Source organism: Lolium perenne, chromosome 7 (assembly GCF_019359855.2).
Source record: "Lolium perenne isolate Kyuss_39 chromosome 7, Kyuss_2.0, whole genome shotgun sequence".
Lineage (NCBI taxonomy): Eukaryota > Viridiplantae > Streptophyta > Magnoliopsida > Poales > Poaceae > Lolium > Lolium perenne.
The window spans coordinates 323,615,312-323,687,400 of NC_067250.2; positions in this window are offsets into that span (position 1 = coordinate 323,615,312).

The following is a 72,089-nucleotide window of genomic DNA, read 5'->3' on the forward strand; positions in this document are numbered from 1 at the left end:
TCTCTTATGGATGTTGAACTTTGAATTAGATGGGTTCCTGACAACGCGTTCTTTTTCGTGTCCTTGATGTTGCACTCTGGATCAGGTCGGTTACTATCAGGAAATGAACAAATTGATCAGCAAAAGTCATATGTAAATGAATGCAAAGGTTACATATGAATGACTAACCCGGTCTAACTGAGTAGGGATGTAAAGTGCACCAACGTCTAGCAGAATTGTACTTTCTCCATTGCCAGTTGCTCATATCTAATTGGAATACTCCCTCCTTTTGCCCGTACAACCAGCTCATTTTTGTCCTCAAATACGCAGAGTAACCTTACTGCATGTTTCCAATTGTATGGAAATGATGTGTCAAGGCCAAAAAAAGTATCCAATTCAAAATTTATATGACATGTCCATGACTCGTGATCGCCTGTTGATGATCTTGTACTGGCCCATGTTTGTAGGGTGAAGTCTCTTATAACAGCAAGGGCAACATCTCCATTATGTCCCTTGAAGATGTGAATGTTAAGCATGAATATATCATGCATCTCATGAGGGCACTGAATATATTTCAGAGCCTTCTTTGCATGGTCAAGCTCAATGATATATCTAGACTTCGTTGGCCAGTACAAAATACCCCCTATGAGAGTTGCCGGTCTACGGTCAATCTCTCGATGACATCGGAGTTGATCGAGCTAGAAACTCCCATTCTTTTGAATCTGGTGAGTAGATATGAGTCTGTGCATCGTAACGTTTAGTTGTTATCCAAACAACCGAGAACTTGCCACAATGTGTAAACGGTTCAGAGTTGTTTCTCGAACAGAGAATTGAGCAGCTGCTTTCAATTGTGTGATTGCGCCACAATGGTGGTTCTGGTATCGCTGTGAGAACTTGCCTAATTGGATCCCAGACTGATATATACCCACTGGATACATTAGAATGGAGTAGCACCATACCATCGCGGCATCCCAGGACATAGATTTTGGAACCGTTCACTTGAGACGGGATTGCCAGCATCTTCAAGATGGCCGGGTGAAGATCATGCTCTGTGATGAATCGATTGTCCTCGGAGTTGTTGGTGAAAAACCCTAGCAACGGGTTTCCTCCGTTGTGTGACACAGTTAGCTTTCTAAAATAATTGCTTCCCATACATTGCCTCCATGCTTTCTTGGTGCCTGATGCAGCTAGTAAGCAGGTTGGATGGGGAGGAAGCCTGACAAGAATCTGAGAGACTACATCTCCAGGTAGATCGTTGATTGTTGTGGGTGTCCTTCGACTGAAGCTGGTAGGATTATGCAAATCGCACGATGCATCGTCAAAATTATGTAAACAGCACACTGCATCATCTATTTTAAAACAAAATGCAACAACTAATTGGACTAAGCAGCAAAATGCATCATCTAATTCATCATCAAAGTTTCCTAAACTGCACGGTGCATCAGCAAAATAAAAATAGTGTAAACAGCACAATGCATCAGCAAAATCAAAATAATGTAAACAGGACAATGCATCAGCAAAATCAAAATAATGTGAACAGCACAATGCATCAGCAAAATCAAAATATTGTAAACAGGACAATGCAATTGTAATCCTGTTGCATAATCAATGAAGCCCTTAATTTACAAAAAAAAAAACACCACAAAAATAGGACGCACCAACGGAAGGCAATCTCGCATATACAATAATAATTGCTAACGTGTCAACACGATTGGAGGAAAAAGAGACCTCTACAGGACCCAAAACGCTGTGGTAACATCAGATGGGGTTAGCTTTGATATAGGTAATAAAATGTAAACAGCACAATACATCATCTAAGTTGACAGCAAAATTCTTCATCGAAATTTCCCACACTGTTCAAGGAATCAGAAAAATTACCTAAAAGACTAAAAGAGCAAAATGCATCATCAGAGTAAAATATATGTAAACAGTACAATGCATCATCCAACTTTTGGCTAAACAGCAGAGAGCATTAGCTAGGTTGACGGAAAAAAAAACAAAAAAAAAACCATGAAAAATTCCTGAAGAGGTGAGTGCATCAGAAAAATTACTAGTACCTAAAAATCATAATGAATCACCCAAATTACAAAAGAAGCAGAATGCATCATCAAAAATACAAAAACATCTCAATGCATCATCACGTCTGGTTTGGGCAAAAAACCCAATCCACCAGATCTAACCTCATTGCAGTTGGGGAAGGTAGAACTTACAAAGGGGTTGACGAGTCACGATCATATGCAACAAGCGCCGCCTTAGATGAAGTCACCATCCAAGCTCTCGACGCGTTCAAAGCAGCCAGCTTCGAAGCCTCCGACGGTTCTCCCGGCTGCGCCGCCAAAACTCTCGAAGCACGCGCCAAGACTTTCCAACAAAATGCAGCTTCGATTCGAGCATTTGCCAGCGCCACAGTGCCCGGGCCCGTCCTAGCCACCGCCTTCGCCTTTGCCTCCGCATCCGCATCCGCATCCGCTTTACATGTCTCCGCCGATGCATGCAGAGCATCCGTCTCCGCTTTCCATGTATCCGCCGACGCAGTGTAGGCATCGAGCGACGCCGTTTTCATTTCCTAGAAAACCCAGTAAGTTACTGACATTGCAATCCCCAAATTAAGGTTATATCGAACACAATGACCGATGAACCTCTGTACTCGCCGGAGGTTGGAGATGTACATACCTGCGAAGATCAGTCCGGTGGTGCTTGACGGTGGTGCGTCGGGGACGGGGGAGAACTCGGCGGGGAGAATGGTGGTGCGGCCCAAGACGGCGGCGCGGAGAGGGGCGACGGTGCGGTCATCGAACCTCGGCAGACAGTATTTTGTATATATATATGAGAAGAAGAATAAAGTCTGGTCGAATGAGGCAGCGCGGCCGTGATACAACCGAAGGCTACTAGTGCTACCTTGGAGTATTGTAGTAATATAACATAATAAAAATAATGGCCTTGTTTAAACCACTCTTGTCAGTGTGGCATCGCGTCCAAATTTAATGCATTCTGTGGAAATCGGAATACTGCTGTAAAAACTCTCATACTAGTGTGGTATATAGCATGCACCGACACTTTTCAACAAAATGTCGTCTCCATTTCATAGGAGACTGCTTGCACACTGGGATACGATGCTGACATGACGAAGGGCGCAGAAGTATTTTGGAGTATTTCATTCGAGCAGATCGGGGCGACGGTGCGTCTTTGGAGGGAATACCGTGTGGTGTGTCTTTGGAGGGAATACCGTACGTACTTAGGAGTATTTCATTCGAGCAGACTGCTTGCACACTGGGATACGATGCTGACATGACGAAGGGCGCAGAAGTTTGCGAAAATGGTTGTACTACCATCCGACCATTAGTATAATCATTGCGTGATAGCTTACACGAGAAGGAAAAGAGCCGAACAGCTGTGGATAATAAAAGCATTTGGCTCTTCGAGGATCCTTCTTCTACTGCCTTCTCAAAAGGAGTACTACTATTGTAATCTTTTTTTGTTTTTCTGGGACCTTCGGGTCCCTTCCCCGTTGAAAAGTGAAGTATTTCGAATACATTCATATGCCTATGTTTCTATTTTTACAAGCAAATAAATAACAAAGGATGACTCAATGCACAAGTTGATCTCATTTTGAAATTTTTAAAACTTCTTCTATTGTATTCAAATTTGATTAGAAGGAGTCGATCGATTGTACATGCCAATCGTATAGCTTGGTGGGTGGATTGGCATTTGAAGTTTGGTCATTGTGTTCTTGTTTGTTACCACCCTCGCAAGGCACGTCCAAGTATTTCCTGTCAGAATTTATGGCATGTATGTAGTTAAATAACCTACATTATTTCAATTATGAGTTTAATTACTAGGCAAAAGCTTAAAAATCCATATATAGTTGCAGATTAAGATGAACAAATCCTTGAACCTATATCTACAAAATTGATGGCACTAACATATCCTACCAAGCGGAAAGCATGTCTACCCTACTGCTTCCAAAAGGTGGAATTATGACAATAATGTGCAACTGTTAAAATTTGGTAGCCCTCCTTCACAAATAACACACATCTAGCCATTTTTGTACAGTAATAAAAAGGGAAATCATTCTTTCATGCATGCATATAATTGTTAGAATCTCTTGTTTGTGAAGTTGCTTAAAATACGATCTCTTCCAAACTTGAGGTCATATGATAACTAAAAAGTTTTGTATGGCGGGATTTTGCATCAAAGTACATGCGCACAATACTCACTTGTGGGCAGAAAGCCAAACAAACTCATATTACTAGGTTTGTATTAATTTGTTCTAGAAATTTCACCATCACACATGATTTTGTGCTTGCGTTAATTTTACTTAAAAAACTTCTTCCAAATTCAAATTTTCTTCAAACATGCCAACGGTACATGTCTACCAATTAATAATTAAGGGTACACCACACGTACTGCCTCGTAGGGTACATAAAAAATTACTATATTTTATGGCATGTACTAATTTCACATAATCTACAACTCAATGTTGAGTTTAATGATCAGCCCAGAACTAGAAAACAAATATACATATAGTTGCAAATTAACCTAGAAAAGCTCTAGTATCCTTTAAAACCCTAGAAAATGGCCATGCATGCATGCATCCTACCCATAATAATTAATTAAGGTCTCGATCTCTATCCTGCTCACGAAGTTTGGAATTCTGGCAAATATGCAACTTGTTTCATTAATTTACCATGGCGAGATAGATGCATGCACATCGATCTCTTAAAAAATATAAGGGCTCCTTTGATTCATAGGATTGATATAGGAATTATGTAGGAATTGGATCCTATAGGAAAATTTCTATACAAGTCATTTGATTCATAGGAACATATCCTATAGGAATTATTCCTACAGGAATCTTGTAGTACAAATCCTATAGGAAAAAAGCATTAGCTCATACCTCATGGAAAAATTCCTTTGCTACAATCAAAGACACACCATATTCCTATAGGATTCAACTTGGCATGACATTCCAATCCTACACCTTTCCTATTCCTACACTCTTCATATTCCTATGAATCAAAGGAGCCCTAAGTTTGTAAAGGATTTGGCATCCATATATGCTCACCGGATATATAGATAAGGCCAAGCAAACACATCGAATATTTGTGAAGAAATGTTTTTGCTATAACCTTCAAATTTTTAGATTTACATCACACACAAAGAACACACCTTTAATTTCGCCAGGTTTGTGCACTAATAAAGTACTCCTACAGTACTAGAAATTGGATTGTTCTACTCCGGAGTGATATGCTCACCGGAGTATTTTTGGATCTTAGCTGGAGCGGCGTTTGGCGGTTGCACGAAGCCGTGCTGGATGTTAAGCCTGTCGAGGCACGCCTGGTGGAAAGCGTGCGCCACCTTAGCCTCATCGGCGCGCCGCTGCAATGCTGCGTCCCTGGGATTTGCAGCCGCCGCATTCTTAGCCTGCACGAAAGCTTGCAGAGCATCCCGGCATCTATAGAGTGTCGGGAACATCACGTTATATACGAGCTCCTTGGCGGTGTTGCTCCTGCAAAGGGCGTCGCCATGATGCGCTTCGAAAGAACGGCCTGGCTCCACGGCCGGCACCGCCCGAAGTGCGGTCGGATTAGGCGGCTGGCCACGGGAGCTCCCTGCCTCCGCATCGTTCGCGCCGGCCGGGAAGGGGATCTCACCTGCTGGCAAAGAAAACCATGCGGCATGCGCGGGCGGAAAAGCCGGCCAGGGCCGAGCGGGCGTCGCATGCGGGGTTGCGTGGGAGATCCCTGCCTCTGCATCCATCGGCCCGCACGGGAAGCGGCTGGCGAGGGGCTCCACGGCCAGCGCCGCCGCCGCGGGCTGAACAACCGGCCAGTGCAGAGCGGGCGGGTTATGCCTTGGTGCGCGATGGACGAAGCGAAGGCGGCGCTGATGCTCCGCTTCCTCGTCGGTGGTAGGACTACGCGCGCGGCGACCAGAGCCAAGTCGGAAGGCCATAGCTATGTCGATTGGTCACTTAAGCTGAAGAGGTTCTCTTACCATTTCGGAGAAGCGGAGTAAGAGGAAGTTGTTGCTTATACGGGTTCACTGCCACGTTGGGTTAAGAGGGGCAAAGTTGGTTAATGCCTAGGAAGTTGGAATCGTTTTGGCCCCAATTTTTTAATTACCTTGCGGTTCATCTCTCGGTCTCTCCCACCTCTTCACTATCCCTCCCCTTGCCTCCTTTCATGCTTCATCGTAGTGCATCTTGTTTTTCTAGCACCTTCACAAAAATCATACACATTTGGCCGATTCTGTCATTGTGTGCACTAATAAAGTAAAAAAAAATCCATTATATGTGAATAAACGTTTAATACACTAGCTCGCAAAGATGTTTCTCAAGGCGATATGCACAATGCCTGCCAAAAATGTGTCATGATAACTAAATTTCGTGTTAATTTTTGCATGACATGTACTCACTTGTGTATGAAGCCAAGCAAACTCATAATCTATACCAAAAAAATGTGAAAGAGTTCTTTTTAGTATCCTTCATACATGGGGTTCCTATTTTTACTTTCTATTTTTACTAGTTACAAGTACTCATGCATGAAAACTTTTGAAAATATGTGCATTTTGGGCTGTGTGGAGACATGGTACAATAATATATTCAAGTTGATATACAAAGTCTAGACATATTCAAACTAGACAAATAATGTATCTAACCCCCTAACCCTAAACTCTGTCTTATGAAGTCAAACATGCATGAAGAGAATTGGTTTTGGGTTTCAAACATGGAAATTTCAAAATCATCCCAAAAGCTTCATTTTAGAGCGACTAAGAAGGATCCAGGCTTACCTTTCCATTTTCATGTTTTAAACTTATTTAAATCTTGGTCAAATCTAGGATTTGACCACGATTCAAATGGGCATAAAATAAAAAAATGAAAAAATGAAAAACCAAAGCGCATATAGTCTTCTTATATGTCATATAGTAAGCATTAAAGTTGGTAAACAAGGTCTAGAATTATTCAAACTAGACAAATCATGTATCTACCCCCTAACCCCTAAACTCTGTCTTATGACGAAGTCAAGCATGAAGATTAAGTGGTTTTGGGTTTCAAACATGGAAATTTCAAAAATCTCCCAAAAACTTCATTTTAGGGTGACTAAGAAGGATACAGGCTTCCCTTTTCATTTTCATGTTCTATACTTGTTTAAATCTTGGTCAAACCTAGGATTTGACCAAGATTCAAATGTGCATCAAAATTCGAAAAAAATCAGAAAAATGAAAAACCAAAGCACATAGTTTTCTTATGTCATATAGTAAGCATTAAAGTTGATAAACAAGGGTCTAGACATATTCAAACAAGAAAAATCATGTATCTACCCCCTAACCCTAAACTTTGTCTTATGTAGTCAAGCATGAAGAGAAGTGGTTTTGGGTTTCAAATATGGAAATTTCAAAAACCTATCAAAAGCTTCATTTTAGAGTGACTAAGAAGGATCCATGCTTACCTTTTCATTTTCATATTTGAAACTTGTTTAAATCATTGTCAAACCTAGGATTTGACCAAGATTTAAATGGGCATAAAATTAAAAAAATCGGAAAAATGAAAAACAAAAGCACATAGTCTTCTTATGTCACATATATATATAGTAAGCATTCAAAAGTTGATAAACAAGGTCTAGCTAGACATATTCAAATAAGACAAATCATGTATCTACCCCTCTAACCCTAAACTCTGTCTTATGAAATCAAGCATGAAGAGAAGTGGTTTTAGGTTTCAAACATGGAAATTTCAAAAACCTCCCAAAAACTTCATTTTAGAGTGACTAAGAAGGATACATGTTTCCCTTTTCATTTTCATGTTTTAAACTTGTTTAAATCTTGGTCAAACCTAGGATTTGACCAAGATACAAATGGGCACAAAAAAATGAAAAACAAAAAGCACATAGTGTTCTTATGTCATATCGTAAGCATTCAAGTTGATAAACAAGGTCTAGATATATCCAAACCAGACAAATCATGTATGTACCCCGTGTCGATCTTATGAAGTCTAGCATGAAGAAAAGTCGTTTTGGCCGGGTTTCAAACATGGAAATTTCAAGAACATCCCAAAAGCTTCATTTTAGAGCGACTAAGAAGGATCCAGGCTTACCTTTCCATTTTCATGATTTAAACTTGTTTAAATCTTGGTCAAATCTTGCTCAAGCATGAAGATAAGTGGTTTTGGGTTTCAAACAAGGAAATTTCAAAAACCTCCCAAAAACTTCATTTTAGGGTGACTAAGAAGGATACAGGCTTCCCTTTTCATTTTCATGTTCTATATATACTTGTTTAAATCTTGGTCAAACCTAAGATTTGACCAAGATTCAAATGTGCATCAAAATTCTAAAAAAAATCAGAAAAATGAAAAACCAAAGCACATAGTCTTCTTATGTCATATAGTAAGCATTAAAGTTGATAAACATGGTCTAGACATATTCAAACCATACAAATCATGTATCTAGCCCCTAACCCCTAAACTATGTCTTATGAAGTCAAGCATGAAGAGAAGTGGTTTTGGGTTTCAAACATGGAAATTTCAAAAACCGCACAAAAACTTTATTTTAGAGTGACTAAGAAGGATACATGCTTCCCTTTTCATTTTCATGTTTTAAACTTGTTTAAATCTTGGTCAAACCTAGGATTTGATAAACATGGTCTAGACATATTCAAACCAGACAAATTATGTATCTACCCCCTATCGACCCAAAACTTCGTCTTATGAAGTCAAGCATGAAGAGAAGTGGTTTTGGGTTTCAAACATGGAAATTTCAAAAACCTCCCAAAATTAAAGCTTCATTTTAGAGTGATTAGTTAAGAAGGATCCAGGCTTACCTTTTCATTTTCATGTTTTAAACTTGTTTAAATCTGGGTCAAACCTAGGATTTGACCAATATTCAAATGGGCATAAAATAAAAAATAAATAAAATAAAAAACCAAAGCACATAGTCTTCTTATGTCATATAGTAAGCATTCAATTTCATAAACAAGGTCTAGACATATTCAAACCAGACAAATCATGTACCCCCTAACCCTAAACTTTGTCTTAATTATTTATGAAGTCAAGCATGAAGCAGAGAAGTGTGGTTTTGGGTTTCAAACATGGAAATTTCAAAAACCTCCCAAAAAGCTTCATTTTAATTAGACTGGCTGGTTAATTAAGAAGGATCCATGATTAATTACCTTTTCATTGTCATGTTTTAAACTTGTTTAAATCTTGGTCGAACCTAGGATTTGACCAAGATTCAAATGGGCATAAAATTTCAGAAAAAAATCGAAAGAATGAAAAACCAAAGCACATAGCCTTCTTATGTCATATAGTAAGCATTCAAATTGATAAACATGGTCTAGACATATTCAAACCAGAAAAATCATGTATCTACCCCTAACCCTAAACTCTGTCTTATGAAGTCAAGCATGAACAGAAGTACGGTGGTTTTGGGTTTCAAACATGGTAAATTCAAGAACCTCCCAAAAGCTTCATTTTAGAGTTACTAAGAGAAAGATCCAGACTTAATTACCTTATCATTTTCACATGTTAAACTTGTTTAAATCTTGCTCAACAAACCTAGGATTTTACCAAGATTCTCAAATGGGCATAAAAATCAAAAAATGAAATACCAATGCACATAGTCCTCTTATGTCATATAGTAAGCATTCAAGTTGATAAACAAGGTCTAGACATATTCAAACAAGACAAATCATGTATCTACCCCCTATCGACCCTAAACTTCGTCTTATGAAGTCAAGCATGAAGAGAAGTGGTTTTGGGTTTCAAACATGGAAATTTCAAAAACCTCCCAAAATTCAGCTTCATTTTAGAGCGACTAAGAAGGATCGATGCTTACCTTTTCATTTCCATGTTTTAAACTTATTTAAATCTTGGTCAAACCTAGGATTTGACCAAGATTCAAATGGGCATAAAAATTCAGACAAAAAATCTAAAGAATGAAAAACCAAAGCACATAGCCTTCTTAATTATGTCATATAGTAAACACTCAAGTTGATAAACAAGGTCTAGACATATTCAAACCAGAAAAATCATGTGTATATCTACCCCTAACCCTAAACTCTGTCTTATGAAGTCAATCATGAAGAGAATTGGTTTTGGGTTTCAAACATGGAAATTTCAAGTACGTCCCAAAAGCTTCATATATTTTAGAGTGACTAATTAAGAAGGATCTTGGCTTACGTTTTCATTTTCATGCTTGAAACTTGTTTAAATCTTGGTTGAACCTAGGATTTGACCAGAATCAAATGTGCATAAAATTCTTAAAAAAAATAGAAAAATGAAAAACAAAAGCACATGGTCTTCTTATGTCATATAGTAAGCATTCAAGTTGATAAACAAGGTTTAGACATATTCAAACCAGACAAATCATGTATCTACCCCCTAACCCTAAACTCGGTCTTATGAAGTCTAGCATGAGGAGAAGTCGTTTTGGGTTTCAAACGTTTAAGCCAAAAGCCCCATTTCAAATATTTCAAACTTATTCAAATTTGGTTCAAATTTGAAAGACACACAAGTTATAGCACACATAGTGCATACATTCTCACACATACTGCACTAGATGCTAACCCGGCCTATAGTTTGAGGCCATTGGATGAGGTCGAAAAAAATCTTGGATTAGAAATGGGGTTGTTCGAACCCCGTAGTTGGATTGTTTGAACCTTGATCCGTAGTACTTGGGCAAAACCCTAGTTTAACCTATTTAATTATAGATTCGTAGGTCGATTTTTCTACCTTTTTATTATTACTATGCAGCACATGTGTGTTTGCCCGTCGAGTGAAACTCGGAGGAAGAGGGATCACTCGGAAGGAGAGAAGAAGGGAGAGAATTATGGTGTCTCCCCTTTTTCGGGTGATGATGTTGACTTTTGTGCAGGGTTTGTCAGTGAGCAGGAGGTGCGAGCGAGCGAGCGAGCGAGTCGAGCGAGGCCGAGAATGAGAGAGATTTGTTTTTTTGTGAGAGGGACAACCGAAGGATCCAGAAGGACCCACAGACTTCCAATACGCATCTGATGCGTCTTCTCTTGACAAAGAAAATGGCTGGGAGTTTGCGTACCTATTGCACGTGACTTGTGCTCATGAAGAGTGGGACCTCACTCATGGGCACAACACGTAAGTGACAGACCTCTTTGGTGTAAAAGCTCGGTTTATTATTATAGTGAATTAGAACAAAGTTTCCTATGGATTCAAGGGTAGGAAATCCAAGTTAACTCATTTACATGACATTATTTTTTCCATGAAGCAAAGTTAACGCACCTATCAGTTGGTACATTTTGGAGTGACTAAGAAGGATCCAGGCTTACTTATTCGTTTTCACTTGTAAAACTTGTCTAAATCTTGGTCAAACAAAATTGGCAGAAAATTCAAAAAAAAAACAGAAAAATGAAAAACCAAAGCACATAGTCTTCTTATGTCATATAGTAAGCATTAAAGTTGATAAACAAGGTCTAGACATATTCAAACCATACAAATCATGTATCTACCCGCTAACCCCTAAACTATGTCTTAAGAAGTCAAGCATGAAGAGAAGTGGTTTTGGGTTTCAAACATGGAAATTTCAAAAACCTCCCAAAACTTCATTTTAGGGTGACTAAGAAGGATACAGGCTTCCCTTTTCATTTTCATGTTCTATACTTGTTTAAATCTTGGTCAAACCTAGGATTTGACCAAGATTCAAATGGGCACAAAAAAATAAAAAAATAAAAGCACATAGTGTTCTTATGTCATATCGTAAGCATTCAAGTTGATAAACAAGGTCTAGATATATCCAAACCAGACAAATCATGTATCTACCCCCTATCGACCCTAAACTTCGTCTTATGAAGTCAAGCATGAAGAGAAGTGGTTTTGGGTTTCAAACATGGAAATTTCAAAAACCTCCCAAAATTCAGCTTCATTTTAGAGCGACTAAGAAGGATCGATGCTTACCTTTTCATTTCCATGTTTTAAACTTATTTAAATCTTGGTCAAACCTAGGATTTGACCAAGATTCAAATGGGCATAAAAATTCAGACAAAAAATCTAAAGAATGAAAAACCAAAGCACATAGCCTTCTTAATTATGTCATATAGTAAACACTCAAGTTGATAAACAAGGTCTAGACATATTCAAACCAGAAAAATCATGTGTATATCTACCCCTAACCCTAAACTCTGTCTTATGAAGTCAATCTAGGATTTAACCAAGATTCAAATGGGCATAAAATAAAAAAACAAAAAAATGAAAAACCAAAGCGCACATAGTCTTCTTATATGTCATATAGTAAGCATTAAAGTTGATAAACAAGGTCTGGACATATTCAAACTAGCTAGACAAATCATGTATCTACCCCCTAACCCCTAAACTCTGTCTTATGACGAAGTCAAGCATGAAGATAAGTGGTTTTGGGTTTCAAACATGGAAATTTCAAAAACCTCCCAAAAACTTCATTTTAGGGTGACTAATTAAGAAGGATACAGGCTTCCCTTTTCATTTTCATGTTCTATACTTGTTTAAATCTTGGTCAAACCTAGGATTTGACCAAGATTCAAATGTGCATCAAAATTCCAAAAAAATCAGAAAAATGAAAAACCAAAGCACATAGTTTTCTTATGTCACATACATATATATAGTAAGCATTCAAAAGTTGATAAACAAGGTCTAGCTAGACATATTCAAATAAGACAAATCATGTATCTACCCCTCTAAAACCATAAACTCTGTCTTATGAAGTCAAGCATATGAAGAGAAGTGGTTTTTGCTTTCAAACATGGAAATTTCAAAAACCTCCCAAAATTAAAGCTTCATTTTAGAGTGACTAGTTAAGAAGGATCCAGGCTTACCTTTTGATTTTCATGTTTTAAACTTGTTTAAATCTTGGTCAAACCTAGGATTTGACCAATATTCAAATGGGCATAAAATAAAAAATAAATAAAATAAAAAACCAAAGCACATAGTCTTCTTATGTCATATAGTAAGCATTCAAGTTCATAAACAAGGTCTAGACATATTCAAACCAGACAAATCATGTACCCCCTAACCCTAAACTTTGTCTTAATTATATATGAAGTCAAGCATGAAGCAGAGAAGTGTGGTTTTGGGTTTCAAACATGGAAATTTCAAAAACCTCCCAAAAAGCTTCATTTTAATTAGACTGGCTGGTTAATTAAGAAGGATCCATGATTAATTACCTTTTCATTGTCATGTTTTAAACTTGTTTAAATCTTGGTCGAACCTAGGATTTGACCAAGATTCAAATGGGCATAAAATTTCAGAAAAAAATCGAAAGAATGAAAAACCAAAGCACATAGCCTTCTTATGTCATATAGTAAGCATTCAAATTGATAAACATGGTCTAGACATATTCAAACCAGAAAAATCATGTATCTACCCCTAACCCTAAACTCTGTCTTATGAAGTCAAGCATGAACAGAAGTACGGTGGTTTTGGGTTTCAAACATGGTAAATTCAAGAACCTCCCAAAAGCTTCATTTTAGAGTTACTAAGAGAAAGATCCAGACTTAATTACCTTATCATTTTCACATGTTAAACTTGTTTAAATCTTGCTCAACAAACCTAGGATTTTACCAAGATTCTCAAATGGGCATAAAAAACAAAAAATGAAATACCAATGCACATAGTCCTCTTATATCATATAGTAAGCATTCAAGTTGATAAACAAGGTCTAGACATATTCAAACAAGACAAATCATGTATCTACCCCCTATCGACCCTAAACTTCGTCTTATGTAGTCAAGCATGAAGAGAAGTGGTTTTGGGTTTCAAACATGGAAATTTCAAAAACCTCCCAAAATTCAGCTTCATTTTAGAGCGACTAAGAAGGATCGATGCTTACCTTTTCATTTCCATGTTTTAAACTTATTTAAATCTTGGTCAAACCTAGGATTTGACCAAGATTCAAATGGGCATAAAAATTTAGACAAAAAATCTAAAGAATGAAAAACCAAAGCACATAGCCTTCTTAATTATGTCATATAGTAAACACTCAAGTTGATAAACAAGGTCTAGACATATTCAAACCATAAAAATCATGTGTATATCTACCCCTAACCCTAAACTCTGTCTTATGAAGTCAATCATGAAGAGAATTTGTTTTGGGTTTCAAACATGGAAATTTCAAGTACGTCCCAAAAGCTTCATATATTTTAGAGTGACTAATTAAGAAGGATCTTGGCTTACGTTTTCATTTTCATGCTTGAAACTTGTTTAAATCTTGGTTGAACCTAGGATTTGACCAGAATCAAATGTGCATAAAATTCTTTAAAAAAATAGAAAAATGAAAAACAAAAGCACATGGTCTTCTTATGTCATATAGTAAGCATTCAAGTTGATAAACAAGGTTTAGACATATTCAAACCAGACAAATCATGTATCTACCCCCTAACCCTAAACTCGGTCTTATGAAGTCTAGCATGAGGAGAAGTCGTTTTGGGTTTCAAACGTTTAAGCCAAAAGCCCCATTTCAAATATTTCAAACTTATTCAAATTTGGTTCAAATTTGAAAGACACACAAGTTATAGCACACATAGTGCATACATTCTCACACATACTGCACTAGATGCTAACCCGGCCTATAGTTTGAGGCCATTGGATGAGGTCAAAAAAAATCTTGGATTAGAAATGGGGTTGTTCGAACCCCGTAGTTGGATTTTTTGAACCTTGATCTGTAGTTCTGGGCGAAACCCTAGTTTAACCTATTTAATTATAGATTCGTAGGTCGATTTTTCTACCTTTTTATTATTACTATGCAGCACATGTGTGTTTGCCCGTCGAGTGAAACTCGGAGGAAGAGGGATCACTCGGAAGGAGAGAAGAAGGGAGAGAATTATGGTGTCTCCCCTTTTTCGGGTGATGATGTTGACTTTTGTGCAGGGTTTGTCAGTGAGCAGGAGGTGCGATCGAGCGAGCGAGCGAGTCGAGCGAGGCCGAGAATGAGAGAGATTTGTTTTTTTTGTGAGAGGGACAACCGAAGGATCCAGAAGGACCCACAGACTTCCAATACGCATCCTGATGCGTCGTCTCTTGACAAAGAAAATGGCTGGGAGTTTGCGTACCTATTGCACGTGACTTGTGCTCACTGAAGTGTGGGACCTCACGCATGGGCACCACACGTAAGTGACAGACCTGCTGGTGTAAAAGCTCGGTTGATTATTATAGTGCATTAGAACAAAGTTTCCTATGGATTCAAGGGTAGGAAATCCAAGTTAACTCATTTACATGACATTATTTTTTCCATGAAGCAAAGTTAACGCACCTATCAATTGGTACATTTTGGAGTGACTAAGAAGGATCCAGGCTTACTTATTCGTTTTCACGTGTAAAACTTGTCTAAATCTTGGTCAAACAAAATTGGCGAGAAAATTCAAAAAACAGAAAAATGAAAAACCAAAGCACATAGTCTTCTTATGTCATATAGTAAGCATTAAAGTTGATAAACAAGGTCTAGACATATTCAAACCATACAAATCATGTATCTACCCGCTAACCCCTAAACTATGTCTTAAGAAGTCAAGCATGAAGAGAAGTGGTTTTGGGTTTCAAACATGGAAATTTCAAAAACCCTCCCAAAACTTCATTTTAGGGTGACTAAGAAGGATACAGGCTTCCCTTTTCATTTTCATGTTCTATACTTGTTTAAATCTTGGACAAACCTAGGATTTGACCAAGATTCAAATGGGCACAAAAAAATAAAAAAAATAAAAGCACATAGTGTTCTTATGTCATATCGTAAGCATTCAAGTTGATAAACAAGGTCTAGATATATCCAAACCAGACAAATCATGTATCTACCCCCTATCGACCCTAAACTTCGTCTTATGAAGTCAAGCATGAAGAGAAGTGGTTTTGGGTTTCAAACATGGAAATTTCAAAAACCTCCCAAAATTCAGCTTCATTTTAGAGCGACTAAGAAGGATCGATGCTTACCTTTTCATTTCCATGTTTTAAACTTATTTAAATATTGGTCAAACCTAGGATTTGACCAAGATGCAAATGGGCATAAAAATTCAGACAAAAAATCTAAAGAATGAAAAACCAAAGAACATAGCCTTCTTAATTATGTCATATAGTAAACACTCAAGTTGATAAACAAGGTCTAGACATATTCAAACCAGAAAAATCATGTGTATATCTACCCCTAACCCTAAACTCTGTCTTATGAAGTCAATCTAGGATTTAACCAAGATTCAAATGGGCATAAAATAAAAAAACAGAAAAATGAAAAACCAAAGCGCACATAGTCTTCTTATATGTCATATAGTAAGCATTAAAGTTGATAAACAAGGTCTGGACATATTCAAACTAGCTAGACAAATCATGTATCTACCCCCTAACCCCTAAACTCTGTCTTATGATGAAGTCAAGCATGAAGATAAGTGGTTTTGGGTTTCAAACATGGAAATTTCAAAAACCTCCCAAAAAGTTCATTTTAGGGTGACTAATTAAGAAGGATACAGGCTTCCCTTTTCATTTTCATGTTCTATACTTGTTTAAATCTTGGTCAAACCTAGGATTTGACCAAGATTCAAATGTGCATCAAAATTCCAAAAAAAATCAGAAAAATGAAAAACCAAAGCACATAGTTTTCTTATGTCACATACATATATATAGTAAGCATTCAAAAGTTGATAAACAAGGTCTAGCTAGACATATTCAAATAAGACAAATCATGTATCTACCCCTCTAAAACCATAAACTCTGTCTTATGAAGTCAAGCATGAAGAGAAGTGGTTTTTGGTTTCAAACATGGAAATTTCAAAAACCTCCCAAAATTAAAGCTTCATTTTAGAGTGACTAGTTAAGAAGGATCCAGGCTTACCTTTTCATTTTCATGTTTTAAACTTGTTTAAATCTTGGTCAAACCTAGGATTTGACCAATATTCAAATGGGCATAAAATAAAAAATAAATAAAATAAAAAACCAAAGCACATAGTCTTCTTATGTCATATAGTAAGCATTCAAGTTCATAAACAAGGTCTAGACATATTCAAACCAGACAAATCATGTACCCCCTAACCCTAAACTTTGTCTTAATTATATATGAAGTCAAGCATGAAGCAGAGAAGTGTGGTTTTGGGTTTCAAACATGGAAATTTCAAAAACCTCCCAAAAAGCTTCATTTTAATTAGACTGGCTGGTTAATTAAGAAGGATCCATGATTAATTACCTTTTCATTGTCATGTTTTAAACTTGTTTAAATCTTGGTCGAACCTAGGATTTGACCAAGATTCAAATGGGCATAAAATTTCAGAAAAAAATCGAAAGAATGAAAAACCAAAGCACATAGCCTTCTTATGTCATATAGTAAGCATTCAAATTGATAAACATGGTCTAGACATATTCAAACCAGAAAAATCATGTATCTACCCCTAACCCTAAACTCTGTCTTATGAAGTCAAGCATGAACGAAGTACGGTGGTTTTGGGTTTCAAACATGGTAAATTCAAGAACCTCCCAAAAGCTTCATTTTAGAGTTACTAAGAGAAAGATCTAGACTTAATTACCTTATCATTTTCACATGTTAAACTTGTTTAAATCTTGCTCAACAAACCTAGGATTTTACCAAGATTCTCAAATGGGCATAAAAATCAAAAAATGAAATACCAATGCACATAGTCCTCTTATGTCATATAGTAAGCATTCAAGTTGATAAACAAGGTCTAGACATATTCAAACAAGACAAATCATGTATCTACCCCTATCGACCCTAAACTTCGTCTTATGAAGTCAAGCATGAAGAGAAGTGGTTTTGGGTTTCAAACATGGAAATTTCAAAAACCTCCCAAAATTCAGCTTCATTTTAGAGCGACTAAGAAGGATCGATGCTTACCTTTTCATTTCCATGTTTTAAACTTATTTAAATCTTGGTCAAACCTAGGATTTGACCAAGATTCAAATGGGCATAAAAATTCAGACAAAAAATCTAAAGAATGAAAAACCAAAGCACATAGCCTTCTTAATTATGTCATATAGTAAACACTCAAGTTGATAAACAAGGTCTAGACATATTCAAACCAGGAAAATCATGTGTATATCTACCCCTAACCCTAAACTCTGTCTTATGAAGTCAATCATGAAGAGAATTGGTTTTGGGTTTCAAACATGGAAATTTCAAGTACGTCCCAAAAGCTTCATATATTTTAGAGTGACTAATTAAGAAGGATCTTGGCTTACGTTTTCATTTTCATGCTTGAAACTTGTTTAAATCTTGGTTGAACCTAGGATTTGACCAGAATCAAATGTGCATAAAATTCTTAAAAAAAATAGAAAAATGAAAAACAAAAGCACATGGTCTTCTTATGTCATATAGTAAGCATTCAAGTTGATAAACAAGGTTTAGACATATTCAAACCAGACAAATCATGTATCTACCCCCTAACCCTAAACTCGGTCTTATGAAGTCTAGCATGAGGAGAAGTCGTTTTGGGTCTCAAACGTTTAAGCCAAAAGCCCCATTTCAAATATTTCAAACTTATTCAAATTTGGTTCAAATTTGAAAGACACACAAGTTATAGCACACATAGTGCATACATTCTCACACATACTGCACTAGATGCTAACCCGGCCTATAGTTTGAGGCCATTGGATGAGGTCGAAAAATCTTGGATTAGAAATGGGGTTGTTCGAACCCCGTAGTTGGATTTTTTGAACCTTGATCTGTAGTCTTGGGCAAAACCCTAGTTTAACCTATTTAATTATAGATTCGTAGGTCGATTTTTCTACCTTTTTATTATTACTATGCAGCACATGTGTGTTTGCCCGTCGAGTGAAACTCGGAGGAAGAGGGATCACTCGGAAGGAGAGAAGAAGGGAGAGAATTATGGTGTCTCCCCTTTTTCGGGTGATGATGTTGACTTTTGTGCAGGGTTTGTCAGTGAGCAGGAGGTGCGAGTGAGCGAGCGAGTCGAGCGAGGCCTAGAATGAGAGAGATTTGTTTTTTTTTGTGAGAGGGACAACCGAAGGATCCAGAAGGACCCACAGACTTCCAATACGCATCCTGATGCGTCTTCTCTTGACAAAGAAAATGGCTGGGAGTTTGCGTACCTATTGCACGTGACTTGTGCTCACTGAAGTGTGGGACCTCACGCATGGGCACCACACGTAAGTAGCGGAACCTTCTTGGTGTAAAAGCTCAGTTGATTATTATAGTGCATTAGAACAAAGTTTCCTATGGATTCAAGGGTAGGAAATCCAAGTTAACTCATTTACATGACATTATTTTTTCCATGAAGCAAAGTTAACGCACCTATCAATTGGTACATTTTGGAGTGACTAAGAAGGATCCAGGCTTACTTATTCGTTTTCACGTGTAAAACTTGTCTAAATCTTGGTCAAACAAAATTGGCAGAAAATTCAAAAAAAAAACAGAAAAATGAAAAACCAAAGCACATAGTCTTCTTATGTCATATAGTAAGCATTAAAGTTGATAAACAAGGTCTAGACATATTCAAACCATACAAATCATGTATCTACCCGCTAACCCCTAAACTATGTCTTAAGAAGTCAAGCATGAAGAGAAGTGGTTTTGGGTTTCAAACATGGAAATTTCAAAAACCTCCCAAAAACTTCATTTTAGGGTGACTAAGAAGGATACAGGCTTCCCTTTTCATTTTCATGTTCTATACTGTACTTGTTTAAATCTTGGTCAAACCTAGGATTTGACCAAGATTCAAATGTGCATCAAAATTCCAAAAAAATCAGAAAAATGAAAAACCAAAGCACATAGTTTTCTTATGTCACATACATATATATAGTAAGCATTCAAAAGTTGATAAACAAGGTCTAGCTAGACATATTCAAATAAGACAAATCATGTATCTACCCCTCTAAAACCATAAACTCTGTCTTATGAAGTCAAGCATGAAGAGAAGTGGTTTTTGGTTTCAAACATGGAAATTTCAAAAACCTCCCAAAATTAAAGCTTCATTTTAGAGTGACTAGTTAAGAAGGATCCAGGCTTACCTTTTCATTTTCATGTTTTAAACTTGTTTAAATCTTGGTCAAACCTAGGATTTGACCAATATTCAAATGGGCATAAAATAAAAAATAAATAAAATAAAAAACCAAAGCACATAGTCTTCTTATGTCATATAGTAAGCATTCAAGTTCATAAACAAGGTCTAGACATATTCAAACCAGACAAATCATGTACCCCCTAACCCTAAACTTTGTCTTAATTATATGTGAAGTCAAGCATGAAGCAGAGAAGTGTGGTTTTGGGTTTCAAACATGGAAATTTCAAAAACCTCCCAAAAAGCTTCATTTTAATTAGACTGGCTGGTTAATTAAGAAGGATCCATGATTAATTACCTTTTCATTGTCATGTTTTAAACTTGTTTAAATCTTGGTCGAACCTAGGATTTGACCAAGATTCAAATGGGCATAAAATTTCAGAAAAAAATCGAAAGAATGAAAAACCAAAGCACATAGCCTTCTTATGTCATATAGTAAGCATTCAAATTGATAAACATGGTCTAGACATATTCAAACCAGAAAAATCATGTATCTACCCCTAACCCTAAACTCTGTCTTATGAAGTCAAGCATGAGCAGTACGGTGGTTTTGGGTTTCAAACATGGTAAATTGAAGAACCTCCCAAAAGCTTCATTTTAGAGTTACTAAGAGAAAGATCCAGACTTAATTACCTTATCATTTTCACATGTTAAACTTGTTTAAATCTTGCTCAACAAACCTAGGATTTTACCAAGATTCTCAAATGGGCATAAAAATCAAAAAATGAAATACCAATGCACATAGTCCTCTTATGTCATATAGTAAGCATTCAAGTTGATAAACAAGGTCTAGACATATTCAAACAAGACAAATCATGTATCTACCCCCTATCGACCCTAAACTTCATCTTATGAAGTCAAGCATGAAGAGAAGTGGTTTTGGATTTCAAACATGGAAATTTCAAAAACCTCCCAAAATTCAGCTTCATTTTAGAGCGACTAAGAAGGATCGATGCTTTCCTTTTCATTTCCATGTTTTAAACTTATTTAAATCTTGGTCAAACCTAGGATTTGACCAAGATTCAAATGGGCATAAAAATTCAGACAAAAAATCTAAAGAATGAAAAACCAAAGCACATAGCCTTCTTAATTATGTCATATAGTAAACACTCAAGTTGATAAACAAGGTCTAGACATATTCAAACCAGAAAAATCATGTGTATATCTACCCCTAACCCTAAACTCTGTCTTATGAAGTCAATCATGAAGAGAATTGGTTTTGGGTTTCAAACATGGAAATTTCAAGTACGTCCCAAAAGCTTCATATATTTTAGAGTGACTAATTAAGAAGGATCTTGGCTTACGTTTTCATTTTCATGCTTGAAACTTGTTTAAATCTTGGTTGAACCTAGGATTTGACCAGAATCAAATGTGCATAAAATTCTTTAAAAAAATAGAAAAATGAAAAACAAAAGCACATGGTCTTCTTATGTCATATAGTAAGCATTCAAGTTGATAAACAAGGTTTAGACATATTCAAACCAGACAAATCATGTATCTACCCCTAACCCTAAACTCGGTCTTATGAAGTCTAGCATGAGGAGAAGTCGTTTTGGGTTTCAAACGTTTAAGCCAAAAGCCCCATTTCAAATATTTCAAACTTATTCAAATTTGGTTCAAATTTGAAAGACACACAAGTTATAGCACACATAGTGCATACATTCTCACACATCTTGCACTAGATGCTAACCCGGCCTATAGTTTGAGGCCATTGGATGAGGTCGAAAAAATCTTGGATTAGAAATGGGGTTGTTCGAACCCCGTAGTTGGATTTTTTGAACCTTGATCTGTAGTACTAGGCAAAACCCTAGTTTAACCTATTTAATTATAGATTCGTAGGTCGATTTTTCTACCTTTTTATTATTACTATGCAGCACATGTGTGTTTGCCCGTCGAGTGAAACTCGGAGGAAGAGGGATCACTCGGAAGGAGAGAAGAAGGGAGAGAATTATGGTGTCTCCCCTTTTTCGGGTGATGATGTTGACTTTTGTGCAGGGTTTGTCAGTGAGCAGGAGGTGCGAGCGAGCGAGCGAGTCGAGCGAGGCCTAGAATGAGAGAGATTTGTTTTTTTTTGTGAGAGGGACAACCGAAGGATCCAGAAGGACCCACAGACTTCCAATACGCATCCTGATGCGTCTTCTCTTGACAAAGAAAATGGCTGGGAGTTTGCGTACCTATTGCACGTGACTTGTGCTCACTGAAGTGTGGGACCTCACGCATGGGCACCACACGTAAGTGACAGACCTGCTGGTGTAAAAGCTCGGTTGATTATTATAGTGCATTAGAACAAAGTTTCCTATGGATTCAAGGGTAGGAAATCCAAGTTAACTCATTTACATGACATTATTTTTTCCATGAAGCAAAGTTAACGCACCTATCAATTGGTACATTTTGGAGTGACTAAGAAGGATCCAGGCTTACTTATTCGTTTTCACGTGTAAAACTTGTCTAAATCTTGGTCAAACAAAATTGGCAGAAAATTCAAAAAAAAACAGAAAAATGAAAAACCAAAGCACATAGTCTTCTTATGTCATATAGTAAGCATTAAAGTTGATAAACAAGGTCTAGACATATTCAAACCATACAAATCATGTATCTACCCGCTAACCCCTAAACTATGTCTTAAGAAGTCAAGCATGAAGAGAAGTGGTTTTGGGTTTTAAACATGGAAATTTCAAAAACCTCCCAAAAACTTCATTTTAGGGTGACTAAGAAGGATACAGGCTTCCCTTTTCATTTTCATGTTCTATACTGTACTTGTTTAAATCTTGGTCAAACCTAGGATTTGACCAAGATTCAAATGTGCATCAAAATTCCAAAAAAAATCAGAAAAATGAAAAACCAAAGCACATAGTTTTCTTATGTCACATACATATATATAGTAAGCATTCAAAAGTTGATAAACAAGGTCTAGCTAGACATATTCAAATAAGACAAATCATGTATCTACCCCTCTAAAACCATAAACTCTGTCTTATGAAGTCAAGCATGAAGAGAAGTGGTTTTTGGTTTCAAACATGGAAATTTCAAAAACCTCCCAAAATTAAAGCTTCATTTTAGAGTGACTAGTTAAGAAGGATCCAGGCTTACCTTTTCATTTTCATGTTTTAAACTTGTTTAAATCTTGGTCAAACCTAGGATTTGACCAATATTCAAATGGGCATAAAATAAAAAATAAATAAAATAAAAAACCAAAGCACATAGTCTTCTTATGTCATATAGTAAGCATTCAAGTTCATAAACAAGGTCTAGACATATTCAAACCAGACAAATCATGTACCCCCTAACCCTAAACTTTGTCTTAATTATATGTGAAGTCAAGCATGAAGCAGAGAAGTGTGGTTTTGGGTTTCAAACATGGAAATTTCAAAAACCTCCCAAAAAGCTTCATTTTAATTAGACTGGCTGGTTAATTAAGAAGGATCCATGATTAATTACCTTTTCATTGTCATGTTTTAAACTTGTTTAAATCTTGGTCGAACCTAGGATTTGACCAAGATTCAAATGGGCATAAAATTTCAGAAAAAAATCGAAAGAATGAAAAACCAAAGCACATAGCCTTCTTATGTCATATAGTAAGCATTCAAATTGATAAACATGGTCTAGACATATTCAAACCAGAAAAATCATGTATCTACCCCTAACCCTAAACTCTGTCTTATGAAGTCAAGCATGAACAGAAGTACGGTGGTTTTGGGTTTCAAACATGGTAAATTGAAGAACCTCCCAAAAGCTTCATTTTAGAGTTACTAAGAGAAAGATCCAGACTTAATTACCTTATCATTTTCACATGTTAAACTTGTTTAAATCTTGCTCAACAAACCTAGGATTTTACCAAGATTCTCAAATGGGCATAAAAATCAAAAATGAAATACCAATGCACATAGTCCTCTTATGTCATATAGTAAGCATTCAAGTTGATAAACAAGGTCTAGACATATTCAAACAAGACAAATCATGTATCTACCCCCTATCGACCCTAAACTTCATCTTATGAAGTCAAGCATGAAGAGAAGTGGTTTTGGGTTTCAAACATGGAAATTTCAAAAACCTCCCAAAATTCAGCTTCATTTTAGAGCGACTAAGAAGGATCGATGCTTTCCTTTTCATTTCCATGTTTTAAACTTATTTAAATCTTGGTCAAACCTAGGATTTGACCAAGATTCAAATGGGCATAAAAATTCAGACAAAAAATCTAAAGAATGAAAAACCAAAGCACATAGCCTTCTTAATTATGTCATATAGTAAACACTCAAGTTGATAAACAAGGTCTAGACATATTCAAACCAGAAAAATCATGTGTATATCTACCCCTAACCCTAAACTCTGTCTTATGAAGTCAATCATGAAGAGAATTGGTTTTGGGTTTCAAACATGGAAATTTCAAGTACGTCCCAAAAGCTTCATATATTTTAGAGTGACTAATTAAGAAGGATCTTGGCTTACGTTTTCATTTTCATGCTTGAAACTTGTTTAAATCTTGGTTGAACCTAGGATTTGACCAGAATCAAATGTGCATAAAATTCTTTGAAAAAATAGAAAAATGAAAAACAAAAGCACATGGTCTTCTTATGTCATATAGTAAGCATTCAAGTTGATAAACAAGGTTTAGACATATTCAAACCAGACAAATCATGTATCTACCCCCTAACCCTAAACTCGGTCTTATGAAGTCTAGCATGAGGAGAAGTCGTTTTGGGTTTCAAACGTTTAAGCCAAAAGCCCCATTTCAAATATTTCAAACTTATTCAAATTTGGTTCAAATTTGAAAGACACACAAGTTATAGCACACATAGTGCAAACATGCTCACACCTCCTGCCCTAGATGCTACCCCGGCCTAGAGAGTGAGGCCAATGGATGAGGTCGCAAAAAAATCGTGGATTAGAAATGGGGTTGTTCGAACCCCGTAGTTGGATTTTTGAACCTTGATCTGTAATACTTGGGCAAAACCCTAGTTTAACCTATTTAATTATAGATTCGTAGGTCGATTTTTCTACCTTTTTATTATTACTATGCAGCACATGTGTGTTTGCCCGTCGAGTGAAACTCGGAGGAAGAGGGATCACTCGGAAGGAGAGAAGAAGGGAGAGAATTATGGTGTCTCCCCTTTTTCGGGTGATGATGTTGACTTTTGTGCAGGGTTTGTCAGTGAGCAGGAGGTGCGAGCGAGCGAGTGAGTCGAGCGAGGCCTAGAATGAGAGAGATTTGTTATTTTTTTGTGAGAGGGACAACCGAAGGATCCGGAAGGACCCACAGGACTTCCAATACGCATCTGATGCGTCTTCTCTTGACAAAGAAAATGGCTGGGAGTTTGCGTACCTATTGCACGTGACTTGTGCTCTAGGAAGTGTTGGAGCTCACGCATGGGCACCACACGTAAGTGACAGACCTGCTGGTGTAAAAGCTCGGTTGATTATTATAGTGCATTAGAACAAAGTTTCCTATGGATTCAAGGGTAGGAAATCCAAGTTAACTCATTTACATGACATTATTTTTTCCATGAAGCAAAGTTAACGCACCTATCAATTGGTACATTTTGGAGTGACTAAGAAGGATCCAGGCTTACTTATTCGTTTTCACGTGTAAAACTTGTCTAAATCTTGGTCAAACAAAATTGGCAGAAAATTCAAAAAAAAAACAGAAAAATGAAAAACCAAAGCACATAGTCTTCTTATGTCATATAGTAAGCATTAAAGTTGATAAACAAGGTCTAGACATATTCAAACCATACAAATCATGTATCTACCCGCTAACCCCTAAACTATGTCTTAAGAAGTCAAGCATGAAGAGAAGTGGTTTTGGGTTTCAAACATGGAAATTTCAAAAACCTCCCAAAAACTTCATTTTAGGGTGACTAAGAAGGATACAGGCTTCCCTTTTCATTTTCATGTTCTATACTGTACTTGTTTAAATCTTGGTCAAACCTAGGATTTGACCAAGATTCAAATGTGCATCAAAATTCCAAAAAAAATCAGAAAAATGAAAAACCAAAGCACATAGTTTTCTTATGTCACATACATATATATAGTAAGCATTCAAAAGTTGATAAACAAGGTCTAGCTAGACATATTCAAATAAGACAAATCATGTATCTACCCCTCTAAAACCATAAACTCTGTCTTATGAAGTCAAGCATGAAGAGAAGTGGTTTTTGGTTTCAAACATGGAAATTTCAAAAACCTCCCAAAATTAAAGCTTCATTTTAGAGTGACTAGTTAAGAAGGATCCAGGCTTACCTTTTCATTTTCATGTTTTAAACTTGTTTAAATCTTGGTCAAACCTAGGATTTGACCAATATTCAAATGGGCATAAAATAAAAAATAAATAAAATAAAAAACCAAAGCACATAGTCTTCTTATGTCATATAGTAAGCATTCAAGTTCATAAACAAGGTCTAGACATATTCAAACCAGACAAATCATGTACCCCCTAACCCTAAACTTTGTCTTAATTATATGTGAAGTCAAGCATGAAGCAGAGAAGTGTGGTTTTGGGTTTCAAACATGGAAATTTCAAAAACCTCCCAAAAAGCTTCATTTTAATTAGACTGGCTGGTTAATTAAGAAGGATCCATGATTAATTACCTTTTCATTGTCATGTTTTAAACTTGTTTAAATCTTGGTCGAACCTAGGATTTGACCAAGATTCAAATGGGCATAAAATTTCAGAAAAAATCGAAAGAATGAAAAACCAAAGCACATAGCCTTCTTATGTCATATAGTAAGAATTCAAATTGATAAACATGGTCTAGACATATTCAAACCAGAAAAATCATGTATCTACCCCTAACCCTAAACTCTGTCTTATGAAGTCAAGCATGAACAGAAGTACGGTGGTTTTGGGTTTCAAACATGGTAAATTGAAGAACCTCCCAAAAGCTTCATTTTAGAGTTACTAAGAGAAAGATCCAGACTTAATTACCTTATCATTTTCACATGTTAAACTTGTTTAAATCTTGCTCAACAAACCTAGGATTTTACCAAGATTCTCAAATGGGCATAAAAATCAAAAAATGAAATACCAATGCACATAGTCCTCTTATGTCATATAGTAAGCATTCAAGTTGATAAACAAGGTCTAGACATATTCAAACAAGACAAATCATGTATCTACCCCCTATCGACCCTAAACTTCGTCTTATGAAGTCAAGCATGAAGAGAAGTGGTTTTGGGTTTCAAACATGGAAATTTCAAAAACCTCCCAAAATTCAGCTTCATTTTAGAGCGACTAAGAAGGATCGATGCTTTCCTTTTCATTTCCATGTTTTAAACTTATTTAAATCTTGGTCAAACCTAGGATTTGACCAAGATTCAAATGGGCATAAAAATTCAGACAAAAAATCTAAAGAATGAAAAACCAAAGCACATAGCCTTCTTAATTATGTCATATAGTAAACACTCAAGTTGATAAACAAGGTCTAGACATATTCAAACCAGAAAAATCATGTGTATATCTACCCTAACCCTAAACTCTGTCTTATGAAGTCAATCATGAAGAGAATTGGTTTTGGGTTTCAAACATGGAAATTTCAAGTACGTCCCAAAAGCTTCATATATTTTAGAGTGACTAATTAAGAAGGATCTTGGCTTACGTTTTCATTTTCATGCTTGAAACTTGTTTAAATCTTGGTTGAACCTAGGATTTGACCAGAATCAAATGTGCATAAAATTCTTTAAAAAAATAGAAAAATGAAAAACAAAAGCACATGGTCTTCTTATGTCATATAGTAAGCATTCAAGTTGATAAACAAGGTTTAGACATATTCAAACCAGGACAAATCATGTATCTACCCCTAACCCTAAACTCGGTCTTATGAAGTCTAGCATGAGGAGAAGTCGTTTTGGGTCTCAAACGTTTAAGCCAAAAGCCCCATTTCAAATATTTCAAACTTATTCAAATTTGGTTCAAATTTGAAAGACACACAAGTTATAGCACACATAGTGCATACATTCTCACACATACTGCACTAGATGCTAACCCGGCCTATAGTTTGAGGCCATTGGATGAGGTCGAAAAAAATCTTGGATTAGAAATGGGGTTGTTCGAACCCCGTAGTTGGATTTTTTGAACCTTGATCTGTAGTACTGGGCAAAACCCTAGTTTAACCTATTTAATTATAGATTCGTAGGTCGATTTTTCTACCTTTTTATTATTACTATGCAGCACATGTGTGTTTGCCCGTCGAGTGAAACTCGGAGGAAGAGGGATCACTCGGAAGGAGAGAAGAAGGGAGAGAATTATGGTGTCTCCCCTTTTTCGGGTGATGATGTTGACTTTTGTGCAGGGTTTGTCAGTGAGCAGGAGGTGCGAGCGAGCGAGCGAGTCGAGCGAGGCCTAGAATGAGAGAGATTTGTTTTTTTGTGAGAGGGACAACCGAAGGATCCAGAAGGACCCACAGACTTCCAATACGCATCCTGATGCGTCTTCTCTTGACAAAGAAAATGGCTGGGAGTTTGCGTACCTATTGCACGTGACTTGTGCTCACTGAAGTGTGGGACCTCACGCATGGGCACCACACGTAAGTGACAGACCTGCTGGTGTAAAAGCTCGGTTGATTATTATAGTGCATTAGAACAAAGTTTCCTATGGATTCAAGGGTAGGAAATCCAAGTTAACTCATTTACATGACATTATTTTTTCCATGAAGCAAAGTTAACGCACCTATCAATTGGTACATTTTGGAGTGACTAAGAAGGATCCAGGCTTACTTATTCGTTTTCACGTGTAAAACTTGTCTAAATCTTGGTCAAACAAAATTGGCAGAAAATTCAAAAAAAAACAGAAAAATGAAAAACCAAAGCACATAGTCTTCTTATATCATATAGTAAGCATTAAAGTTGATAAACAAGGTCTAGACATATTCAAACCATACAAATCATGTATCTACCCGCTAACCCCTAAACTATGTCTTAAGAAGTCAAGCATGAAGAGAAGTGGTTTTGGGTTTCAAACATGGAAATTTCAAAAACCTCCCAAAAACTTCATTTTAGGGTGACTAAGAAGGATACAGGCTTCCCTTTTCATTTTCATGTTCTATACTGTACTTGTTTAAATCTTGGTCAAACCTAGGATTTGACCAAGATTCAAATGTGCATCAAAATTCCAAAAAAATCAGAAAAATGAAAAACCAAAGCACATAGTTTTCTTATGTCACATACATATATATAGTAAGCATTCAAAAGTTGATAAACAAGGTCTAGCTAGACATATTCAAATAAGACAAATCATGTATCTACCCCTCTAAAACCATAAACTCTGTCTTATGAAGTCAAGCATGAAGAGAAGTGGTTTTTGGTTTCAAACATGGAAATTTCAAAAACCTCCCAAAATTAAAGCTTCAATTTAGAGTGACTAGTTAAGAAGGATCCAGGCTTACCTTTTCATTTTCATGTTTTAAACTTGTTTAAATCTTGGTCAAACCTAGGATTTGACCAATATTCAAATGGGCATAAAATAAAAAATAAATAAAATAAAAAACCAAAGCACATAGTCTTCTTATGTCATATAGTAAGCATTCAAGTTCATAAACAAGGTCTAGACATATTCAAACCAGACAAATCATGTACCCCCTAACCCTAAACTTTGTCTTAATTATATGTGAAGTCAAGCATGAAGCAGAGAAGTGTGGTTTTGGGTTTCAAACATGGAAATTTCAAAAACCTCCCAAAAAGCTTCATTTTAATTAGACTGGCTGGTTAATTAAGAAGGATCCATGATTAATTACCTTTTCATTGTCATGTTTTAAACTTGTTTAAATCTTGGTCGAACCTAGGATTTGACCAAGATTCAAATGGGCATAAAATTTCAGAAAAAAATCGAAAGAATGAAAAACCAAAGCACATAGCCTTCTTATGTCATATAGTAAGCATTCAAATTGATAAACATGGTCTAGACATATTCAAACCAGAAAAATCATGTATCTACCCCTAACCCTAAACTCTGTCTTATGAAGTCAAGCATGAGCAGTATACGGTGGTTTTGGGTTTCAAACATGGTAAATTGAAGAACCTCCCAAAAGCTTCATTTTAGAGTTACTAAGAGAAAGATCCAGACTTAATTACCTTATCATTTTCACATGTTAAACTTGTTTAAATCTTGCTCAACAAACCTAGGATTTTACCAAGATTCTCAAATGGGCATAAAAATCAAAAAATGAAATACCAATGCACATAGTCCTCTTATGTCATATAGTAAGCATTCAAGTTGATAAACAAGGTCTAGACATATTCAAACAAGACAAATCATGTATCTACCCCCTATCGACCCTAAACTTCGTCTTATGAAGTCAAGCATGAAGAGAAGTGGTTTTGGGTTTCAAACATGGAAATTTCAAAAACCTCCCAAAATTCAGCTTCATTTTAGAGCGACTAAGAAGGATCGATGCTTTCCTTTTCATTTCCATGTTTTAAACTTATTTAAATCTTGGTCAAACATAGGATTTGACCAAGATTCAAATGGGCATAAAAATTCAGACAAAAAATCTAAAGAATGAAAAACCAAAGCACATAGCCTTCTTAATTATGTCATATAGTAAACACTCAAGTTGATAAACAAGGTCTAGACATATTCAAACCAGAAAAATCATGTGTATATCTACCCCTAACCCTAAACTCTGTCTTATGAAGTCAATCATGAAGAGAATTGGTTTTGGGTTTCAAACATGGAAATTTCAAGTACGTCCCAAAAGCTTCATATATTTTAGAGTGACTAATTAAGAAGGATCTTGGCTTACGTTTTCATTTTCATGCTTGAAACTTGTTTAAATCTTGGTTGAACCTAGGATTTGACCAGAATCAAATGTGCATAAAATTCTTAAAAAAAATAGAAAAATGAAAAACAAAAGCACATGGTCTTCTTATGTCATATAGTAAGCATTCAAGTTGATAAACAAGGTTTAGACATATTCAAACCAGACAAATCATGTATCTACCCCCTAACCCTAAACTCGGTCTTATGAAGTCTAGCATGAGGAGAAGTCGTTTTGGGTCTCAAACGTTTAAGCCAAAAGCCCCATTTCAAATATTTCAAACTTATTCAAATTTGGTTCAAATTTGAAAGACACACAAGTTATAGCACACATAGTGCATACATTCTCACACATACTGCACTAGATGCTAACCCGGCCTATAGTTTGAGGCCATTGGATGAGGTCGAAAAAAATCTTGGATTAGAAATGGGGTTGTTCGAACCCCGTAGTTGGATTTTTTGAACCTTGATCTGTAGTACTGGGCAAAACCCTAGTTTAACCTATTTAATTATAGATTCGTAGGTCGATTTTTCTACCTTTTTATTATTACTATGCAGCACATGTGTGTTTGCCCGTCGAGTGAAACTCGGAGGAAGAGGGATCACTCGGAAGGAGAGAAGAAGGGAGAGAATTATGGTGTCTCCCCTTTTTCGGGTGATGATGTTGACTTTTGTGCAGGGTTTGTCAGTGAGCAGGAGGTGCGAGCGAGCGAGTGAGTCGAGCGAGGCCTAGAATGAGAGAGATTTGTTTTTTTTTTGTGAGAGGGACAACCGAAGGATCCAGAAGGACCCACAGACTTCCAATACGCATCCTGATGCGTCTTCTCTTGACAAAGAAAATGGCTGGGAGTTTGCGTACCTATTGCACGTGACTTGTGCTCACTGAAGTGTGGGACCTCACGCATGGGCACCACACGTAAGTGACAGACCTGCTGGTGTAAAAGCTCAGTTGATTATTATAGTGCATTAGAACAAAGTTTCCTATGGATTCAAGGGTAGGAAATCCAAGTTAACTCATTTACATGACATTATTTTTTCCATGAAGCAAAGTTAACGCACCTATCAATTGGTACATTTTGGAGTGACTAAGAAGGATCCAGGCTTACTTATTCGTTTTCACGTGTAAAACTTGTCTAAATCTTGGTCAAACAAAATTGGCAGAAAATTCAAAAAAAAAACAGAAAAATGAAAAACCAAAGCACATAGTCTTCTTATGTCATATAGTAAGCATTAAAGTTGATAAACAAGGTCTAGACATATTCAAACCATACAAATCATGTATCTACCCGCTAACCCCTAAACTATGTCTTAAGAAGTCAAGCATGAAGAGAAGTGGTTTTGGGTTTCAAACATGGAAATTTCAAAAACCTCCCAAAAACTTCATTTTAGGGTGACTAAGAAGGATACAGGCTTCCCTTTTCATTTTCATGTTCTATACTGTACTTGTTTAAATCTTGGTCAAACCTAGGATTTGACCAAGATTCAAATGTGCATCAAAATTCCAAAAAAAATCAGAAAAATGAAAAACCAAAGCACATAGTTTTCTTATGTCACATACATATATATAGTAAGCATTCAAAAGTTGATAAACAAGGTCTAGCTAGACATATTCAAATAAGACAAATCATGTATCTACCCTCTAAAACCATAAACTCTGTCTTATGAAGTCAAGCATGAAGAGAAGTGGTTTTTGGTTTCAAACATGGAAATTTCAAAAACCTCCCAAAATTAAAGCTTCAATTTAGAGTGACTAGTTAAGAAGGATCCAGGCTTACCTTTTCATTTTCATGTTTTAAACTTGTTTAAATCTTGGTCAAACCTAGGATTTGACCAATATTCAAATGGGCATAAAATAAAAAATAAATAAAATAAAAAACCAAAGCACATAGTCTTCTTATGTCATATAGTAAGCATTCAAGTTCATAAACAAGGTCTAGACATATTCAAACCAGACAAATCATGTACCCCCTAACCCTAAACTTTGTCTTAATTATATGTGAAGTCAAGCATGAAGCAGAGAAGTGTGGTTTTGGGTTTCAAACATGGAAATTTCAAAAACCTCCCAAAAAGCTTCATTTTAATTAGACTGGCTGGTTAATTAAGAAGGATCCATGATTAATTACCTTTTCATTGTCATGTTTTAAACTTGTTTAAATCTTGGTCGAACCTAGGATTTGACCAAGATTCAAATGGGCATAAAATTTCAGAAAAATCGAAAGAATGAAAAACCAAAGCACATAGCCTTCTTATGTCATATAGTAAGCATTCAAATTGATAAACATGGTCTAGACATATTCAAACCAGGAAAATCATGTATCTACCCCTAACCCTAAACTCTGTCTTATGAAGTCAAGCATGAACGAGTACGGTGGTTTGGGGTTTCAAACATGGTAAATTGAAGAACCTCCCAAAAGCTTCATTTTAGAGTTACTAAGAGAAAGATCCAGACTTAATTACCTTATCATTTTCACATGTTAAACTTGTTTAAATCTTGCTCAACAAACCTAGGATTTTACCAAGATTCTCAAATGGGCATAAAAATCAAAAAATGAAATACCAATGCACATAGTCCTCTTATGTCATATAGTAAGCATTCAAGTTGATAAACAAGGTCTAGACATATTCAAACAAGACAAATCATGTATCTACCCCCTATCGACCCTAAACTTCGTCTTATGAAGTCAAGCATGAAGAGAAGTGGTTTTGGGTTTCAAACATGGAAATTTCAAAAACCTCCCAAAATTCAGCTTCATTTTAGAGCGACTAAGAAGGATCGATGCTTACCTTTTCATTTCCATGTTTTAAACTTATTTAAATCTTGGTCAAACCTAGGATTTGACCAAGATTCAAATGGGCATAAAAATTCAGACAAAAAATCTAAAGAATGAAAAACCAAAGCACATAGCCTTCTTAATTATGTCATATAGTAAACACTCAAGTTGATAAACAAGGTCTAGACATATTCAAACCAGAAAAATCATGTGTATATCTACCCCTAACCCTAAACTCTGTCTTATGAAGTCAATCATGAAGAGAATTGGTTTTGGGTTTCAAACATGGAAATTTCAAGTACGTCCCAAAAGCTTCATATATTTTAGAGTGACTAATTAAGAAGGATCTTGGCTTACGTTTTCATTTTCATGCTTGAAACTTGTTTAAATCTTGGTTGAACCTAGGATTTGACCAGAATCAAATGTGCATAAAATTCTTAAAAAAAATAGAAAAATGAAAAACAAAAGCACATGGTCTTCTTATGTCATATAGTAAGCATTCAAGTTGATAAACAAGGTTTAGACATATTCAAACCAGACAAATCATGTATCTACCCCCTAACCCTAAACTCGGTCTTATGAAGTCTAGCATGAGGAGAAGTCGTTTTGGGTCTCAAACGTTTAAGCCAAAAGCCCCATTTCAAATATTTCAAACTTATTCAAATTTGGTTCAAATTTGAAAGACACACAAGTTATAGCACACATAGTGCATACATTCTCACACATACTGCACTAGATGCTAAGGGGGCCTATAGTTTGAGGCCATTGGATGAGGTCGAAAAAAATCTTGGATTAGAAATGGGGTTGTTCGAACCCCGTAGTTGGATTTTTTGAACCTGGATCTGTAGTACTGGGCAAAACCCTAGTTTAACCTATTTAATTATAGATTCGTAGGTCGATTTTTCTACCTTTTTATTATTACTATGCAGCACATGTGTGTTTGCCCGTCGAGTGAAACTCGGAGGAAGAGGGATCACTCGGAAGGAGAGAAGAAGGGAGAGAATTATGGTGTCTCCCCTTTTTCGGGTGATGATGTTGACTTTTGTGCAGGGTTTGTCAGTGAGCAGGAGGTGCGAGCGAGCGAGTCGAGCGAGGCCTATAATGAGAGAGATTTGTTTTTTTTTGTGAGAGGGACAACCGAAGGATCCAGAAGGACCCACAGACTTCCAATACGCATCCTGATGCGTCTTCTCTTGACAAAGAAAATGGCTGGGAGTTTGCGTACCTATTGCACGTGACTTGTGCTCACTGAAGTGTGGGACCTCACGCATGGGCACCACACGTAAGTGACAGACCTGCTGGTGTAAAAGCTCAGTTGATTATTATAGTGCATTAGAACAAAGTTTCCTATGGATTCAAGGGTAGGAAATCCAAGTTAACTCATTTACATGACATTATTTTTTCCATGAAGCAAAGTTAACGCACCTATCAATTGGTACATTTTGGAGTGACTAAGAAGGATCCAGGCTTACTTATTCGTTTTCACGTGTAAAACTTGTCTAAATCTTGGTCAAACAAAATTGGCAGAAAATTCAAAAAAAAACAGAAAAATGAAAAACCAAAGCACATAGTCTTCTTATGTCATATAGTAAGCATTAAAGTTGATAAACAAGGTCTAGACATATTCAAACCATACAAATCATGTATCTACCCGCTAACCCCTAAACTATGTCTTAAGAAGTCAAGCATGAAGAGAAGTGGTTTTGGGTTTCAAACATGGAAATTTCAAAAACCTCCCAAAAACTTCATTTTAGGGTGACTAAGAAGGATACAGGCTTCCCTTTTCATTTTCATGTTCTATACTGTACTTGTTTAAATCTTGGTCAAACCTAGGATTTGACCAAGATTCAAATGTGCATCAAAATTCCAAAAAAAATCAGAAAAATGAAAAACCAAAGCACATAGTTTTCTTATGTCACATACATATATATAGTAAGCATTCAAAAGTTGATAAACAAGGTCTAGCTAGACATATTCAAATAAGACAAATCATGTATCTACCCCTCTAAAACCATAAACTCTGTCTTATGAAGTCAAGCATGAAGAGAAGTGGTTTTTGGTTTCAAACATGGAAATTTCAAAAACCTCCCAAAATTAAAGCTTCATTTTAGAGTGACTAGTTAAGAAGGATCCAGGCTTACCTTTTCATTTTCATGTTTTAAACTTGTTTAAATCTTGGTCAAACCTAGGATTTGACCAATATTCAAATGGGCATAAAATAAAAAATAAATAAAATAAAAAACCAAAGCACATAGTCTTCTTATGTCATATAGTAAGCATTCAAGTTCATAAACAAGGTCTAGACATATTCAAACCAGACAAATCATGTACCCCCTAACCCTAAACTTTGTCTTAATTATATGTGAAGTCAAGCATGAAGCGAGAGAAGTGTGGTTTTGGGTTTCAAACATGGAAATTTCAAAAACCTCCCAAAAAGCTTCATTTTAATTAGACTGGCTGGTTAATTAAGAAGGATCCATGATTAATTACCTTTTCATTGTCATGTTTTAAACTTGTTTAAATCTTGGTCGAACCTAGGATTTGACCAAGATTCAAATGGGCATAAAATTCAGAAAAAAATCGAAAGAATGAAAAACCAAAGCACATAGCCTTCTTATGTCATATAGTAAGCATTCAAATTGATAAACATGGTCTAGACATATTCAAACCAGAAAAATCATGTATCTACCCCTAACCCTAAACTCTGTCTTATGAAGTCAAGCATGAGCAGTACGGTGGTTTTGGGTTTCAAACATGGTAAATTGAAGAACCTCCCAAAAGCTTCATTTTAGAGTTACTAAGAGAAAGATCCAGACTTAATTACCTTATCATTTTCACATGTTAAACTTGTTTAAATCTTGCTCAACAAACCTAGGATTTTACCAAGATTCTCAAATGGGCATAAAAATCAAAAAATGAAATACCAATGCACATAGTCCTCTTATGTCATATAGTAAGCATTCAAGTTGATAAACAAGGTCTAGACATATTCAAACAAGACAAATCATGTATCTACCCCCTATCGACCCTAAACTTCGTCTTATGAAGTCAAGCATGAAGAGAAGTGGTTTTGGGTTTCAAACATGGAAATTTCAAAAACCTCCCAAAATTCAGCTTCATTTTAGAGCGACTAAGAAGGATCGATGCTTACCTTTTCATTTCCATGTTTTAAACTTATTTAAATCTTGGTCAAACCTAGGATTTGACCAAGGTTCAAATGGGCATAAAAATTCAGACAAAAAATCTAAAGAATGAAAAACCAAAGCACATAGCCTTCTTAATTATGTCATATAGTAAACACTCAAGTTGATAAACAAGGTCTAGACATATTCAAACCAGAAAAATCATGTGTATATCTACCCCTAACCCTAAACTCTGTCTTATGAAGTCAATCATGAAGAGAATTGGTTTTGGGTTTCAAACATGGAAATTTCAAGTACGTCCCAAAAGCTTCATATATTTTAGAGTGACTAATTAAGAAGGATCTTGGCTTACGTTTTCATTTTCATGCTTGAAACTTGTTTAAATCTTGGTTGAACCTAGGATTTGACCAGAATCAAATGTGCATAAAATTCTTAAAAAAAATAGAAAAATGAAAAACAAAAGCACATGGTCTTCTTATGTCATATAGTAAGCATTCAAGTTGATAAACAAGGTTTAGACATATTCAAACCAGACAAATCATGTATCTACCCCCTAACCCTAAACTCGGTCTTATGAAGTCTAGCATGAGGAGAAGTCGTTTTGGGTCTCAAACGTTTAAGCCAGAAGCCCCATTTCAAATATTTCAAACTTATTCAAATTTGGTTCAAATTTGAAAGACACACAAGTTATAGCTCACATAGTGCATACATTCTCACACATACTGCACTAGATGCTAACCCGGCCTATAGTTTGAGGCCATTGGATGAGGTCGAAAAAAATCTTGGATTAGAAATGGGGTTGTTCGAACCCCGTAGTTGGATTTTTTGAACCTGGATCTCGTAATCTTGGGCAAAACCCTAGTTTAACCTATTTAATTATAGATTCGTAGGTCGATTTTTCTACCTTTTATTATTACCTGCACATGTGTGTTTGCCCGTCGAGTGAAACTCGGAGGAAGAGGGATCACTCGGAAGGAGAGAAGAAGGGAGAGAATTATGGTGTCTCCCCTTTTTCGGGTGATGATGTTGACTTTTGTGCAGGGTTTGTCAGTGAGCAGGAGGTGCGAGCGAGCGAGCGAGCGAGTCGAGCGAGGCCGAGAATGAGAGAGATTTGTTTTTTTTTTTGTGAGAGGGACAACCGAAGGATCCAGAAGGACCCACAGACTTCCAATACGCATCCTGATGCGTCTTCTCTTGACAAAGAAAATGGCTGGGAGTTTGCGTACCTATTGCACGTGACTTGTGCTCACTGAAGTGTGGGACCTCACGCATGGGCACCACACGTAAGTGACAGACCTGCTGGTGTAAAAGCTCAGTTGATTATTATAGTGCATTAGAACAAAGTTTCCTATGGATTCAAGGGTAGGAAATCCAAGTTAACTCATTTACATGACATTATTTTTTCCATGAAGCAAAGTTAACGCACCTATCAATTGGTACATTTTGGAGTGACTAAGAAGGATCCAGGCTTACTTATTCGTTTTCACGTGTAAAACTTGTCTAAATCTTGGTCAAACAAAATTGGCAGAAAATTAAAAAAAAAACAGAAAAATGAAAAACCAAAGCACATAGTCTTCTTATGTCATATAGTAAGCATTAAAGTTGATAAACAAGGTCTAGACATATTCAAACCATACAAATCATGTATCTACCCGCTAACCCCTAAACTATGTCTTAAGAAGTCAAGCATGAAGAGAAGTGGTTTTGGGTTTCAAACATGGAAATTTCAAAAACCTCCCAAAAACTTCATTTTAGGGTGACTAAGAAGGATACAGGCTTCCCTTTTCATTTTCATGTTCTATCTTGTACTTGTTTAAATCTTGGTCAAACCTAGGATTTGACCAAGATTCAAATGTGCATCAAAATTCCAAAAAAAATCAGAAAAATGAAAAACCAAAGCACATAGTTTTCTTATGTCACATACATATATATAGTAAGCATTCAAAAGTTGATAAACAAGGTCTAGCTAGACATATTCAAATAAGACAAATCATGTATCTACCCCTCTAAAACCATAAACTCTGTCTTATGAAGTCAAGCATGAAGAGAAGTGGTTTTTGGTTTCAAACATGGAAATTTCAAAAACCTCCCAAAATTAAAGCTTCATTTTAGAGTGACTAGTTAAGAAGGATCCGGGCTTACCTTTTCATTTTCATGTTTTAAACTTGTTTAAATCTTGGTCAAACCTAGGATTTGACCAATATTCAAATGGGCATAAAATAAAAAATAAATAAAATAAAAAACCAAAGCACATAGTCTTCTTATGTCATATAGTAAGCATTCAAGTTCATAAACAAGGTCTAGACATATTCAAACCAGACAAATCATGTACCCCCTAACCCTAAACTTTGTCTTAATTATATGTGAAGTCAAGCATGAAGCAGAGAAGTGTGGTTTTGGGTTTCAAACATGGAAATTTCAAAAACCTCCCAAAAAGCTTCATTTTAATTAGACTGGCTGGTTAATTAAGAAGGATCCATGATTAATTACCTTTTCATTGTCATGTTTTAAACTTGTTTAAATCTTGGTCGAACCTAGGATTTGACCAAGATTCAAATGGGCATAAAATTTCAGAAAAAAATCGAAAGAATGAAAAACCAAAGCACATAGCCTTCTTATATCATATAGTAAGCATTCAAATTGATAAACATGGTCTAGACATATTCAAACCAGAAAAATCATGTATCTACCCCTAACCCTAAACTCTGTCTTATGAAGTCAAGCATGAACAGAAGTACGGTGGTTTTGGGTTTCAAACATGGTAAATTGAAGAACCTCCCAAAAGCTTCATTTTAGAGTTACTAAGAGAAAGATCCAGACTTAATTACCTTATCATTTTCACATGTTAAACTTGTTTAAATCTTGCTCAACAAACCTAGGATTTTACCAAGATTCTCAAATGGGCATAAAAATCAAAAAATGAAATACCAATGCACATAGTCCTCTTATGTCATATAGTAAGCATTCAAGTTGATAAACAAGGTCTAGACATATTCAAACAAGACAAATCATGTATCTACCCCTATCGACCCTAAACTTCGTCTTATGAAGTCAAGCATGAAGAGAAGTGGTTTTGGGTTTCAAACATGGAAATTTCAAAAACCTCCCAAAATTCAGCTTCATTTTAGAGCGACTAAGAAGGATCGATGCTTACCTTTTCATTTCCATGTTTTAAACTTATTTAAATCTTGGTCAAACCTAGGATTTGACCAAGATTCAAATGGGCATAAAAATTCAGACAAAAAATCTAAAGAATGAAAAACCAAAGCACATAGCCTTCTTAATTATGTCATATAGTAAACACTCAAGTTGATAAACAAGGTCTAGACATATTCAAACCAGAAAAATCATGTGTATATCTACCCCTAACCCTAAACTCTGTCTTATGAAGTCAATCATGAAGAGAATTGGTTTTGGGTTTCAAACATGGAAATTTCAAGTACGTCCCAAAAGCTTCATATATTTTAGAGTGACTAATTAAGAAGGATCTTGGCTTACGTTTTCATTTTCATGCTTGAAACTTGTTTAAATCTTGGTTGAACCTAGGATTTGACCAGAATCAAATGTGCATAAAATTCTTAAAAAAATAGAAAAATGAAAAACAAAAGCACATGGTCTTCTTATGTCATATAGTAAGCATTCAAGTTGATAAACAAGGTTTAGACATATTCAAACCAGACAAATCATGTATCTACCCTAACCCTAAACTCGGTCTTATGAAGTCTAGCATGAGGAGAAGTCGTTTTGGGTTTCAAACGTTTAAGCCAAAAGCCCCATTTCAAATATTTCAAACTTATTCAAATTTGGTTCAAATTTGAAAGACACACAAGTTATAGCACACATAGTGCATACATTCTCACACATACTGCACTAGATGCTAACCCGGCCTATAGTTTGAGGCCATTGGATGAGGTCGAAGAAAATCTTGGATTAGAAATGGGGTTGTTCGAACCCCGTAGTTGGATTTTTTGAACCTTGATCTGTAGTACTGGGCAAAACCCTAGTTTAACCTATTTAATTATAGATTCGTAGGTCGATTTTTCTACCTTTTTATTATTACTATGCAGCACATGTGTGTTTGCCCGTCGAGTGAAACTCGGAGGAAGAGGGATCACTCGGAAGGAGAGAAGAAGGGAGAGAATTATGGTGTCTCCCCTTTTTCGGGTGATGATGTTGACTTTTGTGCAGGGTTTGTCAGTGAGCAGGAGGTGCAAGCGAGCGAGTCGAGCGAGGCCGAGAATGAGAGAGATTTGTTTTTTTTGTGAGAGGGACAACCGAAGGATCCAGAAGGACCCACAGACTTCCAATACGCATCCTGATGCGTCTTCTCTTGACAAAGAAAATGGCTGGGAGTTTGCGTACCTATTGCACGTGACTTGTGCTCACTGAAGTGTGGGACCTCACGCATGGGCACCACACGTAAGTGACAGACCTGCTGGTGTAAAAGCTCGGTTGATTATTATAGTGCATTAGAACAAAGTTTCCTATGGATTCAAGGGTAGGAAATCCAAGTTAACTCATTTACATGACATTATTTTTTCCATGAAGCAAAGTTAACGCACCTATCAATTGGTACATTTTGGAGTGACTAAGAAGGATCCAGGCTTACTTATTCGTTTTCACGTGTAAAACTTGTCTAAATCTTGGTCAAACAAAATTGGCAGAAAAATCAAAAAAAAAACAGAAAAATGAAAAACCAAAGCACATAGTCTTCTTATGTCATATAGTAAGCATTAAAGTTGATAAACAAGGTCTAGACATATTCAAACCATACAAATCATGTATCAACCCGCTAACCCCTAAACTATGTCTTAAGAAGTCAAGCATGAAGAGAAGTGGTTTTGGGTTTCAAACATGGAAATTTCAAAAACCTCCCAAAAACTTCATTTTAGGGTGACTAAGAAGGATGCAGGCTTCCCTTTTCATTTTCATGTTCTATACTTGTTTAAATCTTGGTCAAACCTAGGATTGACCAAGATTCAAATGTGCATCAAAATTCCAAAAAAAATCAGAAAAATGAAAAACCAAAGCACATAGTTTTCTTATGTCACATACATATATATAGTAAGCATTCAAAAGTTGATAAACAAGGTCTAGCTAGACATATTCAAATAAGACAAATCATGTATCTACCCCTCTAAAACCATAAACTCTGTCTTATGAAGTCAAGCATGAAGAGAAGTGTTTTTTGGTTTCAAACATGGAAATTTCAAAAACCTCCCAAAATTAAAGCGTCATTTTAGAGTGACTAGTTAAGAAGGATCCAGGCTTACCTTTTCATTTTCATGTTTTAAACTTGTTTAAATCTTGGTCAAACCTAGGATTTGACCAATATTCAAATGGGCATAAAATAAAAAAATAAATAAAATAAAAAACCAAAGCACATAGTCTTCTTATGTCATATAGTAAGCATTCAAAAGTTCATAAACAAGGTCTAGACATATTCAAACCAGACAAATCATGTACCCCCTAACCCTAAACTTTGTCTTAATTATATATGAAGTCAAGCATGAAGCAGAGAAGTGTGGTTTTGGGTTTCAAACATGGAAATTTCAAAAACCTCCCAAAAAGCTTCATTTTAATTAGACTGGCTGGTTACTTAAGAAGGATCCATGATTAATTACCTTTTCATTGTCATGTTTTAAACTTGTTTAAATCTTGGTCGAACCTAGGATTTAACCAAGATTCAAATGGGCATAAAAATTCAGAAAAAATCGAAAGAATGAAAAACCAAAGCACATAGCCTTCTTATGTCATATAGTAAGCATTCAAATTGGTAAACATGGTCTAGACATATTCAAACCAGAAAAATCATGTATCTACCCCTAACCCTAAACTCTGTCTTATGAAGTCAAGCATGAAAAGAAGTACAGTGGTTTTGGGTTTCAAACATGGTAAATTCAAGAACCTCCCAAAAGCTTCATTTTAGAGTTACTAAGAGAAAGATCCAGACTTAATTACCTTATCATTTTCACATATTAAACTTGTTTAAATCTTGCTCAACAAACCTAGGATTTTACCAAGATTCTCAAATGGGCATAAAAATCAAAAAATGAAATACCAATGCACATAGTCCTCTTATGTCATATAGTAAGCATTCAAGTTGATAAACAAGGTCTAGACATATTCAAACAAGACAAATCATGTATCTACCCCCTATCGACCCTAAACTTCGTCTTATGAAGTCAAGCATGAAGAGAAGTGGTTTTGGGTTTCAAACATGGAAATTTCAAAGACCTCCCAAAATTCAGCTTCATTTTAGAGCGACTAAGAAGGATCGATGCTTACCTTTTCATTTCCATGTTTTAAACTTGTTTAAATCTTGGTCAAATCTAGGATTTGACCAAGATTCAAATGGGCATAAAATAAAAAAACCGAAAAATGAAAAACCAAAGCGCACATAGTCTTCTTATATGTCATATAGTAAGCATTAAAGTTGATAAACAAGGTCTAGACATATTCAAACTAGCTAGACAAATCATGTATCTACCCCCTAACCCCTAAACTCTGTCTTATGACGAAGTCAAGCATGAAGATAAGTGGTTTTAGGTTTCAAACATGGAAATTTCAAAAACCTCCCAAAACCTTCATTTTAGGGTGACTAATTAAGAAGGATACATGCTTCCCTTTTCATTTTCATGTTCTATATATACTTGTTTAAATCTTGGTCAAACCTAGGATTTGACCAAGATTCAAATGTGCATCAAAATTCCAAAAAATATCAGAAAAATGAAAAACCAAAGCACATAGTTTTCTTATGTCATATAGTAGCATTAAAGTTGATAAACAAGGTCTAGACATATTCAAATAAGAAAAATCATGTATCTACTCCCTAACCCTAAACTTTGTCTTATGTAGTCAAGCATGAAGAGAAGTGGTTTTGGGTTTCAAATATGGAAATTTCAAAAACCTACCAAAAGCTTCATTTTAGAGTGACTAAGAAGGATCAATGCTTACCTTTTCATTTTCATATTTTAAACTTGTTTAAATCATTGTCAAACTAGGATTTGACCAAGATTTAAATGGGCATAAAATTAAAAAAATCAGAAAAATGAAAAACAAAAGCACATAGTCTTCTTATGTCACATATATATATAGTAAGCATTCAAAAGTTGACAAACAAGGTCTATACATATTCAAATAAGACAAATCATGTATCTACCCCTAACCCTAAACTCTGTCTTATGAAGTCAAGCATGAAGAGAAGTGGTTTTTGGTTTCAAACATGGAAATTTCAAAAACCTCCCAAAAGCTTCATTTTAGAGTGACTAAGAAGGATCCAGGCTTACCTTTTCATTTTCATGTTTTAAACTTGTTTAAATCTTGGTCAAACCTAGGATTTGACCAATATTAAAATGGGCATAAAATAAAAAAATAAAAAAACCAAAGCACATAGTCTTCTTATGTCATATAGTAAGCATTCAAGTTCATAAACAAGGTCTAGACATATTCAAACCAAACAAATCATGTATCTACCCCCTATCGACCCTAAACTTCGTCTTATGAAGTCAAGCATGAAGAGAAGTGGTTTTGGGTTTCAAACATGGAAATTTCAAAAACCTACCAAAAGCTTCATTTTAGAGCGAGTAAGAAGGATCGATGCTTATCTTTTCATTTTCATGTTTTAAACTTATTTAAATCTTGGTCAAACCTAGGATTTGACCAAGATTCAAATGGGCATAAAAATTCAGACAAAAATCTAAAGAATGAAAAACCAAAGCACGTACATAGCCTTCTTAATTATGTCATATAGTAAACATTCAAGTTGATAAACAAGGTCTAGACATATTCAAACCAGAAAAATCGTGTATCTACCCCTAACCCTAATTAAACTCTGTCTTATGAAGTCAAGCATGAAGAAAAGTGGTTTTGAGTTTCAAGCATGCATGGAAATTTCGAGAACCTCCCAAAAGCTTCATTTTAGAGTGACTACGAAGGATCCATGCTTACACCTTTTCATTTTCAAGTTTTAAACTTGTTTAAAACCTAGTCAAACCTGGGATTTGACCAAGATTCAAATGGGCATAAAATTCAAAAAAATTAGATAAATGAAAAACCATAGCACATAGTCTTCTTATGTCATATAGTAAGCATTCAAGTGGATAAACAAGCTCTAGACATACTGAAACCAGACAAATCATGTATCTACCCCTATCCCTAAACTATGTCTTATGAAGTCTAGCATGAAAAGAAGTGGTTTTGGGTTTCAAACATGGAAATTTCAAAAACCTCCCAAAAGCTTCATTTTGGATTGACTAAGGAGGATCCAGGCTTACTTTTTCATTTTCATCTTTTAAACTTGTTTAAATCTAGGTCAAACCTAGGATTTGACCAAGATTCAAATGGACATAAAAAATCAACAGTTTACAACAGCACACAAAATAAACATGAAATTACATCTAAATCCCTAACTTTTACATAGAGGACCCCAGGCTGAAAGCAAGAAATGCGTTCGGGTCTTGAATCTTGATGCGTCTTCTCTTGACAAAGAAGATCGCTGGGAGTTTGCGTACGTACAGCACGTCACTTGTGCTCACTGAAGTGTGGGACATGACGCATGCATAGGCAACACAAGTAAGTGACATGGATTCAAGGGTAGGGAAGCCAAGAGAAAAAAACGAGAATTTGGACAAAAATAACCCAATCTTGCTAGTATGTCGAAAGTTTGTTTTTCCCAATCTTTTCGACTTTGGGTTATTTCTGTCTATTTTGCCGAAAAAACGAGGACAGAGACTGGAAACGGTGATGCATCTAGCTTCAGAGTACGTCAGATTAAGACTTCATGAGCAACACTAGTCTGACGTAAGTATAGTGTATACAGACAAGACAGGGACTAGACATTGCTACCCACGTCCCTCTGCGCCCCTTCAAAGAAATCATACTCCGTACTAGAATCTCGAAACGTAGGAATTAGTCTGACACGATTTCTGATTGTTTAATTCATAGGATTGCAATTTTCAGAATTCATTGACAATACATTTTTATACAAAAACAAAAAATCCTTCATTGTGTAACCGTATGTTACTACTAGTATTTCTTTTGGTTTTCACACGCAATCAAATGTTATTGGATCCAAATACCGTTGTTTCTCAATCCTATATATTTGGAGATGATCATCACTCTCTAATCATACAATTTTCATATTCCCGCACTTTGAAAATCTTGCGAATAATCAAAGCAGCCAAAATGTATGGTGTGTATTGTATATGTTTATGCCATGCTTAGTTTCATCGAATATTGTTTGGTTGCATCGCGGGGAAACCACGTGAATTTAGATTAATTGTTGCATGTTTGTTTGTGGTGTGACCAACTGCTTTTGCAACGAAACAACCCCCCCACCATGTACGCATTGTTTGGGTCGCATGCATGATGTGTACAAAATGTTAAAATAGAAATAATGTAGGAATTGAATATGATTGCATGTTGAATTAATCCTATATGAGAGAAATCACACAAATTTGAATTGCATGTTCTTTGGTTGTAGTGCTACACAAAAAACACGTGAATTAGTATGAATTATCATGTATTCAAGAATCAAAGGAGCCACTGAGATTTGAATCCCACAAAATTTCTATGAATTTTCTTCGAACCAAACAAGCCCAACAAGATTCCAAAGGAATATAATACAACGAACAAACAACTTCCGTTGTTGGAATATTTCCTTAGGACATCAATCCAATAGAAACTATATGATCCAGTTTCAGCGACAATCTGGTCGGTGTAGGCTCGAGGAGGCCAATTGTATATATATGTTTGGACCCGGTTGGTTGAGTGATCATGCTCGTGACATCCAGCTGAAAGGTAAAATTCGGGCAAGGCCAGCGTGACGCCACAATACTTTTGAAATATTCAAAAGCGCGTAATATTTGTGAAATTTTAATAATAGCTACTACTTATGTGAATTTTTTTCGTTCATACGCTTATTGGGGGGTAGGCTAACCCTAATGGCCTCCTCAAGATCCCTACCTCTACCAAGGTTTCCCGAGTTCATCCACCTCGACGGGTTCCTTGCCACTTTCGACCATGTTGTGGGCATCATTTCGGGTTCCCGTACCACGGCCAGTCCTTTTCAGAGTCCCGAACCCGATGCCATAATATTTGTTTGAAAAAATTCAAGACCGCACAATATTTGTTGAAATAAATGAATAAGCATTTTTAAATAGCTAAATAAAAGAAGTATGAATTTTGAAAAATTTATTTTTTCTAAAACATTAATTGGAGCATTGACATGTTGAACCCACTTGTCGATTTTGCTATCAACATGACTAACTAGCTGATTAGATAACCAAGTGGTGAAATTTGCAACATATTAGACCACCACATGGTGGAAACTGCAAAAAAAATGTCCAAGTGGTGGTTTGTGCAACATATAGAGCAGTACAGTATATGGTAGTACAAGATGAATGTGCACTGCCGTGGGCCCGTGGTAATATATCATGATGATGGCAAAGGATCTTTTCTCTGCTGAAACTGTCCAGAGCTGATTTGATGAGACAAAATACAGCTCCACGGCGTGCAAGGACAGTATACAGTACATTAGCTTCTTCTCGGGTCACACGCCTTCACGACAGGTGCAGTAGTGCAGCAGACCAGAGAGAGAAGGCACGCCCGTAGTACTCGTATTATTGATTTCAATTCAAATTGTTTTTTTTTGCACCTTCTCCGTCTTCTTCATCTCCATCTTCTGCGGCGACCCCGCCTACACCAACAGCCCCTGCACCACCGCCGCCATGCCTTTTTCGGATCATCTCGAGCCACTGTTTGATGGTACTAGTAGGAGTTGTGGACTTTTATCCATATCGCTCTACCAGTGCCGCTCGCACTTGTCCTCCAATACCTCATACCCAAACGCCGAGCGTCCCACTCCCACACCCCCACACCCACTTGACCGCATCCTTCCAATGGCGAGATCGATCAATGAGAGTGGCAGTTCTTGGGTGTTTCTGATGGCCCCTTGAAGAAATCGCATCCCGATGCGATGTCATCACCGCCACGAGCCTCGTCGGTGCATTCAAGTTTGATCATGAGTCAGCAACACAAAGTGTTGCTCTGCCTGCAGCTCCGCCGGTTGGCATGCCCTGTGGTCTTCATACTCAGCATAGTGTGGTTCCGCCCGCGCACACGCCCTTCTCCCGCGTCCACAAGTTCAAGCAGCGGGGTGCGCGAAGGACAAGCAGCATGATGCAAAAGATCGAAAGGGTACCTTGTGCCAGCGACGCCGCTGGACAGGATCTCTTCCGATGCCGTGATTCCAGATGGTGGTACGGGCATGTGGGCAGGCGCGAATGGAGATTGGATCGCCCTTCTTGGCTTCCCCTGGAATTGGGAGCTTGTCAATGTGTACACTGGTCACCGGATTCCTCTACCACCAATAAGTGAGTTTAAATCCACCCCGGATAAACTTGTGTTCGAGTCTAATGATCAACATCTTCAACTGCTGAAGATAGCTATTTGCCGAGTTCCAACAGCTGCTTCAAATTATACTAGTTTCTCTGTTCTTGCCATCTTCAACGCGGCAATTGCAGTCCTTCACTGTGCTTCTAGCAGATGGACAGTTCTTGACAACCAGTTCTTAGCGTACGGCTACTCCGATGCAATCATCCACAAGGGTATTGTATTTGCTGTAACTCAGACAGGCGAAGTTTATGCATGGAATCAACTTTCTTGGGGTAATTTTTCTCATCTCATATGATGTGTTTTCGCTATTACCTGCTAGTTTCAGATTTAGCTTTAGCCTTTTTCTTTTTGTTGTGCAGTTTTTGTGTCATGCCTGTACCTTTCCCCCTCTATATTCAATCAAAATCAGCAGCGATATGCCTTTGAGTCAAAATAAAGTACTCCCTCCGATCCAAATCAAATTGACTCAGCTTTGTCTAGCCAGTGCATCTAGCTAGACAAACTTGAGTCAATTAATTTGTGCATATCTAGCTAGACACATCCAGTTGAGTCAATTAATTTGGATCGGAGGCAGTATTTTAGCTACATCATTATTCATGTATGTAATGAACTAATCAAGTTTTGCTGAACTGACTTCAAGCTGTGCTTTCCTTTGCAAGGTCCTTTGTTGATCAGCACGGCACCTATTCCGCCAGAACTTGATGAACAAGGTCGGTACAATCTTGGCTCCTGGTGGTTAGCACGATCTCTGGATGGTTCTAGACTTGGTTTGGTCCATACGGGGCGTTGCGACGGGCGGGATTATCTTGGACTGGTTCGGATTTTACCTGCTGCTACCTCTTAGGGTCGTCATGGTCGCACTATTCGCGGGTATGGTAAGGGTTTACTTGGCTGCGAGGTGTACGGCATGGACACCGATCGATTGATGCCACCGAGGCCATGGAGGAGGATTATTTCCCTTGGATCATATTCTCTCTTCCTTGGAGTGAACTATCCGATTATCATTCCAGTAAAAGACGGGGCAGAACATGACCGTCCAAATATGGCGAGAAGCAACTCTGTTTACACATCGCACCATGCAGTAGGCCTTGCATATCCTCCTTCTCCAGAAATTTGCCGCTTCAGTTTGAATTATGAAGACTGTACTGTTGGTTTCCAAACCAACATTAGATGGACATGGCGGCAGGTTCCGTTGTGGCTCATCCCAAGCTTCGCCAACGCCCGGCAATGGAACCTGCCTTCGCGTCACAGGTCCAGAAAGAAGGGCTGATGTACTTTATGTAATACTCGTGTTGTAATGCAAGATTTGTATCTGTTGAACTATTTCATTTGCATGTTTATCTCTACCTAGGCTACTCCCTTTCCGTAGTTGTGTTGTACTATCTGTTGAACTATTTCCTTTGCATATTATCTCTACCTAGGCTACTCCTCCGTAGTTGTTAAATTGATGTAATGCTCCTACAATGCAGGCTACCTTTGGGCGTGTGGCCTGTAATGTTATCAAACACCTTTTGTACTCGTTCTAGTAAGCATTTCACACTATAGCTCACATAATTAAAGTACTCCTACAACGTATTAGTTGAAAGATATCTCTCATAAGTAAGTACCCCTCTTTGAGCTTATGCGAAACATAAATGACTATTTTAGAAATATATACTCTCGATACAAGATTATATTAAAAACAATGGTACATAGTTCTATTAGAAAAAGAAAGTGTGAATAGTAGAATGATGGAGAAGTGTTTTTTGAGGTCTGTGCATAGCTAGTGTTCATGGTGCAAAAGCACTTAGAATAGTCACAATGGGAAGTATCGTAGACCGATACTAGTCTATGATACAACACCTTCAATGCATAGTATCATGAATTAGTATCATGCAATGTTGCGAAAAACCAATTATTCATTTCTTTCCAAATAGACTAGCTTTGCGAGGATGACAAAACATTTCTTTATTGCCCTCTCGTATGAATCACCTCCATACATCACCTCTCATACCGATTGAAAGCCATGCCAAATCGTTGGTTTAAGACCATGAATACCAAGCCAATTTTGTTAGCTAGTTGGACCACCCTCGGATTGAGAACCAACGGTTGAAAGAAAGGTGGGCGCCAACTCATATTTTTTTCTCGAGAGTCCGACACTTGATGTTGATTGCAAAGTTCACAAAGGCCAAAATTTTGACATCCTCTTTGTGCAAGTCTTGCCACCATCCAAACTCGGTTTTGAAGTACCAACCAAGAAAAAAAAAAGCTTGCACTTTGGAGGACCCCATGGACCATGAAAATTTTGAAAAACTTCCAGTAAATCATGCATATTTCGATTTATATTTTGGTGAAGTTTCATTCGATTTGAATCATAGGTTTGTGAGCAAATATATATTTAGTTTAAACTAGTGCTCGAGTACGTAAGAATCTATTTAATCACAAGCTAGTCATCCGAATGGGATGAAATATTCATAGATTTTAAAACAAGGAATCTACATATTACTGGATTTTTTTTCAAAATTTTCTGAATAGTTTTTCTTTTTTAGCTTCGAAATAAGAGATAGTTTGGAACGTTGGATCTCAAATGGATGGTAGATGGTGGGACACAGTCACAATGTATCTTGGAAGCATCAAGTCACTGAAGCTCTGGCCGGTTTCCAAACCAAGCTAGGAAAGGCATTGAAAATGAAGTTCTGCTCTAAAACATTTCTCATTCCATTTTGGTACTCGCGCGGTTGCATGCTGCCCACGTGTTAAGGTACGTGTCTCTGGCATGTAGAGAACTACGATTATTGGCGAAAATTATATCGAAATGGAAACTGTAAAAAAAAATGCCCTCTCTGGTCAACCTGATGTGACGAGACATCACTGCACCAAACGTCGTCGCAAATTTATAGATGGGTGGCGTGCTAGTCTACCAACAGTCAAATCCGCGCCCAGTCTCAGTAGCAGCCTAGAGTACTACCTAGTTTTTGCCCCTTGCATGTCTATCATCTTCTTCTTCACCCCGTTACAAAAAAAATAAAAAATCTTCTTCTTCACCCTCCCAGAATCACGCGCACGCGCAGGATCTCGATCCCCACCACGCCGCATCACTAGTACTACTCCGTATACCTTTCTCTCCTTACCCCGGCCGGCCGCGCGCCGCATCGTTCCTTCCATAGCGCTCGCCCTCTCCTCCGAAAACCCCAAGCGCAGTTGCATCCGCCATCCACCTAAATCCATCTTCACGTGATGGATTATTCTAGGCTTTGCCGGGGCGGCGGGGACGGCCACTTGGAGGCTCTCACCGGCGACAACATCGACCTCATCGCTGCGCATCTGGACGTTACATACACCGTCCGACTTGCTGCATGTTCCAGGGAGCTCTACGACATGATCAGCAAGGATGAAGGTAAGATGCACCATTGGGATGAACCCTGCCTGCTGATGCCTCCGCCTGCTTATTGGTTCGGTGAACACTGGGACCTGGCGACAGCATCTCGTCTGCATGATACCGTGTACGACCTGGTGCCCCTCGACCATCCTCGCCGTTCTGTCGCCCTGCCGTTCATGCACGACAGAAAATGGCTTGGCGCGAACGGCGACTGGATCGCCGCCGCCGATCATCATGAGTGGTGCCTCGTGAACGTCTACACCGAGTGACATATCCCCTTCCATCCCTACCTGATTCGAAGATTCATCATAGTATTGTTTCATATCGACCTGCATACTCTTTTAACTGGGGTCCAGCAATTTATTTGTTGAAGATTGTAATCTGCCAAGTGCCCACAAAAGGTGGGAGGTACGCAGATTACAAGCTCATCGCCTTGTTCGACAAAACGATTTTCTACCTTGAAGGGGGTGGCGGCGGAGAATGCTGGAGGCCCTTACACCTGCACCTGATTATCCAAATTCTTTGTGATGCCATTGAACTCCGTGGCCACGTTTTTGCGGTGGACGAAACTGACGGCTCCACGTACTTCTGGGACACCGCAAATGGTATTTTTCTGTCCTTATGTTGCATTGCATGATACACTGCCTTAACCAATGAAGTTATTCATGAACTACCTTGTTTATATTTTACCTTTCTTATATGACTTAATGATCACACCCCCTTTTGCTGAATATGAATGAACCGTTGCTTGCAATGAATTAGTAGTACTAATTAGTCACCAACAAACATAGTATGCTCAGTATGTGATTGCATTCCTGAATTAGTAACTCTACGCCATCGAGAATATGGGTGTAATTAACCGATATCTCAAAAGATAACGTTGGCACTATGAAGGCACCCTTTTTGATAACCTTTTACACCCATTGTTTCATATATAACTAATTGATTTTGCCTCCAAAAGGAGGACGAGAGACCCCCGCCATCTGCATCAGAGAGATGCATAAGGACTTTCATAAGTATATGACTTAACGATCACATCCTTTATCTGAATATGAATGAACCGTTGCTTGCAATGAATTAGTACTAGTCAGTCATCAGCAAACATAGTATACTCCGTATGTGAATGCATTCCTGAATTAGTAACTCTATGCAACTGCAGAATATGGATGTAATTAACAAGTATCTCAAATGTTAACGTAGAAACAGAAAAATAGAAGAAAATCGTTTGTAATTACATGCGTAGCTTATATTTTCTAGAGATCGGGGAAAAAGCCTTGATTGGATGTACCTACATGCAGATCAAACAGTTCTTTGTTTATATCGGTGAATAATCTGCAGAATGGTATAATTAATTTTGTTTTTGATACATTTTTTCTCCCATTTTCTTGAATAGATTTCAGTTTCCCACAATTATATTTCATTAGTGATTGTGACGTCCCCTCATTCAAAATAACTCAGGTTATCTTTTTCCTAATTCAATGATATTTAAGTTTGAGTAAGTTTACGATTAATATCTACAACCTCATATATATATATATAAGATTTAGCACCTGCAGGCCTAACAAAGTTAGCTGCCTCTAGTCCCCTGTATAGTTCTTTCTTTTTGCTTTCTCAGTTTTTCGTAGCCTTGCTACAACCATGTATGCTCTAATATATAATGATGCACGACTAGGCATGTGTTCGAGAAAAGAAAATCTAAATATCTTTTGTAATATATGAACCTATATTGATGTTTTAGATGTTGGTAGTATAATTTTCGATAAACTTGAACAGACTTAAATCAGTTTAACTTAGCACAACCATATAGCGTACCTTTTTTAGAACGCGAAAATGAGGTAAACAAATACCATGTGTACCCTTTACTATCAATAGTAGAGAAGAGATTATGAACCTTCAACTCTAAAATGCAAATTCTTCTCTCGAATCGATAGCTGCATCGATACCTATTTTGCAAATGTTACCGGACTTGGGGTTAGCTACAAAGAGCATTTCTTTCTTGTCAAGCTTCATGCACTACCAACACAACCAAAAGTCCGAACTGATCGCAAGGGCGGCAATCCACTTATACAATTCAACACCCCCCTCACGTGTGATGGGAGACAAGTCAACATGTGGAAAGACTCAGAGGTATAGCTCAAGAGGCATATACATGGACTCCGAGGGGGCAACAACAATTTTAGGATAAATTGCGAAAGCCAGGACTCGAACTCGAGACCCTGGCTCTGACACCATGTCAAGCTTCATGGACTAGCCAACGCAACCAAAAGTCCGAACTGATGGAAAGGTCTAGGCAATCCACTTATACGATTAAACTTTTCTTACCCTTCGGGTGGTCACAGGGAAGCTCTCTAATAGATCACTTAAGACAAAGGGAATTAACTACAGCACAGGACTTAAACTTAAGATGATATATATTTGTCAAAATTTGAATGTATCTATATGCTTTCACTGTCTAGATACATCTGAATTTGGACAAATCTCAGACACTTTCGGTGGGACAGAGGTAGTATATAACTGTGTATACACTAACTAGTGTCTAGTTTTGGCGAAGTTTAGACTAGTTTCGTGGGATGGATGCAGTATAACTGATATATTGGACACTCGATTTGAACACATGAATGACCAATGTCCTTAGCTTACATAGTCGTATTTATACTGTGAGCATGAACGATGAACAATGCTGCTGTTTGAATATGGTTGCCAGTAACACCCTATTCGTCTCCATTTCTAATATTTCAGAAAACCTGATGCTCCCGTTTGTAATCCCGCCACCGGTGGTGGATGATCAGCAGTACGCGTGGTTCCTCGCTCCATCTGCGATGGCAAGCGATTGATGATCATCCTTACGGTAAACAAGGTTGGGATTGCCAATGCTGAAGTACCTCCCGACATTCCCTATGCGCTAATGGGCTTCGACTACGGCGATGTATCCTCCTGTTGCCACCTACGTCTTTGAGCTGGATCCCTTATCTACCGCACGTGCAGGGGACTTTCTTTGGAGGCAGGTTAACAGCCTCAGCGACCACTCTCTGTTCCTCGGACTCAATTACCCAATCATTGGCAACCTGAAGAAGCGTGAATCCAAAGCTCCTGATGGCACATTGGTTCCATTCATGAGGAAAAACTGCGTCTACACAAAGCATACCGGAATATTCGGTATAATCAATACCCTAAAATTTTGCGCGGCAACCTCCAGCCAGATGAAGGTGAGACTGTGGGAGTTATCAGCCTTCCCAAGGATGGTTGGGATAGTGTCCGACAAGCGGCTATGTGGTTTAAGCCTGCTTTAAACATTGCCCGTTCGGTGTTACCTTTAAAAAAACAGTGACACTTTTTTATTATGCTTGAAGTGTTGAGAAGTAGTACACTGTTTTTAGTATGTACTAGTTTGAATCAGTTTATTTGAACACTGCCCTGCTTTTGTATTTCGTGTTGCCTTCATATTATAACCCATGCATGGCTGTTTTAGGATTGACTTTATTTCAGCACTATAATTACAATGTGTGTACGTCCTTTATAATATAGCCACCTCTTGTTGATCATACTCATGAGAGGACCATTCCTATTTTTTTCGCCGCTAAAGGGTAAAGTACATCCACTGGCACGGGGGTGTGTTCGGTTCCACCCCATCCCCAAACCGAACTGCATCAACTACGAGCAAGGAAGTAGATGTGCGACCTAGGTGACTGTGCGGACCCCACATGTGAACCAAAGAAAAAAACATGTCAATACGGAACTGATGTACATACGACAACTCCTATATGATATGCGTATGTACGATTGAGCATCTGGAGGTGTGCTGCCACCTGCTTCCTCACACGAAGGGTTGGATCTTGTGTTTCGTACACGGATCGGACTGAAATTGTCGTGTGCATAGCAAGGTTCATGTCAATAAGGCTGAGTTTGGCATCTAAGTCTAGGCAACAAATACTTTTGGGTTCCAACGGCCATCTACAAGGTATTTGCTATAGGCCTACTTGCTCCGGCTGTCGAAGCCCAATAACTACAAATGGGCCTTTCTGCTCATGCAATGTTGGCCCTTTTCTAAAGAACCACAGATCCTATGATTGGCAAAAAACAAAAACACGGAGATTCTACATAAAAGTTGTTTGTATTTATTTTGAATTATTGGGTTGCAATTTTTGAAACTGCTCATGGCCAATATGAAAATCCTTGATCGCTCCATACCCACATAGATCACGGTATTTTCAAAAATTCATAAAGTGGATTTGAAATTTAAAACATATCCTAATAATTCCATGATTTATTCTATTAACTTGCAAGATCTTGGAGCGAAAGAGCTTGTATTAGTCTGCGAAAATAATACTGATAAACCTGTCGTTAACAAGAAATGAAGGTTTATCGTTCAGAGAGGATGCCATGTGGGACCCATGAGACAGTAGCGTCCTCAACGTTTCAAAGAAAAAGGCAAGTAGCCCGAAAATAGGGGTAAAAAATAAATCCTACAAAGGAAACATTTATAGTTCATAGAGGCTGACATGTGGGACCGATCTGCCAGCTGCATCCTCATCATTTCGAAGTCGGCAGGGATCAGAAGAAAAAGGCAAATAGCCAGAAATTAGGGGTCAAAAATAAATCCAAAAAGGAAACTTTTATTCTTCATAGAGGATGACATGTGGGACCGACCTGCCAGCAGCGTCCTCATCGTTTCAAAGGCCGCAGGGGATCAAAAGAAAAAAAGGCAAATAGCCAGAAATTAGGGTAAAAAATAAATCCAACAAAGGAAAGGTTTGTTGTTCATAGAGGCTGACATGTGGGACCCATGAGCCAGCGGCGACCTCAATTTCAAAGGCGGCATATGATCGAAAAGAAAAAGGCAAGTTAGCAAAAATCAGGGGGTAAAAAAAATCTAAGAAAAGAAACTTTATTGTACATAGAGGATGACATGCGGGTCCCATGAGCCAGCACCTTACTCAACGTTTCAGAGGCGGCATGAGATCAAAAGAAAAAGGAAACTGACCAAATATCAGGAGCAAAAAATAATCCAAGAAAAGAAACTTTTATTGTACATAGAGGATGACATATGGGTCCCACTTATACAAGCTCTTTCGCTCCAAGATCTTGCAAGTTGATTGTACATAGAGGATGACATGCGGGGCCCTTGTGTCAGCAGCTTAATCAACGTTTCCAAGGCGGCAGGGGATCAAAAGAAAAAGGAAATAGCCAAAAATAAGAGGGTGAAAAAAAATCCAAGAAAAGAAACTTTTATAGTATAGAGGATGACATGTGGGTCCCATGAGCCAGCAGCTTCCTCAACGTTTCAGAGGCTGCATGAGATCGAAAGAAAAGGCAAGTGACCAAAAATAAGAGGGTAAAACTATTCCAAGAAAAGAGACTTGATTGTACATAGAGGATGACATGCGGGTCCCATCAGTCAGCAGCTTACTCAACGTTTCCAAGGCGGCAGGGGATCAAAAGAAAATGGAAATAGCCAAAGATCAGAGGGTGAAAAAAATCCAAGAAAAGAAACTTTTGTAGTACATAGAGGATGACATGCGGGTCCCATGGGCCAGCAGGTTCCTCAACGTTTTCAAGGGCGGCATGAGATCGAAAGAAAAAGGCAAGTGACCAAAAATCAGAGGGTGAAAAATAATCCAAGAAAAGAAACTTTTATTGTACATAGAGGATGACATGCTGTCCCAACGTTTCAAATGCGGCTTGAGATCAAAAGAAAAAGAAAGTAGCCAGAAATTAGGGGGTAAAAAAACTCCAAGAAAAGAAAATTGATTGTACATAGAGGATGACATGCGGGTCCCATGAGTTAGCAGCTTACTCAACGTTTTCAAGGCGGCAGGGGATCAAAAGAAAAAGGAGATAGCCAAAAATCAGAGAGTGAAAAAAAAACCCCTAGAAAATAAACTTTTGTAGTACATAGAGGATGACATGCGGGTCCCATGAGCCAGCAGGTTCCTCAACGTTTCAAACGTGGCATGAGATCGAAAGAAAAAGGCAAGTGACCAAATATCAGGAGCCAAAAATAATCCAAGAAAAGAAACTTGATTGTACATAGAGGATGATATGCGGGTCCCATTGTGCGGCAGTGGTCCCAACGTTTCAAATGCGGCTTGAGATCAAAAGAAAATGAAAGTAGCCAGAAATTAGGGGGTCAAAAAAAACTCCAAGAAAGGAAAGCTTTATCGTTCATACAGGCTGACATGTGGGACCTATGAGCCAGCAGCTTACTAAACGTTTCAAAGGCGGCAGGGGATCAAAAGAAAAAGGAAATAGCCAAAAATCAGAGGGTGAAAAAAATCCAAGAAATCAAACTTTTATTGTACATAGAGGATGACATGCGGGTCCCATGAGTCAGCAGATTCCTCAACGTTTCAAACGTGGCATGAGATCGAAAGAAAAAGGCAAGTGACCAAATATCAGGAGCCAAAAATAATCCAAGAAAAGAAACTTTATTGTACATAGAGGATGACATGCAGGTCCCATTTTGCAGCAGCGGTCTCAACGTTTCCAAGGCGGCACAGGACCAAAAGAAAAATGAAGTAGCCAGAAATCAGGGGGTAAAAAAATCCTAGAAAAGAAAGATTTCAATTGGGCTGCATCTGGACATCTGGGCCTTCGAACTATCCTTCTGGGCCTTTTGACTCGTACAATTTCAGCCCACTCCAGAACATGAAAGTTCGGATTTTTCTCAAAAAAAAACAGGAAAGTCCTATGCTTCGCCAAAACAAAAAACAAGGAGATTCAAGATATAAGTTGTAAAAATAAAGATTTAATTTATCCGTTTGCAATAGCTCAGAGCGAAATACACTGTTTATTGTCTGCAAAATAATCAAGATATCACATGTTTCTTGTACGGGAAGGCTGACATCAGGGACCCATGAGCCAGCAGCGTCGGCAACGTTTCAAAGGCGGCAGGGGATCAAAAATAAAAATAAACCAAATATCAGTTGGTACAAAAATCCAAGAAAAGAAAACATTTATCGTTATGAGAGGGTGACATGCGGGACCGATGAGGCAGCAGCATCCTCAACGTTTCCAAGGCGGCAGGGGATCAAAGAAAAAAAAGGAAATAGCCAGAAATTAATTAGGGGTTCAAAATAAATCCATCAAAGGAAAGTTTTATTGTTCATAGAGGATGACATGTGGGACCGACACCGCCAACATGACGTCCTCATCGTTTCAAAGGGGGCAGGAGATCAAAAGAAAAAGGCAAATAGCCAGAAATTAGGGGTAAAAAATAACTCCAAGAAAGGAAACTTTTATTGTTCGTAGAGGATGACATGCGGGACCCATGAGCCAGCAGCTTACTTAACGTTTCAAAGGCGGCATGAGATCGAAAGAAAAAGGCAAGTGACAAAATATCAGGAGCCCAAGATAATCCAAGAAAAGAAACTTTATTTACATAGAGGATGACATGCGGGTCCCATTTTGCAGCAGCGGTCCCAACGTTTCAAATGCGGCTTGAGATCAAAAGAAAAAGAAAGTAGCCAGAAATTAGGGGGTCAAAAAAATCCAAGAAAATAAAGTTGATGGACATAGAGGATGACATGCGGGTCCCATGAGCTAGCAGCTTACTCAACGTTTCCAAGGCGGCAGGGGATCAAAAGAAAAAGGAAATAGCCAAAAATCAGAGGGTGAAAAAAAAACAAACAAAATGAACTTTTATAGTACATAGAGGATGACATGCGGGTCCCATGAGCCAGCAGGTTCCTCAACGTTTCAAACGTGGCATGAGATCGAAAGAAAAAGGCAAGTGACCAAATATCAGGAGCCAAAAATAATTCAAGAAAAGAAACTTGATTGTACATAGAGGATGACATGCGGGTCCCAATTAGCAGCAGCGGTATCACCGTTTGAGAGGCTGCACAGGATCGAAAGAAAAAGGCAAGTGACCAAATATCAGGAGCCAAAAATAATCCAATAAAAGAAATTTTATTGTACGTAGAGGATGACATGCGGGTCCCATTTTGCAGCAGCGGTCTCAACGTTTCCAAGGCGGCACAGAACCAAAAGAAAAATGAAGTAGCCAGAAATCAGGGGGTGAAAAAAATCCAAGAAGAAAGATTTCAATTGGGCTGCATCTGGACATCTGGGCCTTCGAACTATCCTGCTTGGCCTTTTAACTCGTACAATTTCAGCCCACTCCAAAACAGGAAAGTTCCGAATTTTCTAAAAAAAAGGAAAGTCCTATGCTTCGCAAAGACAAAAAACAAGGAGATTCAACATATAAGTTTGTTTATGTAAAAATAAAGATTTAATTATCCGTTTGAAATAGCTCAGAGCGCAATACATTGTTTATTGTTTGCAAAATAATCAAGATATCATATGTTTCTTGTACGGGGAGGCTGACATCGGGGACCCATGAGCCAACAACGTCGTCAACGTTTTAAAGGCGGCAGGGGATGGAAAGAAAAAATGAACCATAAATCTGTTGGTAAAAAATCCAAGAAAAGAAACATTTTCGTTCTGAGAGGATGACATGCGGGACCCATGAGGCAGAAGCATCCTCAGCGTTTATTGTTCATAGAGGTTGACATGTGGGACCCGTGAGCCAGCAGCGTCCTCAACGTTTTAAAGGTTGCACGTGATCGAAAGAAAAAATAAGCCAAAAATCGTTTGGTCAACAAAATCCAAGAAAATAAACATTTACCGTTCTGAGAGGATGACATGCGGGACCCATGAGGCAGCAGCATCCTCAACGATTCCAAGGCGGCAGGGGAAATATCCAGAAATTAATTAGGGGTTCAAAATAAATCCATCAAAGGAAACTTTTATTGTTCATAGAGGATGACATGTGGGACCGACCTGCCAACAGCGTCCTCATCGTTTCAGAGGGGGCAGGAGATCAAAAGAAAAAGGCAAATAGCCAGAAATTAGGGGTAAAAATAACTCCAAGAAAGGAAACTTTTATTGTTCGTAGAGGATGACATGCGGGACCCATGAGCCAGCAGCTTACTCAACGTTTCAAAGGCGGCATGAGATCGAAAGAAAAAGGCAAGTGACAAAATATCAGGAGCCAAAGATAATCCAAGAAAAGAAACTTTATTGTACGTAGAGGATGACATGCGGGTCCCATTTAGCAGCAGCGGTCTCAACGTTTCAAATGCGGCTTGAGATCAAAAGAAAAAGAAAGTTGATTGTACATAGAGGATGACATGCGGGTCCCATGAGTCGTGACTTACCCAACGTTTCCAAGGCGGCAGGGGATCAAAAGAAAAAGGAAATAGCCAAAAATCGGAGGGTGAAAAAAAAATAAAGAAAATAAACTTTTATAGCACATAGAGGATGACATGCGGGTCCCATGAGCCAAAGAGGTTCCTCAACGTTTCAAACGTGGCATGAGATCGAAAGAAAAAGGCAAGTGACCAAATATGAGGAGCCAAAAATAATTCAAGAAAAGAAAGTTTTATAGTACATAGAGGATGACATGCGGGTCCCATTTAGCAGCAGCGGTATCACCGTTTGAGAGGCGGCAGGGGATCAAAAGAAAAAAGAAATTGCCAAAAATCAGAGGGTGAAAAAAAACCAAGAAAATGAACTTTTATAGTACATAGAGGATGACATGCGGGTCCCATGAGCCTGCAGGTTCCTCAACGTTTCAAACGTGGCATGAGATCGAAAGAAAAAAGCAAGTGAAAAAATATCAGGAGCCAAAAATAATTCAAGAAAAGAAAGTTTTATAGTACATAGAGGATGACATGCGGGTCCCATTTAGCAGCAGCGGTATCACCGTTTGAGAGGCGGCAGGGGATCGAAAGAAAAAGGCAAGTGAAAAAATATGAGGAGCCAAAAATAATTCAAGAAAAGAAAGTTTTATAGTACATAGAGGATGACATGCGGGTCCCATTTAGCAGCAGCGGTATCACCGTTTGAGAGGCGGCAGGGGATCGAAAGAAAAAGGTAAGTGACCAAATATGAGGTGCCAAAAATAATTCAAGAAAAGAAAGTTTTATAGTACATAGAGGATGACATGCGGGTCCCAGTTAGCCGCAGCGGTATCACCGTTTGAGAGGCGGCAGGGGATCGAAAGAAAAAGGCAAGTGACCAAATTTGAGGTGCCAAAAAAAACTCCAAGAAAAGAAAGTTGATTGCACATAGAGGATGACATGCGGGTCCCATTTAGCAGCAGCGGTCTCAACGTTTCCAAGGCGGCAAGGGATCAAAAGAAAAAGGAAGTAGCCAGAAATCAGGGGGTCAAAAAAATCCAAGAATAGAAAGAATTTTGGTTCATAGAGGATGACATGCGGGACCCATGATCCTGCATCGTAAACGGCTCGATCGGAGAACGTTGAACGAGATGGCGCGATCGAGAAAAAAAACAATGCCAGAGAGGCTGCCATCTGGGCCCTACATCCCTCGGCGGTGCGGATTTGCGTTGACTCGGCCGGCGAACCCGAGATTTCGAGATGCACCACGTCCCGGGCCACCATACGCGATGTTTTGGCCGCTTTCGTCGGGCTAGGTGGCCTCAAAAACGAGAAAAAAAAAGTTTTGACATGCACCACGGAGGGACCCAAAATCGTCGGCCATGGTACACCAGCAACCACGGCGCGACTTCAACTTCGTCGGCCATGGCAACTTTTCTTGTAGTGATATACTTGTACATTTTTTCCAATCTGTGTCGCCAAACACTTCTGCATCATCCTCTGATATGTTGCTCCCGCGTTTTTCAGACCAAAGGGCATTGTTCTGTAGCAAAACACGCCGTAAGGTGTGATGAACGCTGTTTTTAGTTCATCTTCTTCTTTTAACCTGATCTGGTTATAACCAGAATATGCGTCCAAAAAGGAAAGACGTTCACATCCTGCCGTGGAGTCGATAATTTGGTCGATCCTCGGGAGGGGAAAGTGATCCTTTGGACAATGTTTATTGAGACACGTAAAGTCGACGCACATGCGAAGGACCTTAGTGTTTTTCTTCGGCACCAACACTGGATTAGCTACCCATGTGGCCTCTGTATGCAGCTCTCTGATAAAACCAGCTTCTCTTAGTCGATCAATTTCTGACAGCATAGCCTTGCGGTTTGGTTCTGAAAAACGTCGCAAGGGTTGTTTGATTGGTCTCGCTAGTGGATCCAAGTTTAGGTGGTGCTCGGCAAGTTCCCTGGGTACTCCTGGCATGTCAGCTGGACACCATGCGAAGATTTTCCAGTTCTCACGGAGGAACTCGACGAGCGCGCTTTCCTATGCGAGGTCCATGTCTTTTGCGATGGATGTCGTCTTTTTCGGGTCTGTCGGGTGAATCTGCACCTCCTTAGAATTTTTCTCAGTATTGAAAGTTGATTATTTATTTGGCCTTCCAACGTCTGGCAGTACGTCGTAGTCAGTCATGAGCCTTGACGCCAAATACTCAGCTTGCATCCCGAAAGTTTCTGATATTCGATGAAAATCCTTATCACATTTATCGGCTAGGGCGAAGCTTCCTTTGACTGTGATTGGTCCCTTAGGTCCAGGCATCCTCCATAACAGGTACGTGTAATGTGGTACCGCCATAAATCTAGCATATGCTGGTCGACCCAACAGAGCGTGGTACTGTGATGGAAAATCGACGACTTCGAACTCCAGCTTCTCGATCCTGTAATTTTCTCGGGTCCCGAACTGAACGTCGAGATTAATCTTCCCCAGCGGATAACTTGGCTTCTCTGGTGTGATACCGTGGAATCTTGTGTCTGTTGGCTTCAGGTTTGCTAGGGATATGCTCATCTTCCTTAACGTATCTTCGTACATAAGGTTTAAACTGCTACCACCATCTATAAACACGCGAGATACGTCAAATCCTGCGATAACCGCTGGTAGTATGAGTGCTGACTGCCCTGGTCGAGGAACTTGCTGTGGATGGTCCGCTATAGTGAAGCCAATGTCTTGCCTGGACCAGTTAAGGTACTCGACTGTTGGTGGAGGCATTTTTTCTGCCATAAACACCTGTCGCGAGATTACTTTCTGAGTTCTATTGGATGGCCTTCCCTTCTGAATCATCGAGACCGCTCCGTTAGAGTTAGGATCAACGTAGGGCGGTGGTGGAGGTGCTGCCGCTATTCTGAGATGATGTCGATTGTCATCCGTAATCGCGGGAGGAGGTGGCAAGTGTATCTCACTCCTGGGTTCTCGAGGATTTCTCTGTGCTGCCTGAGCATTAGCATGCCCTGCCCACCTTAACATTGCCTGGAAATTGCGACAATCCTTCTGCAGATGTCCTGACTGTCTTTTTCCGTTGTTGTCGAGGAAAAAATGCATCTGGCACGGCCCGTTCATCATCTCTTCGGGAGACACAAAAGGCCTCTGGAACCTTGGCCCGCTGTTTTGTCTATTGTTTCGAGAGTCATCTCTATTGTCGCCTCGTTGCTTGTTGCTTCTCTAGTACTCCTCTCTGTTGTTTCCTCCTGCGTTTGATCGGAAGCCAGCCGAGATTTGTCCTGGAGCATCATAGCTCGAGTACTGCCGAGGAAATCGTCGCCTTGGTTGATAATTTCGACTGCGGTCTTCCTCTGGCGACCTATGCCGTTTGTTGTGAACAGCATCTTCTCCATCTGCCCATCTGTTTGCTATTTCCATTAATGCGGATACTGTCTTTGGATTGGTCCTCCCCAAATCCTCGACAAAATCTCCACGCCTGATTCCTGCGACAAACACATCTATTGCTCTCTCGTCAGATATATTTTCTGCCGAGTTCTTGATGATATTTCACCTTTGGATATATTTTCTCATAGGCTCGTCTGGCTTCTGTCGGCATGCTCTTAGCTCCTCTAATGACGCAGGTTTTTTACATGTGGACCGGAAGTTCTTGACGAACACGTCCTCGAAGGTTTCCCAGCTGTCGATAGATCCTGGAGGAAGTTTCTTTATCCAAGATCATGCGGCTCCACTCAAATCTACCTGGATACTTTGCATGGCTGTTGCTCTGGTTCCTCCTGTGAGTTTTGTGGGGACCCCGGACTAACTGTCCGAAATACCCTGTTATGTATACAGTTCATGATCCCATGATCAGTGCGCCGTGAACACATAACCGAACTGATATCAAATTACACCATCCATTACAAAGCGGAATAAGAAAATTACAACATGGTCACATGACCGATACTTACATAATAGCCTCGAAGGGCCTAACTAAACATCAGAGTAGCATCATCACTTCAGCAGCGCCGTACCCAAGTCATCTGCCATAAACCCTACAGGCAACTGACTGGGAAGACGTTCCTAGCTCGCATAGACGTCACCAACTTCTTCTTTATCCGTCGTGTTCCTCCAAGTCTGGCCAATTAAATAGCCAGGGACAAAGCTGTGAGTACATTTTGAATTGTACTCGCAAAACCATTTACAAAGTAACTTAACAAGGAGAACAAGGTACCGAGGTCTAACTAGGAGATCAAGAGGGAATGACCACTTATGTAACAAGAATAAGTTATGTGGACGAGAAGAAGTGTTTTAGTGGAGTTAGCATCTCAACTTCATGGGAGAAGGAGATGAGATAATATATCTAAGACATCACTACTAGACTCAATTTAGGAAGATCTTTCACGACATAAACACTTAGGAAGGGTAGACCCAAATTTTTATCAATTCCTCTCCGACCACCTTATTGTGGTCATCAACCATTTTTCCAGTACTCCAAGTACTCCAACACAAATCCCGTTTCTTTCCTTTGTCAAACATTTTCATAAACAAAACACATCAGGCTAAGCAACAGCCAATCCAACCGTCCATGACCGCAGACACGGCTATTCGAATAGATTTAACTCTGCAGAGTTTGCGCACTTTCCCCACAAGAACCGATAAATCCGCCGGGATCATCCCCGGATCGTCATACGAAAGTATGCGAGACTCGGATAATCGGTCATAGTCTTTCGCCTGTCTCCCTTAACATGAGCCCTTCCCTGCGGGCTTAACCCTTCTCGGCACCCCGGCAGCATACCTCCTTTTTGAGCGTATCTCCGGCGCCACGACAGAAGACCCTCAGTAATCGTCCGGCTGCAAGTTAATGCAGTGTATTGCCTCCTTCAGAGCGCAACCCGGTGTCAGAGGTCATCGTGACCCTCCTAGAGAGTGGTGAAGGTATCTCATGTTAAATTCAACAAACTACGGACTAAGCCCGTGCCCACTTTGGATATTGTGGTCGCGCTAGTAAATTGTCATGGGTGAGTACTTAGGCGCCAAAGTTTTCGTAATATCCCAACCACTTTCCCATCCCCATCATTTTTACCAAAATCCTTTCCTTTCTCAAATTCTCACTTGGGCATAACGCTATACCCAAGGTTTTAGCAAAACATTTTACAACAAGGTAAAAACCTTGAGGGTTTTCCCAACGTAAAGTTTATGTGTGAACTAAGATGCACAATAGCATAAGGATGCCATCATACAATGGAGAGTGTCAAAGGCATCCATACCCATATTGAGCATAAATGGAGATAATCAAAAAGTGGAGCAAAAACATGATGTTGTCCCAAATTTCAACTAGAATTAGGAGGTGTCAAATGAGTGAGTTTTAATCCACATACTTAGAGTAAGTACGCGAACTACCAAGAGGGAATAATTACATACTTGGCGGCAAGTATGTCAAAGAAGAGAATTATCCAACCGAAAAACGCAAAGGATCAAGATGGGGAAGAATAAAAAGATATCAACCAAGAACATAGATAGTAAGGGGTCAAGGTAAATGGCTTGCCTTGGCTTATTTGTCCCTGGAATTCTTCAACTCCATCAATATAAGAATCCCATCAATATAAATAAAATCCTTATCCGAACCACTTCTTCTTCTCCGGAATTGTTCGCATCTATCGCCGGAAAATAGAAAAAGAACACAATCAACACATTGTACCAACAAAACAACATACAACAAGCAACAATCAATAGATAACCACTCTACTAAGGGCTTAACATACTAAGGTCTTATAGATACTACAAGACAACTTTAATAGTTTTGATTTTTGAAAACCCAATTTAATCATCTAAGAAGGGCATAAGAGCCTCACCAATTATCAATTGCCTCTTTGGGTATCACCATGACATAAATTAATTATCCCTTGGTATATAACACCACAAAGAAGACAAGTGCATTGGTTAGACATCAAAAGCATTCATATTTTATTTTTAAACATTTTTGGAAAATTAGGAAATCATTTTCCTAGTTTATTTGGCTAATAGACACTATACAAAAATTAGGAGCTAAACAATATGCTACACTCTTTTGAAAACTTAAGCAAAACAATAGGTCTAAGGTTAAGTTGCATAGGGTTTGTTTTGCAAGAATAAAACATAGGTTGACTATTTTTAAATAAAAAGAGTTGGTCAAAGATTTTAAATAAACAAAAGTTTTGGTACAACATTTCATGTGACACACACATAACACAAACAGTAACAAATATGCATGAACAGAAACTAAAAATATTTTTCCTAGATGGCCAGTACTAAAACAAGACTAGCACAATTGGATTCACCCAAAAAATATTAATTTTACAATTTAAGGAATTAGCTAGAGTCTGCAGCACACATAGAACAAGTTTAATTCACCAAAAATCATCCAAAAATCCTAAAAATACAAGGCCAGTGGCATTGGAAAGATATTGAAATTTCTGATCCAATGCAACTGGTCTCACTGGATTCGGGTAAGTATAACTCGAGATATTTGCATTTTAATGCCTCTGGTTTTAGCACAATTTTTAACCGAAATTTGAATTGAGATCGGGCGGGAAAGCTTGGGCCGCACAGATTTGAGAAGTGGGCCGGCCCAAACACTGATACCGGTTGGGGAAGGGAAAAAAAGAAAAGAAAAGGGGGAGAGAGGGCCCCGGGTGGGCCAGCCTGCATGGCCAGCGTGGCCAAGCGGCCCATGCATGCACGCTCGTGTCCTCGTCTCCCTCGCGGCGCACGCAGGCACGCGCGGAGGACGGGAAGAAACGGAGGCGGCCGGGATTCTTACCAGCGAGACGCGGCGGTCGACGGCGGCTCCGGCGGGGTAGCGGAGAGTCAGGGCCATCCAGGGGCGCGTCCAGACGCTCTTCCTCCTGCAGCAGCCTCGCCCCGGCGGGTCTTCCTCCGCAGACGTCCCCGGACGGACGGCGACGGCGGCGCTCACCGGTGGCCCTGGACAGCGAGATGATGCGCGTGAGGAAGAGCAGACGAGGGTGAGCATAAAGGGGCAGAGAAGGAGGGAGAAGGGCGCCGGGGCTGAGCTCCATGTGCTTGCCATCCTCACGGTGATCATGGCGGGGCGGCTCCCTCCGGCGAGCAGCGACCAGGAAACACCTCGGCGCTCTCAGAGGGAGGTCTGGGGAGGTGGGAGAGGTGGTGTGGGGAGAGTGGTGTGCTGGGGCGGGGGTTTTATAGGCGGGGCGAGCTCAGCCGCGGACGGGCGCGCGGTGACCACGGCCAACGGGAGGGCGCGCGTGCGGTGTCGCTGGCCAATGGGCGCGCGTGTGGTGACGTATGGGCGGTGCTGGGAGGTGACGCAATAGGGCTGGCGTCAGCTGACAGCGCGGGAGAAGGGAGGGTCGAGCGGGAGAGGGCACGGGTCGAACGAGGGAGTCCAGAGCGTGCCCACGTTCTGCTAGGTTATGAGGACGTTGGCATCCTTTGGGCCAGCGGCCTGGTTGGCGTGGGCTTGGTTAGGGAGAGAGGAAAGGGTCCAGGGGTGGTTTGGAGGGGTTGGGGTCGGGCCAAGGGGGGGTGCACGGGTTTGTGTCAAACGGGTGTGGCCGGTCATGTGAGGAGGGAGGAGAGTGCATGGCACACATACATGCCCAAATCATGGCAAGGCTGCCAATCTTTTGCTATGCCCAAAATGACAAAGAGAGATGTTCACCATCCCAAGCATGTCGACCAGAAAAGAGAGGGGGCCGGTGAGGTTTAGGCTAGTGGTAATGGGTGGTTTGTCCAAACTAGAGAGTGTAGAGAGGGAGGAGTAGGACACACATGCATGCATGCAATACATGGTATGGCCGGCTCATCCTTTGCCAAAGTGAAGCAAGTGATCAAGTAGGTCTCACAAGAGGTAGTGTGGGTGGTGATGTAATTCAAAAGTGAATTTCAAAGTTGAATTTTATAGATTTTCGAAAAGAGATGGGGATGGACATAAAGACCAATGATGGGTAAATGACCATGTAAGAAGGATCTTAGTAGATAGGGGTGATGATGGTATGAAGGTAGGAGAGGTACATTGGATCCCCAAGAATTGTCACTTGAACTAGAACCTCTAAGGATTTGACATGAATCACTATTTATGCACATGGCTTAATAGAAAGAAATTTGTTCTGAAAAGGGTTGAGATAAGCTAGGTAGTGCATAAGATTTCAAGAAGATATACTTACTTTATTAAGCAAGATAGTTATTTCTAAATTTAAAGAATAGCAAGAGAAAAGCAAGAAATGGTATATGTAACATGCACTTGTGTCAAAAAGAAAATAAAACAAGAGAATAATTATAAATAAATTATTTTTGGGTGGAAATAAGGTGGTCTAAAATGCCACACACATTTCCTATTTTATTTGAGAAAATTATTTTTTTGAAAAGGTTTGATAAAACTAGAAGTAGTTTGGTGAGGAAAACATTAGGGTTTTAGGGATTTTGGGAGAAAGAAAAGTAAATTTTTATAAGGTATGAACTCAAGGGTAGGTGATGATCTCCTAGTGTGGATATTATTTCCACACCAAGGTGTTGAATATTAGAACCCCAAACAAAGAAAAACAAGGTATAAGGGTTGGAAAAGGGATCTAGAGGTGCACAATGGATAGGGTACAAGATCAAGTGAATATAAGAGTTGCAAGAGTAGAATGGAACATGCAAGATGTGGAAGTTGTAGAGGGTGTTGCATAGATGAGATCCGTGCGTTGAGGTCGCCAATAACAACTGTGGGTGCTTAGAGATCAACTGTCAAAGTTTGAATCTTTTAAGCCTACCAAAACAGATTATTGACTTGCCCTCAAAATTAACAAAGATAAGTGGGTAAAAGAGTGGTCTGGTTCAAGGCAAGGACACGGTTGGGAAGTGCTCAAGATATGGTAGGTTTAGGACCAAGTGCACTGTCTTAGATGGCAAGGGGTAGCTTAATCCAGGGGTTCCAAAATGGAACCTGAAAATAGATTTAGGACTTAGCCAAATTTTGTGATGTCATAGGGGTTTTGAGTAGGGTATAAGAGAATGATGTAGTAAGAAGGAAAACATTTTTTTTCCCAAGCCACACATGTGTTTTATTAGGTGAGTTGTTTGTTTTACCACTAGAGGTGTTGTTCTTAGAGGTAACTCAAGACAAAACTCAACAAACAATTCAAGACAATTCATCTACCAATAGATTAAAGCAATTCATTATAACAAACAGATCAAGGCAATTCATCTAATTAGTTTATAGAAAAAGGTTTTGTTCCCCCTAATTTTTGCACTAAGGACAATTAAACAAGGTTGCAAAAGTTGGGGTGTTACAGATCTTCCACCCTTAAAATAATCTCGTCCCGAGATTACTAAGCGTAGGACTAGGTAGGTTTTCTTAGTTGACTAAAGTTAGACTCGTCTTCTTGTAGACATGCAGTTGTCGAGAAGGTCGTTGCTTCATCTTCTGGGAAACATGATGGATTCCTGCCGAGGGCAAGCTTCGTGAAGAGGTTGATCGACTACTCCATGTAGGTGTTAGATCTGTAGCTTCTAAGCGATCCTAGCGGGGGTTCAAGACCCTGGGAGAGTTAGTGCACTTCAGCGGTGCTTTAGTAGGGTTGAAAACTTTTTAGAGTTAGCTTTAAATTTTAATGGAAGACGAAGTCTTCCACCCTTAAAATCATTCATCGGGGGTTTTGAAAAACTCTAAGCTTCGGCCACGGAGTCTTGTCGGGCGCTTTTGAAGGGGTCTTTGGTCTCTCGTCTTGAGTTGAAACATCTTCAGGGGGCGAGGTGCAGTCCACAACTTAAGGGGGAGTTAGTGCATCCCAAGTTTCCAACGGTGTTTTAGAAAGGTGGAATTTTTTTTTTTTTTTTTTGGGTTAGCTCCAATTTTTAGTGGAAGACGAAGTCTTCCACCCTTAAGATTTTTTTTTTCATCGCGCCTTTGGAAAAACTCGGAGCGCCTGCCTTGTGGTTTTATCTGGAACTTCTAAAGAAGTCATCGATCTTCCGCATTCGGTTGAAGAATCTTCAGGGGAGACGTGTAGACCACGGCTTCAATAGGTAAACATGGTGTGTATTAAACTATAGGACGCGCGGTAAGTTAGTAAGTTGATGAAACGCCTGGTTGGTATCCAAATGTAGAAGCAACAAAGGTCGTCGAAGACAATATTTCGTTGGAGGGTCGGTGCTGACTTCTACCAGCTAAGAAGTTAGCGGGTAAACTACGCCTAAAATCTTGAGTCTTGAGGTATCTTCAGGAGCTTCACTTGATGAGGACCAGATGAACCATGTGATGTAGCTCGGCTTTGACGCTATTGTTCTCTTAGCTTGTTAGACGGTGTGTTAGAGGGTGCTTTCAAGAAGATATCCTCGAGGTTAGCGCGATTATTTTCCAAGGTTAGACCAAGTTAGTATGTCTTCTCGCAGAGGTGTAGTCACTCTTGAATGTAGGGCTTCTCCTTTCTTGGCGTAGTAGGGATGCTTCGGCTGATCTTGAAAGTAGTTAGTGCAGATAGGGGTCTGAGTTAGTTTTTCCGAGGGTTGAAAAACAACGGTTAACGGGTTTAACTCATCCAAAAACTAGCAGTTAGCATTTTATCGGCGAGATAGACGAGGGTGAAAACTTATTAGGGAGGCTTTCTAAGCTAGGTCATCACACAAAGGGTGTTTTTCAAACCAAAAGATCAAGACAAACATGCACACAACAAACAAATAAAAGACACTCAAGGCAGCACACTAGGGAACTACAAGCAATCATCACACCAGACATGGTACTCTAAGTACCTCACGGATGCCAAATACGTGGGGGTAGCTCAATCAACGTGATTGAGTTTGTCATATCCATCCTATAGTTTTGGGGCTGGTCACATATGTTGATGTCTTCTTCGAGCTGATATAGACTTCAGCATGGATTCTTGTAGCAGTTTGTGGTGATGCGGCCTGGTGGTGAGTCGTCGATGTTGAGGTAGAGGCGAAGACTACGTAGAACTTCTAGTCTCAATATCCCGGGGGCGTGAGGTCTTCAGAGGGGTAGCTGCTGAGGTACTCCCGAAGTCGGCGACTCCTGGTGGCTGGCCTAAAAATTACTAGTCAAGAATTGAGGACTTGGTCCTTGGCGACTGCAAAAGTGCAAGTCCATGGAGGAACAAGGTCAGCTCCTTGACAGACTTTGGTGACAACCAAAGATATGATGTTATCATCCCTATGTGTGCACGGCTAAGTCGGCATCCAATCTTTATTAGCTGTTGTTGGAGATACTTGAGATTTCCTGAAAGGTTGATCCATCTTAGATTTCGAATCTCCGGTCTGAGTTGGGGACATCGTCCAATGTGTAGGCTTGAAGTGGATGAGACAATAGAGTAAGAATTTTCAACCATTTTTATATAAAGCGGAGAGATAAGAATTTAGAAGCTTTTGAAGAATTAAGAGGAGTAGAAGCTACAGTATGCTTCCGACAAAAGAAAGAATTTGTTTCGTAAATAGTTTCTTCCCAAGTACTTGTTTCCTAACCAACGTCCATGCTAACTAAGGTCTCCTACAGTCAGGATAGCTCTGATACCAGCTCTGTGGGGACCCCGGACTAACTGTCCGAAATACCCTGTTATGTATACAGTTCACGATCCCATGATCAGTGCG